The sequence below is a fragment of the Glycine soja genome, chromosome 11, assembly GCF_004193775.1.
Source record: "Glycine soja cultivar W05 chromosome 11, ASM419377v2, whole genome shotgun sequence".
Lineage (NCBI taxonomy): Eukaryota > Viridiplantae > Streptophyta > Magnoliopsida > Fabales > Fabaceae > Glycine > Glycine soja.
Window position 1 is genome coordinate 35003868 of NC_041012.1, and position 72089 is coordinate 35075956.

Here is a 72089-nt window from a genome sequence, read left to right on the forward strand (position 1 = left end):
TAGAAAAAAATATGTTAAGCAGAAAATGAGGCAAAAGAGAAAATAAATATATGTTATAGTAACCCCAAAACTAAAATCGTATGCTTATCTCAGGATTGTGTATGTCTATCAAACTAGAAATGAATGTATTATTTATCATGTGCCATAAAATCAACTTATATTTTCTAAGAATTTTGTAGAAAATACTTTCTCAATATTTTAATTTATCCTAAAATATGTTACTCTCATAATATAAGTATCGTGTAAGAAAAAAAATCTCAAAATAAGTCTTATTTTAACTTTTTAATATAACATTAACTATTTTTTTATTTACACTCCTCATAATATTTTTTTTAAAATGCCGCTGTTACATTTCTTCCATCACAAAAGATTAATAATAAATTTAATTTTATAAAATTACTATACTTTTTCATCTTAAGTAAAAAAAAAATTAAGACTATACTTATTGTGAAATGGAGAGAGTATTACAAAAACCAAGAGATCGTTTTTTTTCTTCTAATAATACCTTTATTAATAGTTGACTTAAATAGTTAGATAAATTCATAATTTTAATATAAATACTATCATTATAATGTGTAATTAATAATTTAAAATAAAAAGTACACGACAATCTTTAAGAACTGTTTCTAAGATTCATAAACTTTAGCCAGCAATGAAGATATTTCATTTTCCATCATAATTGTTTCATCTTGATGCTGTCACAACTTTTTTAATGAGGATTCAACGGCAAAGAAATCATAAACGCCCCCTCACGTAATGGCCTAAGACTGATAATCACCCTGATAGCATTTGGAAACTTACAAATATCAAATCTAACATTTTCATTTATTTATATTAAATCATCAATATACCAATTAGTTATCTTTCATCTCTTCTGATCTCTCTCAAAGTACATATTAATATAAGTATATTCATAAATGCTTTTTTTTAGTAGAGACATTGCCTAACACCATTTCTTCCCTTAATGTTTTTTTTTTCACCATAAAAGTTTTTTCTTCACCATCTAAGAATTTTTCCCATTAGATGAAATCTTCCATTTTAACAGGATTTTTTTCCCCTTTAGACGCATGTCACATCCGTTAAATAATTACTTTACAGGTACAACAAAAGTTACTGTAAGTTTATCATTTAACAGAACCATATGTATCATATGTAAAAAGCAATTTTGTTTGGATTGAATAAAAGACTACTATATGCAATAAATCTGTTTCACTAAATATTTAACACAACTTCCATTCTCAATCCTTAAACACGATTTAGATAAGTTAATATAATTTTGAGCCATGCACTCGTGTAAATGGATTTTTAATATGATCCCATAAGTCAAATAATAATTAGAATTAACAAAACATAACTTTTCCAAACAAAAAGTCAAGAGTTTTGTGCTAGAAGACTATATTAATTAGCGGTTTAGACGTCCATTCACCAAAATGTAAGGAGAGCAAAAGCCAATTGTAAATCGGCCCCGGGTACGGCAGGAAATTCTGCTAATCATCCCAAAAGACATCTCTCAAAGTTGTTGTTTATTATATTATTATTTTGAAACTCACTCAGTCACTCCCTAATGCACTTGAACGGATAGACTTCAAACTGATTCCTTGTCCATATCAAAGCATGGAGACGGCTAAATGTGGTCCATGGATCCGACAAGTACACAGGATCTTGGGCAAATCTTCTAGCCGAGCAGTTCAATAGTTGACAGGTGTAAAGGCACTCTTAAGAAATAATTGCATTTCTGATCCACATTGCAGAGCATGTATTTAATGTTGATGCACAGATGGTTTATGTAGGCAACAATATCCCACCTCATTCCATCTATCTACTAAGTGAAAGAGCTTTTTTTGAGATTGGTCAAATCCCTAATCCTAATCCCTCCATATCAGCTTTTTGTCCAAACAGATAATCAGTTTTTCTTCCCTCTCTCGTTTACCTCATTTTATTCTCATCTCATCATTTTTCATTTTCATTATAACATTGTTACATTCACTAATTTCTCTCTTTTGTTCACCTTTGCATCTAAAAATTGAAACATACATTAAACATTTTCCTTATCAGAGCAACAAACCCTTATCAATTTTGAGATGCCTTTGACAAGAAAATCATAACTTCCACCATTTCACGGTATTAAAATGTCTTCTCACAATATTATCATCTCCTTTGTTTCCTGCCTTGGATATTAAAACTATGATTCGGATGTGGTTTTAAGGAGCTAGAGTCTATGTTGTTTAGTTGGTGGAGTCTAAAATGCACCTTCTAACTCCACCATTAGATTAGGATGATATTTCAATTATCGACCATAAAAACAGCTTAGTCAATGGCTGGAGGAGCTGGGGCATCCATGCTAAAGTTCATGCAGGGTGCATTGTACTATTGTAGAACCACCGTGCAGTAATTATTTAATGTCACAAGTTTGTTCTATTTTGTTTGGGACATGCAACTTTGATAATTTGCATAAATAGACACCGCTGAAAGCCAGAAGCTAATCTTGACTAAAAATAGAGATTTTAGCTACTATAACACATTAGAGTCTGCGCCACTACGATTTTATGAATCAGGCCCGGTCCATGCATCAAAATTGAATTAGACTTCTTTAATCTTTTACTAGGAGATAGATATGATTCCTTTTATACACCCCATTTCATTTTTCCCTCTTCTAATTTTTTCAGAGCCTAGTCGAAAATAAGCAAAGCAAGCTAAGATTTTATATACAGTTCACATTGGCAGAAATGTAATTAGCAACTCAACGCCAGCTTCTAAATTTTTTCACAAGCAGAGCTACACATAGAGTCTACACAAGAGGATTAAACAACATTTTGGATCATTCATCTAGAAAGGCAAATGCATACATGATACAACAATAAGCTGTCTACGAACCTGGCCTACCAGTAAAACGATTGGATGGGACCCCTAGATTCCGGCAAAATTGCCCATCTTCTTCGTTGTTACCTAAAGGTGCTTTGCGCTTCCGAAGAGTTGCCTCTAAGTTCTGATCTTCACCCTCTACATTACATTTACCAGAAGTGGACTCAATGGTGCCATAACCTGTCTCTCTAGGATAAAAACAGAACTCCCTATATTTCTGCAAGGATAAATGGCTAAACCTGCTGCTTCCCGGTGAAACTCCTAAACCAACATCATCTACTTCATACGCTGAACTACTTTTGCTGCTTGAACACGGATGCAGACATTGACCCAACCTCAAAGACAAGTCACATTCCCTATCTGGTGCTGCCTCCTGAGTGCCAACAGCAATCTCTTTTCCTATTCTGTTTGCAACGTGATGGAATCTACCATAGGAGAAGTTTTCCAATAGACCAATTCCTGAAGGCTCAGGGACTGGAATGACTGGTCTGCCAACAAAGATTGTATCAGAACACGTGGTATCTCTAGCAGTCGTCCTAGGTTGAGGTTCTCTGGCTTCATAACCATAGTACAATGGGTAAACTGAACCCAAGTTCAATGAGGGTCTAGCTTCCTTTGTCAATGGCTGGCGATGACAAGGGAGGCCTTCTGAGAAAGGGTAGTTAGAGGAACCCATGAGCTTGCTATTTTGGTGGGTAGAATCTGGCACAGGAATTGGTGAGACAGCAGGAGTTGTGACTTTGGCATAGTTCAAGGGATTCCCAGCATCAGGTTTATGAGACACAGAGGGAGGTTGTTGAATCCTTGAAGAAAGGTAAGTCCTTGGGTTATTGTGCCGATCACTTCTGGAAGTTCTCACAGGTTTGCATCCCAGGTTAAGTGCAGCTGTGATCAACCCAATGAATGGACCCAGAAAACCATAAAAACAGAAACACATCACTGGCAGCTCAAAGCAACTAATCTCCACACAATGACACATAAAAATAGGATTTTGAGACAGACACTTAAGAGTGGATCCACAGAAGATGAAAAAATGAAGTACCTTCAACACATGGGGGCAAGAGGTCTCCTGTCTCGGTGGTCTCATCTCTCCGTATGATTGTGTTAACGGCATCATTGAGGCGGTCCCAGAGCGTATCAGGATTCAAGTACTCTGCCTAAGCAACCAAATCACAAAAAAATTAAGCAAAAGGGGTTTCACCCAACACAGTGAAAAGATCTAAGAATTCAAATTCCGCAAGCATTTTGTGAAAGGAGAAAAAACCTCGGAATTGGCTTTGGAGTACATGATTTCTTCGGCCTTGAGAACCACCACGGGGAGCTTCTCTTGCCATTCCTTGTTCTTCTTGGTCGCGGGACTGTGAGCGTCATTGACGACCCTAATCAAACACATGGCGTGCAATAGCGTCAGGGGAATGCACAAGAGCGAAAAAGGGGCGAGAGATAGAAAAAAGAGAGGGGGAAAACGAGAAGAACCCAAAACCTGAAAATCTGCTGAATGATGGAACCTCTCACGGGTTGGTGGCGCTCGCTGTGCCAAGCCCTTCTCACGCACTCGTAAGGCCTTGGCCCTGGGCGTGGCATCTTCGAAATGAAAGTGTTAAACCCAAACCAAACCGCCCAAGACACTCTTTTTTTCTTTTTTTTTTCTCTTTCTCTCACTCACTCACACACACAACACACGAGAACAATATGGGAAGAAGAAATGGACAGAAATAATTGAGTGGCGTGTCTGTCTGTTGGGGGGAGTTTTACATCCTATATACACAACACAGTGGCAGTGCTCACTCGCTCACTCTATCTATCTACAATAACAATAACAATTACATGGGGTTATGTTTGTTTGTTTGATGGTCAATTACTACTACTACTCATACAACTCACTTGTCTTGCCATTCTCTCCTCATTCCACAATTTGTAATGGGACGGTTTTGTTTGGAGTAGGAGTAGCGAGAGAAAGGGTAGCTTTCTTTCTCATTCTTTTGTCTTCCCCAATAATTTAGAGGGTTTACCATTACCATGGTCTTTTGTATGTTTGATGTTTGATGTTAGTGTTCAATCTTTTCTCCTTTGTGTGGGGGGTGGGGTGGGGTCTGGTCACACCTCTTGAGAAAAGGAGAGTGGGAGAGTTAGGTTACTATCAAAAAATACCTGTATAATAAAGTCCCATTAAAATTCTCCCCTTCCCAATGCCATGCCATGCCCTCACCCATATTTAATATTGGGTTGGTTGTTGTTACATAACATTACTTTACCTTACCATTACACCATGCATTATCTATTTTTACATAATTGCACTCCAATGCCATCATATTCGTACACACAACACAACCCTTCAACCAGCATGAACACTGCAAGGAAAATGACAAAACATAACTAATATCAACTTCGTTATAAAGTAGCCCAAGAGAATCCGGTTACATCAGTTTCCCCCCTTATTCTTCCTTAATAATGCTACTCAGATTCTTTCTCCCTTTTTTTTTAACCCTTAGAGTTAATTTTTGTTTCACAGTGACTCATGCTTTTATTCCGGGGACAAACATCGTTATTTCGGTTGTGCTAGACTCTTGTTGCCACCTACAACGTGCACATGGTGCTCTTTTAATTGTTATATTGGTAGGTCAGCCCTTGTAGAAATTAATGTCTATGACTATGGTATGTGAGTCAACTTGACCCGTGTCTAGTGTCTAGTAAAATTGATTTATTTATGACTTAGGAAGATATACACTATATATTTATAATGTGCAGTGAACACATTGATGGGTAAACGGGTACATTCTGCACCCTCAGCGCTGTAAATAATCCCCTTTATGTGATAAAAACAGCCTTTGGCATAACACTGACGCTGTATGGGCCTTCCCCATTCTCTCATGTCACGTCCACTCTTGACAACGGCTGCACAAAGCCAAACTCCTTTTTCAGTTTTTATGTAAGCCTCGAGCATCCCACTTCCAACTTCTATCTTTTTTCTTTGGGGGTACAGTACTTGGAAAAAAAGAAGCCTAATGTTTCAACAGTGGGTGAGTAATCTCCTCCTCACCCTCACCTCACACTTCCCTGTTTCTACTTGGTACTTTATGCTCCTTAAACTCCAAAGTACACATTTCAATTTATATTACTAGTTACCAGACAAACTTCAAAAATAAATAAATTTAAACAGATATGGTGGGAATGAAAATGAATAGCTATGTCAATACAATACCCATATAATCTCAATCATAATGGAAAGTGTGAAGAAACAATAACGTTAATGTCCAGCATACTTGATAGATAATTAAGTTTTTTAAACATGTTGACAGAGATTTTATTCTTTGATTGTGCATGTATAAAAAAAATTATTGAGAGAGATAAAACTCACTTTCATCATCTCTATATCTGAAGGATTAATCCTATGTCTTCCAACAGCACAGCAGGAATACCTTACGTCCAAAAAAAAAATTTGAATGTGTGACGATTGTTTGGGTTATTATTAATTGTTGATTTTTACTGCAGGGGTGACTAGGACCACAACATTCAAACTAGTAGCATTTTGGAGTATGTACATAAAAAATAATCCACACTTTTACCATATATGCCAACCACTACTATATTAGCAATAAATAATTGTGATGGGTACTACCCCAATTGAAAGGGATACGCTAGTATCTGGCTAATCAGTATCCACACACATACTTGACACTACAGAGCTTTACCTCACACAAATGAAAATGTGATATTTTGTTCGTTTGGCTATGTTATTTTTTTACTTGGCCAGGATGAGAGCAGATGTAACAGATGCATCATGCATGTCATATCAGTGATGGTGTGGGTAGTAGTAGGGATTGTACCAACTTTTGTTGCCTTTCAATTCATTTTGATGCATTTATGGCGGGGGTATAAGCAAAATAGTACCAAGGCTAAAGACAAATGTGGCGAGGAAAGCAACTTCCCACGCCACTCCTCACCGTCACTTTGGCTACATGCGGAGATTCTCAACCCAACTTCGGCTAATCACTCTTTTTCATTTCGTCTATGGACTCCATTTTTCTTATTTCTATTTCCGTGAAAATTCAAGTTGGGGAAACCATGTTATCATTTAAAGGGGATACTAGATTCTCTCCAAAATAAAGCAATCAATTAAAGCCACGCTACTTACAATTTGCTGCACACAGCAACTATATAATAGATATTGATTTGAAAAAAAATCGGTCGATGGTTCTAGATTCTAGTAGATAATATCATTATTATATATACATTTGTTATTAACCATCCTTCTTCATTTCAAAATTAACTTGGAAATATATTGAAGTCATTATATATCACATTACTTTTTTATTCAAAACTCAAAGTTACGTTACAATAAATTGAAGAGGACAATTTTAAGTAGGTTGATACCGAACTCCAAAACAACACATTCTACTCCATTATTATATATTTACAAAGATCGTGGGGGAATTCATCACATATTACTTGATAAAAAATATTTACAAAGGTTCTAATAAATGTTAAAATTGTGAAAATATTCTGTGGTAATATAAGAATAATTATATATTTCGTCTGATTTATTTAAATAAGTAATTATTTATTTTAACACTTTTAAAATAAAATTAAAATAACAATTATTTCCTCCAATATAATAGTTATAGGTGATAGTATCCTAAATCAATAAAATGTTTTTATCACATTAAACTCAACTTCAGTGGACTGTGTTTCACTCTAATGGCTTGTGGTGTTTGGTTTTAAGTCGTTTCCCGTTCCAAAAATCAAGATTTGAACAAAAATTGAAAGAAAATAGTTTTTGCGTAAATTGTGATATGATTTGATACTTTTTATTAAGACGCATTTTCTTGATCTTTGTAATTTTGTGTAACTATCAATAATTTCGTCTACGTCTTATTCTTCAAGTATTCCCTTTTATTTGTCAATTGTGTATGCATCACTACCTTCATTCTTCTTCTGAGTCCCACTATTAATGCTTTTCTTTTTCTTATGTCCCACTATAATCACTTTCGTTTTCATTAGGTCTTCCCGTATTTCGTTGAAATAATACCGCAAAATCTATTTCCCCTATTCTTCTTCACACCTCAACTGAAATAGATGTACTCTATAATTTGAGCCAGCATATGTTGTGGACTGACTTCAAGCCCACTAAGGCCGAACCAGATCAAGCCCAATAAAAATGTAAAATGTTTATTGTTTTGTTAAAAAAAAAAAATAGTGTCACATTGTTTAAAAAGAGAGAAAATATATTTTCAATTCTTATATTATCAATAAAGTTGATATTAGTTCTAATACTTTGATTTTGATAATTTAATTCTTAAGTTTTTTAAAATTTTCACCAAAATTATAAGGATTAAAAACATATTTTACTCTTTAAAAAATAAGGTAAAAACTAAGGAATTAAGACTAAATAACTGTCCCTAATTTATAGGGGATAAAAATAAAATCCTTTTTTTTTTCTATCACCAACCAAGTAAATTTTTATTTTGTGCCTTCCTTCCTTTCCTGGTTGGTGATGGCTGATGTATCTGGAGCCCGTATTACCACAAAAAAGAGATAACAAATTATTGTTCTTCTTTCTCACACTTTCCACTACTATTGAAGACTAAAATTTTCACTAAATTGATCATCAAATCAAAATCAAAATATACTTACAAGTGATCACTGCCTATGAAGCACGGACACCCCAACCCCTTGTCGTGTCTGGTGTCCGATACGACACCGACACGACACCGACGCCCGTGTCAGGGTTGAGTTTGATGTGTTTGACAGGTGTCCACGTGTCCGTGTCTATCTCGTGTCCGGTATCCGTGTCAGTGTCGATGTTTCATAGGCCACTGCTGTCATAACACCATAACATCATAACATTCACGCTAAACTATAACACCATACTTCATAACTAAAATAGCCTAGCTATTTGCTCTTCTGTTTGAAATAGCATTGATTGTCAATTCAATAACTTTTTGTCTTTCATTTGCAGCTCCTTCAAAGGTGAAAAACATGTATATAAGTCCACTCTTCATCGAATCAAACTCAACGGAACACTTGCACACACTACGTACCTTCACATAATTGCGTAAAAATCACTCAAATAAGTATTGTATTTTTCAATAAATTTTCTCCATACATATGATTATAAATCAAACTCCTAAAAACATATTCAAAAAACTCAATTATCTAACCGAGTGTAATAGATTTTATTAGTTCGATTCACAGAGTTTTGGTGTTAGTAATTATAGCTCATTGTTGGAAGTAATTCACGTGCATTGGTGAAGGACAGAGTCTGCATTCAACTCGATCATTAGAAGAGATTGGTACGTTGGACACTGAAGGTATTGAACAAAGCTGGGAAACCTTGTCTAGCCAAATCCGTTGTTTCCAGAATCCCCGTATGATGTAGAATTTCTAGCTCCTTATGTTTAGATGTAATAATATATAGACAGAGCAACACAGTCAATTTATCATGTCAAGGGAAGGCAATTCTCGTGTGTTAAGTCATGTTAACTTGAAAACAATTAGCAAACCCAGTAATGTGGGTGGTCGATTGGGATGCCAGATCAATGAACACTTTGATTTCAGGAAAATTGGTGTGGACAATCTCACATGGACAGGCTTAGACTCACATAAATACCTTATTGATACATGTATTGTATCCCCCATTCTGCCATAGTTGTTTGAAGGCAGCTAAAAGAAAGTTTTGGCATGCAAGGGTAGAAGAGTTGTCTTTATGGTACACTATCAGGATGGATAGTGTGTTTAGATAAAATGCAAAAAATCAATTCTACTTCCCACAAAGTCATGATTGTTTGGTAGTCACAAAATTTCATATTGTTTAGAGTCAAAATCACCTGTCGTCAATCAATATTCTTTTCTCTAAACCTGAGACATCTTTTATAATAATAAAATTATAACTTTCAACGGAGCATCTAACCGGATAATATCTCAAATACAAAAATTTTAACAATATCTCTGAATTTGAGATGAATTGAAGAATTGCACTCCTTGCAAAATAGAATTCATTGATTTGGTGATTGTGTACGTGCTTAACATTATCTTTCGGTTTCAAAATTAATAGTAAAGCTAATATGGTAATCAATATGTTCAGAGTAGTAAAATTGTGTTGGTGCTTAGATATTGGTTTAGTGGCTACCTATTATTTGCTTTTGACTGTGATTCTTCTTTTTTTTTTTTTTACTGTGTTGTCTGATGCTTAACATGTACCATTAAGGAATTAACTTTAGAAATTGGAATCAGTCTTTGAAGACCAAAAATTGCAAATATATGGTAATCAATAACATTCATAGTACAATGATGTGAGTTCTAAATAGTCTAGAAACATTTATTCTTAAAAATGAACTTGAATGCGAAGAATGAACATAAAATGAAATAAAATTAAAAAACAAAAGCCTATAGTAGGATGTGACCATATGTGCAGGGGGAGAGGGGGCAGAAGCATAAAGGGAGCTCGGACTTAGGACTTTACTGGTGGATTTGTTAGAAAAAAATATTAAATAATATGATAATATGACTCATGTGAATTAAGGATCTAAACTTGATTTAATAAAATAAAGGGACCTATCGGTAAATATGAGAAGTTAAAAAACTTATGGGAAGTTAATAAACTTATGATAACTAACTTGATGGAAGTTTGTTAATAAAAAATAAAAGGTTCTATCACTGGCATAAGAGTTTTCCCCTCTAATTATCCATAAAAAACGTGAGAGGAAAATAAAAGAAGGAAAGAGATAGATTGGGACAAAAAATGGTGTGTCAGGAAGGCGTAATTGAACCTTAATGGATATGGTTAGGAGCATGTTAAGTAATTCATCTTTACATGTATCATTGTGGATGTATGCTTTAAAAACTATCATGTATTTGTTGAACAGGGTTCCTAGTAAGGTAGTTCAAAAGACACCTTTTGAACTGTGGATAGGTAGGAAACCCAGTTTGAGACACCTACATGTTTGGGGTTGTCAGACAGAAATTAGAATATATAATCCACAAGAAAAAAAATTTGATGCAAGAACAATTAATGGATATTTTATTGGTTATCCAGTAAAATCAAAATGGTATATATTTTATTGTCCTACCCATCGTACAAGAATTGTTGAAACTGGAAATGTCAGGTTCATTGAGAATGGTAAAACCAGTGGGAGTGAAGCTTCACAAAATGTGAAGATTAAGGAAGTTAGAGTACAAGTTCCTTTAACTAGTGCTTCTATTTCAAAAATTGTTGTTCCTTATACTGTTGAACCATGAACATATAGTAGAACAATCACAAGAAATAGTATTAAGATCTCAAAGAGAAAGAAGATCTGTTATTTCGAATGACTATGTGAATTATCTACAAGAGTCAGAAAATGACTTAAGCATTGATTATGATCTAATTTCATTTTCAGAAGCCATTAATGGTGAAGATTCTGGAAAATGATTAGATGCTATGAAAGATAAGCTTAAATTAATGGCACAAAATGGTGTATGGGATCTTGTGGAATTGCCTGAAGGATGCAAAAGAGTTGGGTGTAAATGGGTCTTTAAGACTAAGCGTGACTCTCATGGTAATATTGAATGACACGAGGCTCGACTTGTTGCTAAAGGTTTTACTAAAAAAATGACATTGATTATAAGGAAACATTTTCTCCAATTTCTAAGAAAGATTCTTTCAGGATTATCATGGCACTAGTAGCTTATTATGATCTTGAGTTGCATCAAACGGATGTTAAAACTGCCTTTTTGAATGGGAATTTAGAGGAAGATATTTATATGGACCAACCAGTGGGGTTCATTGAAGAAGGAAAGGAACACATGGTGTGTAAACTTAAGAAATCAATATATGGACTTAAACAGACTTCCTGGCAATGGTATCTTAAGTTCAATGATACTATTACGTTCTTTGGATTTAAGGAAAACACTGTTAATCGGTGTATATATCTGAAGGTCAGTGGGAACAAATTTATATTTCTTATTCTGTATGTTGATGACATCTTGCTTGTAGCTAATGATCTTGGTCTATTACGTGAGACTAAGAAGTTTCTCTCTAACAACTTTGAAATGAAAGATATGGTGAGGCAGGCTATGTGATAAGAATAGAAATATTCTGTGATAGATCACAGGGACTGTTAGGCTTGTCTCAGAAATCATATATTAATAAAGTTTTAGAGAGATTCAAAATGGATAAATGTTCAACATCTCTCGTTCCAATACATAAAGGAGACAAATTTAGTTTCATGCAATGTCCAAAGAATGATTTGAAACGGAAATAGATGGAAAATATCCCTTATGCATCTGTTGTTGGGAGTCTAATGTATGCTCAAACATGCACAAGGCCAGATATTAACTTTGCAGTTGGTATTCTTGGTAGATACCAAAGTAATCCATGATTGGATCATTGGAAAACTGCAAAGAAAGTCTTAAGATACTTGCAAGGGATAAAGGATCACATGCTTACTTATAGGAGATTTGGTCATCTTAAGGTGATTGGATATACAGATTCAGATTTTGTTAGTTGTATAGATACAAGAAAGTCTACATTTGGTTATATGTATCTTTTAGCCGGAGGAGCGATTTCATGGAAAAGTGCAAAGCAGTTAGTCATTGTTGCATCCACCATGGAGGCTGAATTTGTGGCATGCTTTGAGGCCACAGTTCAGACTAATTGGTTGCGGAATTTTATTTTAGACTTGGAGTAGTTGACAGTATTGTCAAACCGTTGAAAATTTATTGTGATAATACCGCAACTATCTCATTTTCTAAAAACGACAAGTATTCTAAAGGTGTTAAGCATATGGAATTGAAATACTTTGTCGTTAAAGAAGTTCAAAAACATATAGTGTCAATAAAACATATTAGCACTAATCTAATGATTGTTGACCCTTTAATAAAAAGGTTACCGCCCAAAGTATTTACTGGCCATGTAGTGAATATAAGTATTATGTCTGTTAGTGAATGTTGAATGTTATTATTATTAATAATGTCTATTTGACATTTTGGGCTCATTATTGTGTAAGTTTATGAAATTTGTGTTTTCTACTTTATGTGTATATGCATGCAAATTATGATGTGGAAAACATATTATATTTTTATTAATTAAAGAATGACTTTTGTTTGAACCCATTATGAACTTCTCATTTTACCGTCATATCAAAGAGAAGGATATAATAGTACATGAAAGGGAACATGTTGATTAAATGACATGTAATCGCCATGACTCTTATTGTTTTTTTTTTCTTTAATTATGATTAATGATGAAGCCAATTTATTTGCAATCTTTTAATGCGCATTATGATTTATGTAATTATTAAATCATGAAGTGTTATGACATAGTCAAGTGGGAGAATGTTAGAAAAAAATATTAAATAACATGATAATATGATTCATGTAAATTAGGGGTCTAAACTTGATTTAATAAAATAAAGGTACCTATAGACAAATATAAAAAGTTAATAAACTTATGGAAAATTAATAAACTTCTAATAACTAACTTATGAATAACATGAGAGGACAATAAAAGAAAGAAGGAGATAAATTAAGATAAAAAAATTGAAAAACTTATGTATTTCATGAATTAAGGTAAGTTTTACTTACTTTTAAAGGGATGAGAGAATCATAGATTCTAAAATCCTTACAATATGTAATAAATTCATTGAATATAAATATATAAAATCAATAACTAATAGGATTACTAGCAAAAAAGATGGAAAATGAATTAATATTAATATTCATTTAATAACAAACGTGTCACGGCATTGTCACTCATTTTCATTTTCAAAACTTAACGAAGAAAACAAATGACAAGAGGAATGATATACCTTTTATAAGAAAATTATTGAATAAAAAAATAAATATATATGAATAAATAGTTTATATATTGACTATTATTTAATTATAATTTGTTATATACGATTATTTTGTTAATTTTTATAATAATTATTATAAAACTCATATTAATAATATTTTTTATTGTAAAATTGAAAGTATATAAAAATTAAATTTTAAATATTAAAAAATTTGAAATTGTTTAATATTTTTTATCTGATAAAATAAGAGAATTTAAAGATAATTTTGTAGAACAAATTAAAATCATTTTAAAAAATTAGTAGTATTAAAATATATTGAAAGTATAAGTTTTTTACGATATTATTTGATAATAAAGTGTTACATGTAATAAAATTATTAATGTTTGTTAATAGTTATTTTAAAAGTCATTATTAAAGTGATTTTCTAATTATAAAATGATAAAATCTTTACATTTATATTTGCATAAAAATTAAACTCATTAAAATTTTGAATTTAATTTTAATATCATGTCAATTTTAAAAAAAAAAATTATTCAATTAAAAGTTACTTTAAATAAAATTTTAGAATAAATAAATATTATAAAATTGAAAAATCTTTTCATACATAATTTTATAATAAATATATTAAAAATCTTCATACTTTTAACATATTTTATTTAAAAATAATTTTATAGAAAACATTTTCAGCAAAAGCATATTTTCCTCTTCATGAATACATTTATACGTGATTTCTAGTATATTCTCAAATGTAAACTTTAATAAATATTTTCTATTTTCAATTCCTTAACGATTTAGAATTTTAGACAGAACCCTTGTTAAAAACAGGCAAATTAAAGGTTTGTTTTTGTTTTGTTTGGTAGAAAATGGTCAAAGGTGACTTTAGTGCTATTGCAACAGGTACTCAACGATTTTCATTTCATTTGTGTAGTAAGTAAGAAGCGGAAATCAAAAGCGAACGATCGAAGGCAAGAAAAACACGCTTGGGCCCTTGCACTGGATCGAAATCGGAGTGAAGGATGCTGGCGAGTCCGAGAGCAGCAGCAACAGTAACAACGCAACCGCAAGAGTCATGGGAATCAATGCTCCCAGGCCCACCCAGCCGCAACAACTTCGGATCCGCAGATCTGAGTCCTCACGGCCTCATGGCATTCCCCTCCGGCAGCTCCATCTCCATCGTCGACACCCGCTCCATGCAGTTACTCTCCTCCTTCCCCATCCCTCCTCCACCTTCCTCCGCCGCGCCCTTCGTCACCGCCCTCCGCTGGTCCCCCCTCCCCCTCAGCCGCCACCTCCTCTCCTCCGAACCCTCCTCCAACCACCTCCTCCTCGCTGCCGCTGACCGCCAGGGCCGCATTGCGCTCCTTGATTTCCGCCTCAAGTCCGCCCTCCTCTGGTTCGACACCGACTCCAAACAAGGCGTCCAGGACCTCTGCTGGGCCCAGGCCCGCCCCGATTCCTACCTCCTCGCCGCGATTAACGGTCCTTCCACTCTTTCTCTCTACAACGCCTCCACCGGACGTTGCGTTTGGAAATACGACGCTTCGCCTGAATACTTCTCCTGCATTCGCCGCGATCCCTTCGATTCGCGCCGCATCTGCGCCGTCGGCCTCCGCGGCTTTCTCTTGTCTATCGTCCTCCTTGGAGACTCCGAGGACGCCGTCGTCATCAAGGAGCTTCAGATTCCGACCGATTCCAGCGAATTGGTTAAGCTCGAGAGAGACGGTGCCGGCGGATCGTCTGCCACCGCCTCCGCGGCGTCGCCCGCGGCTGCCGCCTTTCCACTTTATACCGCGAAGTTCGCCTTCTCCCAGCAGTGGAGGCACATTCTGTTCGTCACGTTTCCGAGGGAGTTGGTGGTGTTTGACTTGCAGTATGAGACGGTGGTTTTTAACACCGCGCTGCCGCGTGGTTGCGGCAAGTTTCTCGATGTGCTGCCTGATCCGAGTAACGAGTGGATTTACTGTGCTCATCTTGATGGCAAGCTCAGCACATGGAGGAGGAAACCGTAAGCGTTTTTACCTTTACTCCGAATTTAGAATATAGATGAGTATATAGGTAAAGTTCACTCGTGCATTTGCAAATACAGTGTGTAGTATAGTTTATGTATATTTGGTTGTTGCAAGAGAGTAACAGAAAGATGCTTTGACAGTTCGTATATATACAGGATATACCCGTTTGATATAAAATAGCAGAAGCTTTCATTATATGTTTAGCTTGTTATTGCATTTTTGTTTGTCAAATTTTGGTTGCTGCAAGTGTAAAAAAATACTTAGTTCTTTGTATTTAAGACAGCTGTATGAAGATGCTGGCATTTTGTGTGAGATTCTCCTTATTTGATGTTAGCCCTCCCTGCCCATGAGAGCTGAATCACTTTTAAGTGACGTGGTTAAATGATCAAAGGATAAGATTATAAGATGGTGATGTTGGCTTTCTTAATATGTGTATTTTCCTTTTTTGAGCTGTTTCAGTAACCATATTGGGTTTGTTCTGTTTTATATAAAGAGCTTTGTGCTCCACAAATTTTAGGATTTTAAAAAAATTATGATACTTTTTGTTTATAATTTTTTTTTTCTCTGAAGCTATTTCTTTTAGTTTCTAAGCTAAGCACTGAACAGTTTTTGTTTTTAACTTGCATAATTATCATATTTTTTAATTTAAAAAATGCTTTTCTAAAATTAAAAAACCCGAACAAATGGGCTCTTAATCTCATTTGACCTTTCAAGCTCCCTTTTGGGCAATGGGCGTGCACAAAGTATTCAATGCCAAAATATCTTAGCATCCACTTCTGGTTTCCTTTCCTTCCTGTTCATTTCTGGATGTTAATGGTCTTGTGACTCCTATTGATATACTGACTCACATGTGCTTTTTTTATTCTGAAACTAAGAGTTATACTTATCTGCTTGTGATCACAGTGGGGAACAGGTACACGTTATGTACTCATTGGAAGAGTTGATGCCATCAGTTGGTACCTCTGTCCCTTCTCCTTCAATACTCTCGGTCCTTTTATGCCAATCAGATTCCATACTTCAGAACATTGGCAAGAATTATTCTGATGTACCAAGTTCTCCTTACCTTCGTGAGGATTTTGATAATCCTTTTGATTTTTGTTATGAGTCTAATATTGTTTCCAAGATACATTTGATCTCCATTTCTGATGATGGAAAATTGTGGAACTGGCTCTTGACTGCTGAAGGGCAAGCAAACACCCAAAAAAATGATAAGAAGTTAGATTTGGTCAACAATGACCGTACGGTATCACATCCTGGGGCCAACTCTAACACCTTAGTATCTTCTGCTGGTGGACGGGACCTAAATGCAGGCAGGCAACGAGAGCGTTTCAATGATAATAGAAGCCGCCTGCAGACCTCAGTCTTTGACCAGGAAGAAATTTCAATGAAGGTAAGTCCATACTTTCTAACCTACAGTCCTACATTGTATCTGCTACTAAAATGGTATGGGGTGGGATAGGGTAAATGGTATATTTTGAAGGAAACCAATTAATGAAATCAATGGGGGATAATATGTGAGATTAGATATCTCCACCAGTCTGCCAGTCTAGCTAACTTTGTGGAGGAAGAAGCATTTTTATTATATTTAAATCAGCTTTACTTCTTGAGTAGTTCAAGAAGTAACTTTTATGACCCATGATCTTTTCAATGTCAAATTTGGTAATGCATTGCAGTGATTTCCTTATGTTTGATCTGTTGACTTTGTTCTACTTAAATTCCATTTAACATTTGATCACGCAAATCAGTCAAGGATTCATGCAGATGAATCTTAGTTGTTTGAAATTTGGGGAACAAATAAAAAAGTTCTAGTTCTTCTTCAATATATATGCTCTGGAAGATTTCAGGATCAACCTAAAAGCTCAAGATTGAGTTTTCTTTTCAATTGGAGGAAAACTAATGCAAGGCATACATGGTTCATTGATAATTATATGCTGATTCTCGAATTTAATACAATTTTCTTTTTGAAAATTTCTTGGACTATCTTAGGTGATTTTAAGGTGGCTTATACTGTGTTATAGTAAGTTAATTTAAGACAGTAAGTATGATAAATACAAGAACATGGTAGGAAAGTAAGTTGCATTTTATATAGATGTTAGTTTTCATATTATTGATTGATGTGGTTATGATTCTTGAGAAGTAACTTTTTTAAAAAAGTGGGCTAGTGGGCCAGTTTGTGAAGGGCTGGGTTGGGCTGGGCTAGCTATTTGTCAATGTGCAACTAAATTTAAATTGCGTGAGCCAGCTCTGCCCGTTCCTAATTGACAGCTCCTACAGCATGGGTTGGGTTAATCAAGTTTTGGAGAAATGTTAGGTGGTTAGTCAAGTTTATTTTGCCTATGAGAGGGCTTGCTATGTGTAATGTAAAATGAATAACAACTTATATTTTTAGTTATGAATCCCATTCCTAGAATATCCTTGTCTTTTGGTTAACTCCAGATTTTCTACCTAGCATTCTAGCCCATCTCTCCTGTATCAAGTTTGGCTACCAATGGGAGAAGGACATTAAACGTGAGTTACAGGAATTCAAATTAAACACGTCAAAACACATGATACAGGCAATTACAATTTTACAATGAAATCAATAATAATGGTGCAGTGGTAGAACCTTCAATTTAGCATCTAATTGAAGAGTAATCTATTTGTGCTTTTCAAGTGAGACATAGTGTGAATATTAATCCTTGCACCTTTGTTGAGCGTATGCATATATAGAGCTTGTGTGCCCGCATACAGTCATACATGCAAGGATTATGGCAGTCTTCTTTGCTGTTTATTTTGGCCCTGTTTATTTATCTGTATGAACCAACCTTGAATAGCCATTCTTCACAAGGTACTCTGCCTTCCAAGAAAATAAAGAAGCTAAAGAAAGATGCAAAAGAATAATATTTGTCTGCATCATTTGTCCTGCTCTGAAGTGAACATTTCAATGTTTTTTTTTTTTTGCAAGAGGCAGATGGTAGGATCAAATATCCCAAACTTGGGGTTTGAGTTCTTATTATTTGACTTACGAATTATGATCTATGTGATAATCTGAATCCTGACTTTTCTTTGCTGAAAAACAGCATCTAAAAGCTAGATAGCACCTATTTGGATTTCCTGTGTTGGTTTCAAATTTTTGAAGTTAACTGACTTCATTTTTTCTTTCTAATTTTCTAATGCAGATTAGCTTAGTTGGACAGCTTCAGCTTCTTTCTTCAACAGTGACTATGCTGGCAGTACCAACCCCTTCTCTAACAGCCACCCTGGCCCGTTAGTTTATCTTCCCACCAACTTGTATATTTTTTCAAATATAGGTTACCCTTATATAGAGGTTATTATGCGTACCATGCTTCCTGTGTTGATTAATGAAATAATTTTATGTGAAGGTGGAGGAAATTATCCAGCAGCAGCTGTTCCCCTGGTTGCTTTGGGAACACAGAGTGGGACAATAGATGTTGTTGATGTTTCAGCCAATGCCGTTGCTTCAAGTTTATCAGTACATAATGGTATTGTTAGGGGACTACGATGGCTAGGAAATTCCAGACTGGTTTCATTTTCTTATACTCAGGTATATAATTCAATACTCATGTCTAAACAGATTTTTCTTTATGTTAATTCCCTGCATAGTTTGTTTCTTTCTGTTGCAGTTCTTTTTTCCTTTTTGGTAATTATTTGTATCTTATCTCTCTGCAAGATAAGCTTAATGATTTTTAAAGTATTTTTTTCGTCATTGTTCAATTGTTATGCTTATGCTTTTGGACTCAGGCTAATGAAAAATCCGGAGGATATATTAACAAGCTAGTTGTTACCTGCCTTCGAAGTGGCCTTAACAAGATGTTCCGAGTTATGCAAAAGCCAGAACGTGCACCAATAAGAGCTCTGAGAACATCTTCATCTGGAAGGTGAATCTCAAAGCTAAACTTTTGTTATTATCATTTACTTCATTGTTTATTTTCTGAATCTTCTTTTGGTAGCACAGTTTTCTATTTCTCTTTCTATACTGATGTGTTAATACAAAACTTGTGAGCCCTAATGTTCTAGTCATATCAACAATTTTGTACTAGCAAGATGGAATCATAATTTAGTTCAGGTATATATGCTTTGTGTTTCCTACCTTTAAGATCTTGGTAAATTTTACATTTCCCTGGCTGGTTATGCAAAATGATGTCTTGTATAATGTTGTAATCCTTGCTGATGATGGGACTTTTGGGACTCAAACCCTATCTTTTGTTGGTGTTAGTGACCAGTTTGAGTGTTTAATTTTTCTTTTTTTAAAAAAATGCTTCTTTCATGTCCGTTTTGTTTTCCTTTCCATCATGGTCTACTGGAATTGTTTGCTTTACTTCCACCCTACATTAACAGATAGATTTGTGATTACGTCCTGGTTTTCAATAGTTTGATATCCACAATATTTCAGGTATCTTCTAATTTTGTTTCGTGATGCACCTGTCGAGGTTTGGGCAATGACTAAAAATCCCATCATGGTAAGTTGGTTTTATGTACTTAAAACCCCTGCCACTTTAAATAATATTTTCCCAAGTCTACCTGTTGTCCCTTTTCCCCCTCTTCTACCCTGCTTTTGTCTCCAAATATTTCCTTTATGATTGCAAGTAGGACATGGTTATCACAAGCTAATTTCCTGTGTTCATGATTGATGTCTTGACTTCACTATTCTTTTTTAATTTCAAAGTCCTGCTTTTTAAAGTGTTCTTTATTTTTAGATTAGGAAGGTTAATTCTAATATCTGTAGTATAATTGTTATTTATTTTGGTTGGCGCTATATGTTCTTTTCTGGATATTTATAATGGTTGCTCTCTCTCTCTATGTAGCTTAGATCATTAGCTCTTCCATTTACGGTATTAGAATGGACTCTTCCAACTGTTCCGCGTCCTTCTAAAGATCAAACATCTGGGGCATCAGATGAAGCATCCAAACTATCAAAAACTTCCTCTTCAGATTCAAGTTAGTTGTTTGCTTAAAGTGCCTAGACATTATCAACATATCTGCTAATCTAGAATTAATGATTCCTTCCCTTTTTGTGTAAGATTAAAATAGCTTATGAGTGGTGTTGATTTCCTTCAGAAGAGGGTTCTAGCACAGAGGGATCTCAGGATGACACGTCTGAAAGTTTTGCATTTGCTCTGGTGAATGGGGCACTTGGAGTTTTTGAAGTGCATGGTCGAAGAATTCGAGATTTTAGGTGATAACTTTTTACCCCTGAAACAATGTTGATTAGTTTTTTTTCCCCTTGGGGTGGGGAGTAAAATTGTGATTTCTCTCCCATTTTCTAATGCTTTAAAAACTTTATAGGATTTGAAACCCTTCTTCCTTGACTATTCACTAATTTTTTTTTCTCTATTTTGACCTTTGTTCCTTTTCACTATGCAGATCTATTTTTTGCTGTGCTCTGTTCTCCCTTTAGACTTCCCAATTCACATTTTGCTAATTCTTATCGAAATTTTTATGTTCCTTTTCTATTAATTTAAACATTGTCTTTCAGTTTTTTTTACTTCATTACTATGTTCTTTTTGTTATTAGGTTGATGGTGATTGTGTGTATAAACTGTGACTTATTATTTATCATAAATTTCTTTAATTTTTGGGTTTTTTTCTTTTTGACTATTTGTATATGTAGTACAAATTATTTTGTTTGTATTATAATAGTTAAAATAGTGGTCACACTGTTTCCTGCTAGCCTGCTATAGTGTTTTAAGAGCTGGCTGCTATACGCTGGTATCCTGGATTGATAAATATGCTATACATTATTTATGCAGTTCTTCTTTTAATGCTTGCTTTCTCTGATTAAGTTAGCATTGTCCACAGACCGAAATGGCCTTCTTCTTCATTTGTATCATCGGATGGATTAATCACTGCAATGGCCTACCGTTTGCCTCATGTGGTATGCATTATTACTTCAGAATTGGTTCTATCTATATTATCTAATCCAATTTTGCTCTAAATTGAATGATGATTTTGACCAAATTAGTTTTTCAGGTCATGGGAGACAGAATAGGGAACATAAGATGGTGGGATGTGACAACAGGACATTCTTCCTCATTCAACACTCACAGAGAAGGAATCCGGCGAATCAAATTCTCACCTTTTGTACCAGGGGACCAGAGCCGGGGGCGTATAGCTGTTCTGTTTTATGATAATACTTTTTCTGTATTTGATTTGGTAAGATGGGAATTCACTTTTTTTTTGTTCTTTTTTCGGATCATTGGTGCAATTTAATTTTTATTTCATTTCTTACTTTGCATAAATATTTGTACTGTTTATGTTAAGCATTTTCATAACTTTGTCTAATTCTTTTCTAACATTGGTTTTAACGGGGGATTGAAGACTAAGAAACTTAATGTTATTATATTAACAAATAAGCTTGCCAGTTCTCATTTTTCATAGATCTTGTTTAGCTATTTGGGGCAGAAAAAGAAAAGGTTGAAAATAAATTTTCTCTTTTTGAAATACTGAGAACATCTCTTGTAATTGTTTGATCATAAATCTCAACATGTTTTTTGCAGGATTCACCAGACCCCTTAGCTAATTCACTTTTGCAACCTCAATTTCCTGGAACCCTTGTATTGGAACTTGATTGGTTGCCCTTGCGAACTGTTAAGAATGATCCACTGGTACTGTGCATTGCTGGAGCAGATAGTAGTTTTCGTCTTGTTGAAGTTAATGCGTAAGTGCCACAAATCACTCTCAAAAAATATGAGCTTCTTTGTATTATTATTATCAACGTATGATTGGTGGTCTTTATGGTGTTTTAATGACTTAGATTATAATGGATGGTGGGAAATGTCTTAGCAATTTTAAGAACATTGGTCTTGACATTGAAATGTCTAGATGAAAACTATGTTTAGATAAATGACATGTGATGTCAATCAATTGTTGCATTTAAGCTCCTTTGCACCTGAAAGGCGAAAGAGATTATAAAATTTTGAACAATATATATCTATATAGGGGGACATATCTCGTAAGAGCGTGATAGGGGAGAGGGAGAGGAGTTACTCTTAGTCATATAACCATACTTGGATGGATAATTTTATTTTAGTTAAATCTAATCCTAACCATCCATTTTAAATGTATAGCCTGGCACACATCCTCTGTGTGTGTGCAATGTTCAAATATTCGTGTTTTGTAATCTCAACACAGTGCAACATCAATGGATATTTAGTTCATTAGTTTCTAACCTTTAGAGTTTTAGTATTCTCTTCAAGGTGAATGAATCACCAAGTGCTTGTCATTATCTTGATGACCCATAGCTAATAATAGTCGTCACAATTTCAGGGGTTTCTAAAATGGACTGACTATGTGAATGACATATTTTTCTTTTCTTTTCATGCAGAAATGATAAACGATTTGGTTATGCACCCCATATCAGAAATACAAAGGAGAGATTCCGGTCAATGCCTATATGTTGTCCCATACTTCTTCCTTTACCACATGCCTTGGTAAATTTACTGAGTTTACCGAACTAACTAAATTATATTTTCTTCTTGTAATTTAGTTTTCTACCAAAGCTCTATAACCATCTCTCACAGTGAATGTCTGCATTTTATAGACGAAAATACATAATTGACAACAGATTTCATGTGCAATAATGGATGTAAGAAGTAACATGAAAATTTTGAAGAATGAAATGGAAATGATTTGGTGGAGTGTGAATCATTTTGAATTTCTCATGGTAATAGGATATCTGTTTTCATTTAATATCAAACAAGTTTTCTTGCTGAAAAAAAGAAATTTAAATTAAATTGAATATTCCCCTTTCCTTTGTTATGATTGACAAGTCAGTTTTAGGCTTCATTCTTTATTTTAAGTTGACAATAGTCCATATTTAGTCTAGGTCTGTATAATTCATACAAATTGAGATTTTCTTTTTCAATTTCCTTAAATATTGTACAAATTTTACTAGTTTCGTATTAATTATGATTACATTGGTCATCAGATCTTTGTTGTTTATTTATTTATTTATTTATTCATTGAATAATGAATATGTACTAATGTGCTACAGGCATTGCGCATGATTTTACAATTGGGTGTTAAACCTTCTTGGTTTAACACTTGCAGTACAACCATAGAAAAGAGACCTCACTTAATTCCAGGAACTCCTTCATCTAAAGGGGATCTTCGCACCTACATGATCGACATACCACCTCTTGGCGACTCAGTGGTGCCTGAGATGCTCTTAAAAGTATTGGAACCATATAGAAAAGAAGGTCTGTATCTTATAGAGTTTCGATAATGCAATTTTTTCTGTTTTGTTTTTGGTGTTAAAAACACTACCAATATCTCCATTTCTTAAGGTTGCATGCTTGATGATGAGAGAGCAAAGTTGTATGCTAGTATTGTGGATAAAGGTTGTGCCGCAAGGTTTGCATTTGCAGCTATAATATTTGGTGAATCCTCAGAAGCTCTGTTTTGGCTACAGCTGCCTCAGGCACTTAAACATTTGTTGAACAAGGTATTGAGAAAGCCTCCACCAAAAGAATCCACAGCAGCACCTATCTCTGATGTTGATGATGAGACATCTCTACTATCTCGGATATCATCAAAGGGAAAACCGACGGAAGAAACAGGAAGAGATGTATTGGTAAGATGTATTATAGTTTCCTTTGAGTCTCTATCTTGGGATATATCTTGTAGTGTCCCACATTCCAATTGTTGAGTGTCAAATTCTTCCAAGTGACTTTTGCTTTATGGTTAGCAGAGTCAAGGTCAACTAAGGTTAATGGCTTTTGACCGAGAAGAGTTGTGGAAAAGTGCTAGTGAACGCATTTCTTGGCATGAAAAATTAGAAGGTGAAGAGGCTATACAGAAACGTATTCATGAGTAAGTATGCATCATTTCTTTTTATCATTTTGTTGAGAGTATGAGCATATGGCTTAGTTTGACTTAAGGTCAGAAGAAGGCATTTTATCTTAATATCTTCATGTCAAACTCCTTAGTTGTAGTCCAAATCCTTCACATTTTTAGTACTTCATTATTTGAAATTATAATATACAAGACATTGTATTGAGGTGAGCACTCCACAAATTCATATTTTGTTCTGAACAGAAAAGGTGCTGCTGTGACAGAAACCACTGAAGTTTCTTTTCCATAATGCTTTAAATGGGATTATTACTCCAATTAGAATACTCAATTTTTTATGCTACCAGGCTGGTGTCAGTTGGAAACCTAGAAGCTGCAGTTAGTTTATTGCTTTCTACACCTCCAGAGAGCTCTTATTTCTACGTCAATGCACTTCGTGCAGTTGCTCTCTCTTCTGCTGTTTCAAGGTCTCTTCATGAACTTGCAGTGAAGGTGAGTTTAACTTGGGCATGCACATGTTTAGGCATCAAATACAAATTCTGGTTAGTATACAAGAATATAGTTCTGTATTCAGTATTTTATAACATCAAATATATTTTTTAGGTTGTTGCAGCCAACATGGTGAGGGCTGACAGGTCACTCTCTGGCATGCATCTTCTATGTGCAGTTGGAAGATATCAAGAAGCATGTTCTCAGGTCAGGCTGCATTTATAATAAAAATTTGAGTGCTAGGAACACACTCCTTCTAAAACACATTATCATTTGGTTAATATTTATTGAAAACTACAAAATCAGGAGAGACAAGTTAAATAATAACTGGGACCTGTGAAATTTTTTTTTTTTGTGATTTCTAATAAATTTCAACAAATAGTAAAAAGTGAAAAGTGTGTTGAAAAGAGTGCGTTGCTAGCCATTTCTCTAAAAAAAGTGTACTGTCCCTGCTTTCTTGAATTCAGTATTTCAGTGCAAAATACATTCAAACAGATACACAATTTATATGATCTCTTGGCTGGTTTCAGTTTGTCGATTTTACTAAGTTGAAAACAAGAGCCTGTTTGCATGATGGTCTCTTGGTGATTTTCAAGTTCAAATTATGTCAAGGAAATTTTATTTTCTCCATTTAGGTGATAACTGGATTCATGATTTAGCATATTTTATCTAACATTAAAAAAAAAAAAAAACTAATGGGAAAGAGTGGCTGCAGAATTCTATTGTTATTATGGAAGTGAAACATCTTATTATAAGGTAGTTCCTTTTCTGTGTACTGTAAGTTCTACTCAGTACATCAGTCTGAATTGGTGTCAAATAGGAAAGACAAAAAATGGTTAAATTGTTAATATTTGAATGTAACGGAGTTCCTTGCACTACATTCTCTGCTAATATCAATAATCTCTCAAAAATCAATATTGTTTAAAATATCTTAAACTGTGGCTTTTCAAAGTAGATTTGATCACCTTAACTGCTGGAATCTGCAGAAGCAACCTTCTTAGAGAAAGAAGCTGTTAGGCATGGTTACGACATTAATTAAGGCCTCAAGAGGTTTTCTATCGTGTGACTATAGACTCAACAACAACAACAACAACAACGCCTTATCCCACTAGGTGGGGTCGGCTACATGGATCAACTTCCGCCATAGTGTTCTATCAAGTACCATACTTCTATCCAAATCATTAAGTTCGAGATCCTTCTTGATAACCTCTCTTATAGTCTTTTTGGGTCTTCCTCTGCCTCGAATTGTTTGCCTTCTCTCCATCTGGTCTACTCGCCTCACTACAGAGTCTACCGGTCTTCTCTCTACATGCCCAAACCACCTAAGTCTATTTTCCACCATCTTCTCTACAATAGGCGCTATTCCAACCCTCTCTCTAATAGCTCCGTTTCTAATGATAGGAAATAGAAAAACAGAATTTTTTTAATTGAAAAAGAATATTTATTATATGGAAAATACAAAAATCATTCAATGCTTGCCTTTTTAAGTAGTTTAAAGCATTTAATAAAGTATACTAATGCTTTCATACCATATGCTTATGGGCACACAATAGAAAACTCCATTAATGAAAAGACATGTTTGGAAGCTTTTTTTATTATATTGCATCAGAAATTGGGCTATACAACTGAATGTAATGCATCTCCTATCATAAATTTTACCCTACCAATTTTTAACGAATGAGACCTCCATATTAGAGTACATATTGCTCGACTGAGATACTCCTGGGGACAATTATGGGAATCACTTTGACCAGGTAGGTACAAGAGATTCTTTGTATAGCAGATTAATATATCTCAACGTGCTGAATGTAAAGTGGCCTCCCTTCCTGCCTTACTCATTAACATACATTTTTTAATGCAAGTTCAGTTCAGTTCAGAAAGATTCCTGAAAAATAGATCAAAATTGGAAAATTTCTGGATTTTTCTGAAAAAAAATCTCTGAATAGTTCTTTAGGTTTTACAAATTTAAAAATTAAGAGACAAGTTATCAATATAATGTGCTTGATTTTCTAAGAGAAATGGAATGACATCTTATGCAGCTACAAGATGCTGGGTGCTGGACGGATGCTGCAACCTTAGCTGCTAGCCACTTAAAGGGATCAGACTATGCAAGGTTCTTACTCTTTCTTGATAATAAATGTTTTTGTCCACATCAATTCACTTCAATATATATATGAGTGGGATCAAACATCACATTTATTTACAGCATAACCTACATTTTGTTATTATTGCAGAGTGTTGCAAAGATGGGCGGGCCATGTCCTGCACACTGAACATAACATCTGGAGGTACTACTGTCTTTCTTTAAATTTTTTCTCTTTGAAGACTATTCTCTTCATTTGATCTTGAATGACCCAATGCAGGGCCCTGATTTTGTATGTTGCCGCTGGTGCACTGCAAGAGGCTTTGGCTGCTCTTCGTGAGGCTCAGTTACCTGACACAGCTGCAATGTTTATCCTTGCATGCCGTGAAACCCATGCAGAAGTAGTTTCTAACCTAGGTATTCTTGACGAAGAATCAAGTTCATCAGTTAAGGATGAGCTACTAAACTTGCGAGCTTTAGATCCAAATAATGAAGATGTCATTGCAGTTAATGAATATTTAGGGCAATATCAAAGAAAGTTGGTGCATCTATGCATGGATTCACAGCCTTTCTCTGAATAAGTGTAGGGCTTGATGAAATGGATTCAATTTTCTCATCTATATTCATGGAAGAGCTGTTGGGTTGATTAATTCTTGCCATGAAAAGTTGTAGGCTGATTGCCGTTCCAGTACTACCTGGCGCCTGCATTCTCTAGTGTCAGAGTATTGGATGCTTTTATTGCTAATGTTGTTGTAAAAAGTGTATGATGGAAAACATTGGGAAGGGTATGACATAGATCGGCATGGAGTCTTGGAGGTAGGCAGATACCTGAGACCCTTATAAAACACATTCCTATTGATTGCACAGATAGAATGGTTTACATGAACTTCTTAAAGTTGCAATTACATGGGGTAATTGACCCCGTTTAGCTCTTACATAAAATTTTGTAGGCAACAAATTATTAAATAGTATTTGTATGTTATTTGATTTATATGACACGAAAACAGTTGCATCTATATTTGCATGCAACGTGAGAATACTATGTTAAATCAATTGTGGTAACTATAATACGCGATCGTTTTCGGTGTTGGATGAGTTTACGTGCTTCTCGTTTAATTTGTTTTATCTTACTGACAGTAATTTGCTGCTAATGTTATGTTGCCTTGACGGTACAGGAAAAATAGATTATAATCGACAAGTTTTTTGGTTTTTTTTTTTTTAAAAAAAAGAAGATAAACTGATATAGTTTGCTATAACAAGAGGGAGTTTTTGTTGATTTAACAAAAAATATGGCGAGGGTTAAGGCGCTCATGTCTCCTACCGTGAGAAAGGAATTTTTAACCATTTGATATACTTATCTTTAAATTAATGAATAGAATTTTTTTTTTTAATTCCTTTTTCACTCTCCTTCCCATTTTACCCCCATCTTCCAGTAGCCCCACCTTTCCTTCTCCCCTTCAAAGACCGTCGGAATTGTTGCTGCTGCTGACAACCTCTTTCGGAAAAACATCGCTTTGTTTAGGGGCTTGTCTTGCAGATCTGAGTTGTTGAAGAGAGAGAAGCGGTATCAGCACAAATTGGAAATAATGGGACAAATAGAGAAAAAAAAAAAGGAAAGAAAAACCTAAACCGTTGGTTTTAAAACTATCATATCCAACGGGTAAAAATCTCTTTCCCACAGCGGGAGACCACTTGCATTCGCCAAAAAAATATTTTAAGGATAAATTATGATTTTAATCCCCCAATGTTTTGACATTTATAATTTTAGGTTCTAAATTTTTTGTTGATATATGCCAAAGTTTTCGAATTTTTTTTCATCTTAAATTTTAATTATTTTGTCTATTTTGACCGTTGACATAATATTAATTTTATTATTATTTTATTAGTGGTGATTTTTTTTTCCAAAATCGCAAGAAAATGCATAACTGAATTTTTAAATGCTATATCCGACTTTTCAGAAGAGATAAATTGAGGAGAAATGTAAGTGGCACCATAGAAGATACAAACAACAGTACCTAAGTGCTCTGTTTATAGAGCTTATTTCTAAAAAGCTAATATGACTCTTAACATGCTATTTAACAATTTCTAGCGATTAATAAAATCAAGAAATCGAATAATCAATTTTTCATTTGATTGAGAACTAACGACATGCTCAAACTAACCAATTCACAATGCACAATGCATCAACCACTTAATGTTGATTTTCATTTTTGATTTGTATTTTTTTAACAATCATGTTCATTAATTTTAGGATCACAGCTCTGCTTAGTTGTGATTCTAGAATTGGGACAAGAGTCATTTGTAAACATGGTTGTTGAAAACAATATTGATAAGAAATAAAAAATAGTATTAAGTGGTTGATGTATTGCATATTGTGAATTGGTTAGTTCGACGACCATGCAGTTAGTTCTTCTCAACCAAATGAAAAATCAGTTCTAGAAGTATAGAAAGGCTATCAGGAAGAAGATGGTAGAGAAATATTAGTTCCTTCTCTGCAATATTCATGGTAGAGAAGCTATTGGGAAGTAGATGTATGATTCTAGAATTGGGACAGATGTCATTTATAAACACAGCTGCTAAAGGTTGATCAGAAATGAAGATTAACATTAAGTGGTTCATGTATTGTGTATTGTGAATTGGTTACTTCAAGCATGCGTTAGTTCTTCTCAACCTAAATCATTCGGGTCTTTTCTTGCAGTTAAAGAGCCATTTTATTTTTTGTGAGATCACCACCGTTTTCTAGAAACGTGTTTAGTTAGTGACCATGTTGCTATCATTTCTCTTTCATAGTATATAAAACTACGTAGAAAACACTTGATACCAGAGGGTCTGAGTCATCTTACTATCCGAAAGTCCACTATTGATATTAGAATATCAGATTTGTGTCAAAATTACACGGCAGGGAGTGATGAACGACCAAAGATAAGGACTTAAATATTTCATATATACTACATATCATTTATAACTTGCGAAGTATGAAACTCTTCAAACATATTTTGAACATTTATATCCCAAACGCAAAGACAGAAAAATAGAGTCCGATCTTCCGGAGAGCTCGAAGACCATGAAAAAACACAGTTTGGCTCAAAACAAGTTCCTCCCTCACTTCAATTCAATAATAAGGTGCAGGGTAATAGCCTCCAGGTTGCCCAATGCCTCCAAATTGTGGCATTCCATAAGGCATCATAGGTTGCGGGGCAGGAGCATAGTAACCAGGAGCACCAGCAACTCTAGACAAGCCCAATTGCCCTTGCATCCCATCCCTCCCATACTGCTGCCACAGCTGTTGTTCCTGCACAAGCAAATGCTGCTTCCTCTCCATGTCTGCTATTTGCACGTATGAAGGCGGCGGCACCGTCAGTGATGCTGCAAACGGATCCTGCGGCCCTACAGCTTGAACAGTTCCATCCGGAGCAGGCAAAGCCAGAACCGGGGTGGCGCTCTTCCCGGGTCCAGGCAGTGCCACACTACTAGCACTCCCACCACTCAGCTGAGTTGTGCTCACATGTTGCCTCACAGCCCCTTGATCATACATCCCATTCAGTAACAGTGGATCAAACCCCCCTGCCAAGTCAGCCTTTTGCCTTGACAAGTTACTAGTATTCTCCACCAATGCCAATTCCCAATCTGCTTTCCCAGCTTCAGCAGCTGGTGTCTCCCATGCAGATTTCACTTCAGATTCCCCATTTGATGGAAATGCCTCCCAGGAACCTTCTGTCCTCACAGTTGCAGCCCCTAGCTTATTCCCTTGCTCATCCGCCGAAACCCCATCTTCCCTTAGATCCACCAAATCACTCGTCTGCTTTTGAGAATTAGGAGCTATCTTATTAGGCTGTGCAACCGACATGGGTGGTGGAGGTGTAAAACTCTCAGTCTCAGGTGCTGGAAGAGCCTTCACCTTATTCATATCTGCCTCTGGTTGTGATTCATTCACAGTTACCTTCACTTCTAACTTCCTCTCAGGACTCTTTGGCCTACAACTCATCTCCTTCAAGAAACCCTCAAGAGTCCCCAAAAGCTTATCAGTGATTCTCTGCACATCAGGGTACTCAGAAGACCTCGCAATTCCCGTGTCTTTACACCAACCATAGAACCCCACCAACTCATCCATCATCTTAGCAGCACTAACATAAGAATCAAAGGCCTTCACACAATGCTCATACTCCATCTCGGTGAACCGATCCAACAACACCCCTAAAACATCACACACCTCTGCATAAAGCTTAAAACTATCCCTCACAACCTGGTAAAGCGCAACCAGCACCAAGCTATTGTTCTTGGCAGCACCACTGGGCCTACAACCCAAGACACGATCAAGCATCCGCAGCAAACGGTTCAACCTCTTCAAAACTCTCTCAGCTCCCATTTCCCTCACAGGAGTGACCTCATTCCTCTCTCTCTCAGCAGAGCCAAACTCATCCCTAAACTCCACAGATTCAACAACACCGCCGCTTAATTTTCTCCTATAAGCCACAAAATCAACCTTCGCATCGAGATACAGCGAGTAAACCCTAACGAAACCCACTTGATCCCATGAGTTGGAATGCGCGTCGTCTCTGAAGTCGGACATGTTGAGAATCCTCGAGGTGCCGAGGCGCGTGGAGTGCACGATCTCCTCCTCGAAGGCGGGGTGGGCGTCGACCAAGAGCCTGTGAACGAGCAAGAGGGCTTTGATGGCGACGATCCAATCGCGAGTCTTGTTGAGCCTCTTGGAAATGGTGACGAGAGAAGCGTTGATGTAGCTTCTGGAAAGCGACGTCAATGTCAGGATTTCTCTGACGTATTTTTCATCGGCGGGGACTTGTTCGTGGCTGGTGGCTTTGACGATTAAGACCTCGAGGTCGGGGGCCAAATTGCCGGCGACTTTGGCAATGCTGATGCTGGTTTGGTCCTTGACCACGCCAATCGCCTTGCGGATCGTGCTCGATGCCATGGGGACAGTGAGAAGAAGTGCGTTGTGTTGTGTCTGTAACTCACAGTAATGGAACCAAGAGTGAAGAGGAAGACAAAGCGTAATGGACGGCGGATTTTCATGCCCTATATTCCTTTATTACTTTCACTATACTTTTTTCTCTCCTATCAAAAGATTTTCAGTATGTCCTTTTTTGTCCGGAACCTACGTGCATGGCTTATAATTGATATCAAAAATATCATATTTATAATAATTATATGCATAATCAATTTAAATAACTCAAGTTTGTATATAAAAAAAATAACACATTTTAATTTTGTGAGAATAAAAAAATATATAAAAAATTTTACAAAAATAAATTATAAATATTTTCTTATTAAAAAGAATAAAAAAATATTTTATACTTGTGTAAAGTCAATAATTTATTCAAAGGATAAAATTAAAAAAGGAATCTAATCAAAATATTAACAATGCAATAGCTTTTTAATATTGTATGAATAAATAAAGAAATTAGTCATCATCGACTGATTATATAAAGTAAATTTATACTATTAATAATTTGATATGACTTTTAAAATAATTATCATAAAAATTAATAAAATTATTATACTTCGTGATTTGTAACTAAATGATGAGATAAAATTATCTATACTATCTGTGCATACTCTATTTTCTCATAAATAAATTATATATTAAATTTGCTAATTTTTATAAAAATCATATAAAAGGTATTTTTATTGATGTCCACTGTGAAGAAATTGGACTCATAATATATATTTATTAGATTCATATTATTTTAAAAATTGTATATAAAATAATTTCTTATTAAATAAAAATGTTTATGCTTATAAAAGACTAAATAATTATTTTGGTCAATATGTAAATGGATAAAAATGTAGTTTGTGTAAGAATAAAATTTTTATTTAGTCTCTAAATTTATATAAAAAAATGATAATCATGTCCTATATACAACTTAATAATAAATTAATTCCTAAAATTTATAATTTAAATATCAAATTAATCATAACAAATACTTATATCTAATTGATTATTAAATATTATAATTTAATAACAAAATAATTATACAAATATGACATAATTATCATATTTTTTACATATTCATAAATTAAATAAAAAAATTTGTTGTTTCTACCAAATTTTCATTAATTTACCCATTCAAAACTCAAAATCATCATTTATCTTTTATAAAATATTATATGAAAAAAAAGACTTTACATATATCGCAATGAAATTTTTTATGATGATACGACGCTGTCGGCGTAACGGGACATGCTGACGTTGTTGTCCACTCTCATAACGGATGAAAAGTATATAAATACTTTAAATATCTTTTTCTGGATCCTCCCCATTTGAAAAATATCTGCGTACAATTCTTCGTTAGATTAGTTTAATTCAACTTCATAACTTTCAAATCTGAGTTATATTTGTATTATATGATACAATATTAATTAATTTTTAAATTATATAACATATTGTAAATTTAGTAGTATATTTATGAAATGTTTTAATTTAACATTTAAATTGGTAAAATATTATTTCTTAAAAATTAAATGTTTAAATCACATATCTTCGGTTATAAGAAATGTGGACACGCGCACCAAGCCTTTTCTATCAAGGAAAAAGAAAGGTTAGGCCTAGTCAGCGATCATTAAATAACGAAGTTTTGATCAAAAGTTAGAGTTTAATAACTATATTAGCAATGTTTGCATTGTGGTTTGGTTTAATTTTTTGATAAAAATTACGTACAGTTTGATTAAACTAAATTACATTAATTATTTTTTATGATTTGGTTTGAATCAATTTTACAGTTATTTGATAAAATTAGCTGGAAAATTAATTAAAAATATGTTTATACTTGAAAACTTTTAAGTTAACTTATTAAATTATAAGTATTTGATAAAATTAATTCAAAAATATAAAATAACATAATGAATATTTAAAAAGAATAATAAAAAAATTAAATAAATATTTTATAGATAAAAAGAAAATAAAAATTAATATTTTAAAAATGTTGTTTAAAAAATATTATAAATTACATAAAAAACTTGTTTTTAAAGTTTTTTTAAGTGAAATAAAATTTTCAACTAATAAAAAATTAAAAATAATTAAAATAACTTGTTGAATATAGTCATTACCGACGCATCCTTATCATTATTTTAATTTCCTAATTTCAATCTTATCTTTTATTAAAAAATTTCTACTTTCTTTTTTTTTAAATCAAATTATATTAACAAATCTACTCAGGAGAACATGCTTGCGTTGTTAAGTAACATGCTAACGATTCTAATAAAATTAGTAAAAATCAGAAAAAGAAAAAAGAAAAAAAAACTCACATTTATGAACTCACTTTTGTAATAGATAAAGTTGTTGACGCCTGGTTGTATAATCACGTAAGTAATTTAATCGGAATTTTTAAGATTGAAAATTTTAGACGCACTGAATCATATATGTTGTCTATGGCTATGGTATGTTGGGACCACACATTCCAATTAATTTTAATGTTTTTTTATTTGGTTGAAAAGTTTATTTAATAGATCGGTAAATAAGTTTATTTTAATTGTTTCTTAATAATTTTTAATTTTTTTAAAATTTTATTTGAATTATCATTTTTAAAATGATAATTTTTAGCTTATAACTTTTATATTTTTATCCTTAATATATTTATTCAATTTTTTTTAAACAAGCCATTATTTTATTATTTTTAAATATTTTTAATTTAATAAGTTAAATTTTTGTCTTTCAATTATTAGTTAATTTTTTAATATTTAATTAAATTTTTAGATAGTTTTGTGAAATATAACATATGTATATGTATATGTTACGGTTATTATTAATAGTGTAATATGTATTGGCTAATTTTGTTGTTACAATTAAATCCAAATATTAGAGTATTAATAGTTTAATTATTAAAATATATTTTATGAACCACTGAAAATACAGAATTTATAGATATTTAGCTAATTTTAAACTAATATTTAAATCAATGATATTTATTATAAATAAATAATACTTATAACAGTTAAATTGCAGTAGTAATATATAACATTTGGATTACATAATAATCTTCATAGATAAAGTCAATTTTTGAAGCAATTATAGATTAATAACTTTAAAATATAACAATGATAATTATTTTTTAATAAATATAACAAGAATAACAATAATCTCATTACATTGACAAAGTTTTGTTTAAGCGGTAACGAGATTAACCAATTCAAAATTTTAATAATATCACATAATTATACTGATATCTTCAAAATGATTAAAAATATCATTTTAAAATAAAATTTTAATTTTCTCAATAAAAAAATTTAAAATGATTAATTATAACACAAAATTCAAGTAATTTAAACATAGTATTCACAATAACAAAAATACATACTCAAATTCAAATAATTATAAATTTATATTTATTATATTTGTTTTATTTTATATAGATATTATATCAATAGATCTCACGACTAATTAAGGATAACCAAATTAACAATTAATACACTTAAAAAAGTAATTCAATATTTCTTATAATTAAGAAGGAAAAAAATCATACGGTAAGTAGTATTTGCCAGAAGACAAGTCCTGAAATGGACTCAAGTATTCCTTTATAAACAATGTTGTGAAACTTTTTTACTTCAATATTACTCAAAAATTAGATTAGTTAAGGGGATCTAGATTAGGCCGTGTGCTCCAACCATAATCACCAGCACTACAAACTTCATAAGAAAAAACAATGATCATCAGCCTGGCAAGCAAATATACAGAGCAACAACTGACTACTCCATGAAAAGCATTTGGAAGCTTCGAACAGCAAGACTTAAATGATAAGAATTTGGAAGCTTTAAACGGCAAGATTGTTGTACACAAGTAGTTAAATCATGCTGTTCATCGAGTTAACATGTTCATAGTGTCATCCCATAAAAATTTAGTTAACAAAACCATTTCTAAATTGCAAGCAATCAAAATTCCAAGTAAGTTTGGAATCTTCATAACTCCTAACAGTCCATCATCGGCATCCTTGTCACTCAGTTGTGGAGAACAAACCACAGTAGACATCAGCACCACATTTCCAATTTCCATAGATTTGTACGATAATCATAAAGCCTACACATGCAAATAAAACATGTTTCAGAGGGATATAACTAAACACAATCCGTATTTACAAGGGATGCAGATGGAACCAATGTATTTTTTGAAATTCATCACAAAGCAAATCAGGAAAATGAAATGAAAGGATCAAAGAAAATGAATTAACTATATACAGGTAGAATCACGAACAGTAGAGAATTGTCCAATCCAACTTGACTGTGAAGATTGGTAGTAGTGTTTAGGTTAGATGTTCTTTAACTTGTTCAATCTGTAGCAAGAGAAAGGACATGGGGATGCTATCACTAGTGTAAATCTATTTATATTAATCTTTTGTTGACTTTTATAAACCTATAATTAGTTTGTTTAACAAAGATTGAGTTAGATATAGTTAGAATTTCTGGGACAAAGTGAACATGGAAAATTATCTCAGTACCTTACTTTTCTCTTTATGAAATACTCCAATAGCTAAGAAGAAATTTTGAGATATAATCAAATTCAATCATACATTCTGTTCACGTGCTTAAATGATATTCGTACACAAATATGCTTAAAAGTCATTGCCAATATAGAAGGCAAATAAAATAATCATTGCCATATGAAGATTAACAGTGATAGTATTTTAAAACCCAGTCTTCGGCACCTAGACAACACATACTAAACAGTTTACTGCCCAAACTATTTTCAATATTTTAAATTTTCTTTTTAGAATAAATAATTAACATATTCCTAGTATTGGTTCTAAATTCTTTAGAATCATTATCATTTGTTATCAAAGCATAATAAATCCTTTACAATAATACAGGCCGCATAATTCTTGATGACAAATAAATAGCCGCGTTTTATTTGGATATTCAGCAACTTATTACCTGTGTAGTAAGATTTTGAACCAGCAGACGATGATCAAAAGGAAGGTGAATACTAGCCTTGATCGCAATAACATTCAAGCTTGGCAAAATACGCTGTAATATGCTAATGCATGAATACCTCTATTTTCTATTTCTGTTTCCACACTCCAAATATATCAATATGTTTAAGTGTTACAAGACAAATCTGAAAGGCATAACTACTGAGCAGTGACAAACATAACAAACTAAGAAACTTAAGCATCAAACTACAAGCTAAAATACAAGTATCAAATTTGATTCAATTGCCATCATTTTTAACACCAACAAGCAGCTCACTCTTCTCCAGATGTTATTTGTGCCAGTTTGGTTTTGGACAGGTTGAGCCCAACTGGATTTTTTGAACAGCAGTGCACATGCATCCACCTTAGTCGGGTTAAATGGGACATAGTTTGTCTTCCTAAGAGCAGAGGGGGGTTAGGAATTAAAGACTTGAACAAGTTTAATGTAGCCTTACTTGGCAAATGGGGCTGGAACCTGGTGAATAATCAGCATCAGCTTTGGGCAAGAATCTTATTGTCCAAATATGGAGGATGGCATGCTTTACTATATGATAAAAACAGTGCTCACATCTCTCCTTGGTGGAGGGACTTAAAATCAGTCTTCCAGCAGCAGCATCATAATATCTTAACCAGCAACTTGAGGTGGAAGGTGGGTAAAGGGGACAAGGTTAAGTTCTGGCTGGATAAGTGGAGGGGGGATGACTACACCCTCAAAGACAAGTACCCGGCTTTGTACCAAATCAGTCTTCACCAAGACTCTACTATCAACCTAATGGGCCAATTTGCTGATAACAGGTGGGAATGGAGAATTCTATGGAGGAGAAATTTTTTTGATCATGAGATTGATATGATGGCTGCCTTCATGGAGGACATTGCTGATGTTCAGATCCACTTTTCTAGTATGGATTGTCTTGAGTGGAGGGCTGATTCTACTGGGTCTTATTCCACAAAATCAGCATACAGTCTCTTGATGGGTGATGGTACCTCTGCTGCTGAAGACAGTGTCTACAGGAGTTTGTGGAATCTGAAAATTCCTCCAAGAGCAAGTGCATTCTCTTGGAGGCTCTTAAAAAACAGATTGCCCACTAAGCCTAATCTAAGAAGGAGGCAGGTAGATTTACCATCTGATAGATGCCCTTTATGTGATGTAGAGGAGGAAACAGTTGGCCATATTATGTTTTCTTGTTCAGCAACTAGGAGCCTTTGGTGGGAGGTTCTAAATTGGGTTAGTAGAGTGGGCCCTTTCCCCACTGACCCTATAAATCATTTTATTCAATTTTCTCACTGGAACAGCAAGAGACATATAGTCAAGAGATGGGAAGTACTTTGGATAGCTCTATCCATGACTATTTGGAAACATAGGAATTCAGTGGTTTTCAATAACCAGATTTTCAGTCCCGAAAAAGTCAGGGACGAAGCTCTGTTCCACACTTGGTCTTGGCTAAAATGCATGGACAAAGACTTTGATATGCATTTCAACCAGTGGTCTTCTAACTTGAAGGAGCAGCTGTCTTAGGGGGGTTATGTCTCTGTTGTTTTTGCTTTGTGTCTATCTTTATGTTGGTTGGGTTAGGCAACTTGCCCTATATATTTGTATCCTATTTCCAGTACACCTAGTACTGAGTTATATATAATAATATCTGATTTTTGCTGTGCAAAAAAAAAATGCATCCACCTTAGTCTTCATACAAAAAAAGTTTGTAAACTCAATTGCACCAGAAAAAATATATAAGATTGGTTGGATATTGCACTTCAAAATTTGAATCAATAGACAACATTATGAGGTGATTTGTTACAGAAACACAAACAAAATTTGGAACAGAGCAGATGTTTATTTAGTCGTAACAGTTTAAATTACACGTTCCTATATATTCTTAACTCAAACTTTGGTAATCCAAAAACCACAAGTCTCACTAGTGTATTAATAGCATTTCCCGCAACCTAAAATTACAGAGTTGCAGAATACAAGAAAATGAACAAGGAGAAGGGGAGGACAAAGTCCAGCATTGGCGGGAGGCAAGTAATCTTTATCAGCAAAATACAGGAAGCCAAAAATGTAGATATATGAGGACAAATTGTCACTAAAATAATTTTTTTCAGAAAAGGAAGCTCAATCATCAACTTCAGCTTTAATCTCTCTCAGCAAGTCGTCCTTGTAATCCTCAAATGTTCCTGGGAAATTTTTGACAGTACCATCTTCGACAACCCAGATTTGACTCCTTTCTTCATCCTCACATACACGTGATATCAATCTTGAATCATGACTAACAAGAACAACTCCACCGGTGAATTCATCCAGTGCATCGGCCAATGCATCAATACTTTGCATGTCCAGATGATTGGTGGGTTCATCTAACAATAAAATGTGTGGATTTGACATGGAGATAGATGTGAAGACCACCCGAGCTTTCTGCCCTCCTGATAGTTTGGCAATAGGAGTAAGATGGTTATGACTTGGTAGCCCAAACTTACCAAGTTTTGCACGGACAGCCTCCTGCTTGCTAAGTCCCTCCTGATCTGGATGGAGACGCAGAAGATACTGCACAGCTGTTTCATCCATTGTTAGAAGGTCCACAAAGTGTTGGGAATATCTTCCTATCCTCAACTTCTGACTCCTTCGAACTTCACCCTCAGAAGGAACCAAATCACCAGCTAGAAGATTCAACAACGTAGATTTTCCAGCTCCATTAGGCCCAACAATGGCAACACGAGTCCCCATATCAATGCCAACATCAACATTTGAGAGCCTGAAATCTTCCCGGTTTGGGTAGCTAAAGCTGACTTCAATAAGCTGCAGAAGTGGGGGTGTGAGCTCAGTAGGTTCAGGAAAGTGAAACTCCACACTGTAATCCCTCCACTTCTGAGGTGCCTCTGGTGGGGCCTCATCCTCATCAACCTTGCCCTTGCCCTTGCCCTTGCTTTTTTCCTTAGCTGCTGCAAACTTAGCTTGATCCTTAACTTTTTTTTGCTGAGCCTGGTTTCCACTCCTCTTAGCCGCTTGCAATTGCTTGGCATAAATATCATACTTCTTATTCATCTCTTTACGACGCTGTTCATACCCGCTCTCAAAATCATCAAAATTTCCACGATAGAAATGAAGTTTCAAATCATGGAGATGAATAATCTCAGTACACACTGTGTTGAGAAAATCCCTATCATGTGAGACAACCACCAGAGTTTTCTTCCAACGGCACAAATACTCTTCCAACCAGAGAACAGCCCTCAGGTCAAGATGATTTGTGGGTTCATCAAGCAATAATAGAGTTGGTTGCACAAAAAGTGCTCGAGCTAAAGAAATTCTCATCCTCCAGCCACCACTAAAGGATTTTGTAGGACGGGCTTGCATATCCTTTGTAAAACCTAAACCAGCTAATATCTTTGATGCTTGAGCTTCAGCAGCATCAGATCCCATCAGCTGTAGTTTTTCATATAGCTCTGCTAGCTTCTCTCCTGTATCGTCTTCCTCATCATTATCTTTGTCTTCAACAGAAGCTGCATTCTGCAGAGAGGCAACTTCTTGTCGAATTTTAACAAGTTCGTCATTAGCAGAAACAACAGCTTCAAGAGCTGTTTTATCATCACCAACTACCTCCTGTTCAACCAGAAGGACATCAATATTCTTAGGTACCGGTATCTTCCTCCAAGCAAGAAGCTTCAACAGCGTGGACTTGCCCTTTCCGTTGGGCCCAACCAAACCATACCTCTTTCCATGAGATATCTTCACCGTTGCATTTTTCAGAAGTTCTTTACCCCGTGCAGACACGGAGAAATTTTCTACTGTTATATCTTTGACATTAGCATCAGCATCATCTCCTCCATCAAGCACCGAAGCCCGGCTTCCAATGACCACAGTGAAAGCATCGTGATCATCCTTGAGAGCCTCCTTCTTTGCCTGCTCAGCAACATGTGCTGCTAAAAGATCCTTCTTTTCACGCTTTTTCAACTCCTTCTCAGCAATAGGCACATCAAGTGGCTTCAAACCAGGCCTTTGCTGCTGCTGACTGGACCTTTTGGCTTCCTCCTCTTCCAAGAGATCATCATCTTCATCATCGGATGGAGGAAGATCAATACCATCGGTGTATGTGGAAGCTTTTGGAGCAGATTTGGGCTTCGGCTTACTGGAGGAAGAAGAGACTTTTTTAGGTTTATCAGGCTTTTCATCCATACTGGCCAGCATGGCAGAGACAGAAATTTTTTCCTTCTTAGCAGGATCTTTGCTACTAGCCTTGACCTTAGCAGATGGGCCAGCATCCTCTGTCTTTTTCCTTCCCATTGTAGAAAACTGACACAAGCAGAAAAAAAAATTATTGAAGAAAAGGAAATCCTATATAATTGTGAAGGTGGCAAGTATTGAAAACACACAAGCATGAAACAAACGAGCATGGCACACGGAAATATAATTAATTGTATCTAATCTATCTTGATTTGATTTGTCAATCAGAAAATGCATATATTAGAAGCATGAACAAACAAGGGCTTAGCTAGAACACAATCGACCGGGGAAGAGGAGGATGCAGCAGATCAAGGAACCCAAAACAGAAAAACAAATAATCGGATTGGAAATTGAAATTGGATTGCAGCGAGAAGAGACAGACAAGTGCCGAACCTGATTTCGCAGAAGCTGGGCACACTCGTAGTCGAGTCGATGTGAGTTAGGGTTTCACTCCACCCGTGAAAGATTTTCACATATCAACAAGAGATATGATAATATTATGTTATTACTCTATTAGATAAAAAAAATATAAAAGAATAAATACGTGAACCTTAAATAAATAAATAGTCATTAAATACTATTGTACTTATTTTACCCTTTTATCTCGTATAAGATAATTTTTTTTTTTTTTTACTGAAATCTCGTATAAGATAATTATTATCATATTTAAAATGGTTTACCCGTTCCGCGTACATGTTTTATTTAAAAACATTGTAACATTTTTACTAAAAAAAAGTCATGCAGATGCACTAAATATTCTAATAATTTTATATAGTCATTTAATTATAAATTATTATTTAAATTAAAATAATTATTTTAAAAGTTAATAAATTTATTATAAATGATAAATTATAATTGAATTTTATAATGTCATAATATTTCTTTTTAATAAATAATAATAATAATAATAATGATATTGTTGCTTTAAAACTTAATTATATCGATCTGATTCTAAATGCTAAATATAAAAATGAAATTTGGAGAAAACATGTAAAAGAAAAGACATGATTAAAGAATTTTGTAGAAACTCAAAAATTCAAAAATCCATTTTGTGTCAAAAATCAAGAATCAAATGACTTAAGGAGGGGAATGTAAACACGCAAAATTTTCATGCCATTGTTAACCACACTAAAAGAAGCAATAGTCTAAAATGATTGATGGTGGATGGAGTGTGGTGTGAGGAGCCAATTAAAATCAAGAGTCAAGTTAAAGAGTACTTTCAAATGAAGTCCAAGGAGGAAGGATGAATGTTGTAACACCCTCTATTCCGATATACATATTTATATAATAAAATACATAAAATAATTTCATTCAATAAATATAAAGGAATTCACATGAGTAAAATATTCATATTTACGTTAATCACCAAATTAAATACTTATCAATTAAAGATATAAAAATATTTCTGACTCAAAACAAGATCATTCAAAATTTTAGAGAATGACCTAAAGACTCAACATGTGAAACAAAAATGATAAAAACTATATGTTTAGAACTTCATGCAATTAATACAGAAGTTCATGCCCCAATGTCATATTCTATCAGAGTATTGTGTCCTAACATTCTCGAACACGAGGTTCTTTTAAACTCATCCACCTAACCATTTGTTCCCACAAACACAAGATTCAAGATAGGATCCAAACACAAACAACACATAGACTTATCAAGTGGAACAAATTCATCTTTTCTTACACTTATCCCTAAAAAGGAGAATGTTGAAGGGTTGAGAAAGTTTAGGCCTATTTCCCTTATTGGATGAGGTTTTGATTGTAAATGAGGTTGTTGAGGAAGCTAAGACGAAGAAGAACAGTTGTTTCATTTTCAAAGCCGATTTTGAGAAAGCATAGCACTCAGTAAGATGGGATTTTCTAGCCTACATGCTACATAGGTTGGAGTCTTGTAGGAAATTGATTAGATGGATGTGGGGTTGCTTACAATCTTCATTTACTTCCGTTCTTGTGAATGGGAGCCCAACAAAGAAATTTTATGCTCAAAAGGGACTTCGTCAAGGAGATCTAACTTGGTTTCTTTTTTTGGTGGTAGCGGAAGGCTTTAGTGGCATGTTAAGGGAGGCGAAAGCAAAGGGGCTTTACCGGGGGTTGGTATAGGTGGTGGTGACTTGAAGGTTTTGCTTCTCCAATTTGTGGATGACACTATTTTTTTTTAAAGAAGACATGAGAGATATTATTACATTGAAAGCAATTCTTAGATGCTTTGAGTTGGCATAGGGTTAAAGGTGAACTTCTTCAAAAGCAACTTGGTGGTCATTCATGTGGATCAAGGTAATGCAAGGAGAGTTGAATGAAGTGGAAAATGTGGAGGATTCAATTTTTTTTTTCCAGAAAACTATGGAAATTACCAATTCCATAAAAGGTTAAAGGATTCATATGAAAGGTCTCACATGATAGTGTCCAAACACAAGATAACTCGAGGAAGAGGAACATTACTCTTATTGGAAGCAGTAATTATTGCGTGCTCTGTAACACTACGGTGGAATCTATAAATTACTTGCTATTTGAATGTTCGATTTCTCATGATATATATGGACGGGATGCTATATGTGGCTGGGAGAAATCAGGATTTTACCTTCTAAATGTACATGGCATTTCTGGCAGCATGTAGGAAACATAAATGGTAAAATGGTAAGGATGGCGTGGTGGACCTCATGGGCTTTTGTGGTGTGGACAATATGGAACCACAAAAATGACATCATTTTTAATCAAGCTAGCTGAGATTCAAAAGCGGTTTGGGAGCTCTCACGATACAGAACTTGGAGCTGGTGTAAGGTTTCTTTTAAAGGGTTTGATTCATCTTTGTATGTATGGTGTTTGGATCCTTTAAATTGTGTATTGAATATCGGGTAGTGGCTTTCGGGCTCCAGGGCATGTGATGCTTTTTTTTTTCCTTCGGTGAGGAATATGAATGTATAAGTCGGGGAAAGGTAATAGGAGATGTGATTGCAACTATGTATGTTTAGTGCATAAATTGCAGCCTGGGAGGCGAACGTGTGTCATGTAGGGGTTCTTAATCCCATTAAGGGGCAAACACTTCATGTTTGTCGTGAGTGATCTCTGACACTCCTTGTGGCAGATTTTAATTCACTTTAATCAATATATAATCTTTTTTTGCTGTGCAAAAAGAAAAACTAGTGTTTTAGAATTTATCTTAATTTAAGTTTTCAGTTAACATAATCTCATCTTATTGATTCTTTGAATCAGTTTTGCAACTCTTAAACCTGCACAAGATCAAAAAAGAAAAACAGAAAACACAGCAAACAAACACAATAAAGCAAGAACTCAAAGATTTACGTGGTTCAACAATGTGCCTACATCTACAGAAAAGTGCAGTTCCTCATCATCACATTGATCATGAAATTACAAGTTCAATACAAGCAACAGCTAGTTTTGATCTCTCTTAGTTTCTCTTTCGACAAAACCTCTCTCAATCACCTACCTCACTACCTCCCTTTAGAACTCTCTGATTTCTGCAGTTTTTTTTTCTTTGTTTTTAGCCTCTTCAAAAACCCACCCACTACATTACATGATCAAATATATATATGTACACTCTAGCTATGCTTTGATGTCAAAACCAATTCAGTTATAATAACCGAAAACAGTTATGACAACACTATTTCAACGTCTTCTCACTTGTGTCATTTGTGATTTTGAGTCACATACCACACATCTCATGTTATTAATTATCAAAGGAGCTCCTCGTATAGTTGTTGATTAAAAAATAAAATTTCTTTACCAAAAATCAACCTAGTAATTAAACAATTATTAGGAAATTAAGTGTATATTTAGATTTAAATTTACAAATTTAAGTTTTGATCAAACTTAAATTTGCAAAAGCAACATCAGTATTGTAATACAAAACTAAACTTTTAAGCAAAAAAATTATGTCAAACATGTCATCAAGATGAATTTACTCTCTAAACAAATTTTTTGGTTGACCCTAAGAAAATATGTTCATAAACACATCTTAAGACTATATTGTAACATATGCTTGATACACTGATAATATATATATATTAAATTATAAAAAAAATTTAAAAATAACTCAATATCTTAATTTAGGATTTATTAAAAAAGAATAAACAACATTCTTATTTTTTTTTGTTATTTTAATTTATTTTCCTTTTACACACTACATTCTTCTTTAATTTATAATTTTGAGTACTTTCTTTTAAATTCATGTTTTGATTAATTCTGGATACTTCACTTGTTATTTTAAATATTTTTTCTTTAAAAAAATCTTAATTTATAATTCTGGATACTTCACTTGTGATTAATTCCTCACAATGAACAAAATAGTTAATAATTTAATCTTAATTAATATAAAATCATCCTAATCAAATTAGTAAGTATGCATTTGTTGAATATTTGCAAACTTGGCTTTTACATAATTTTGATTTGGTGAAATTATTTTTATTCAAAATTGAATTTGAAGTAAAAAAATATATTTTAAATCTTTTTTATTTCAAAATATAGGTCTATAATTTATAATAAAAATATTTTTAACTTAAAAGCTACTATTCTTTAAAATAGTTTTGTTTTATAGTGGTACTATCATAAAAGAAGTCTTTGGCTTTGATTAATTTTCATCTCAGAAACAATCTATCAAACACATATTCCGATAAACAGAAACACCACCGTTGAATTTGAGAATCCCGGCGAGGCATGTTCTTGCTCCGAGTCCACTCGGTGGAAGAGGACCACCCTCTGGATCCCCAAACCATCTTCCAATCCCAATCCCAATCCCAATCCCAATCCAACAACCCTAAATTCAGCGAACGCAGAGGCGCACTCCACTTGTTCCGAACCTCTTCCCATTCCTCGCTCCCAACCCAGACCTCTCTTTCTTCTCTCCTCTTCATCCTCGCCGTCCCCAACTACCTCTCCTTCCACGACTTCATTCCCTTCTGTGGACCCCACCTCGACCGTTTCCACCACCTTCTCTTCATCAGGTAAGCTTCCCTTCCCTTCAGTTCCACTCTCTTACATGCTAACCCTAACTAACCCTTCATTTTCACGTGCCTAACAGAAACGACGGCACCGAAGATCGCTATAGCGTCCTCATCGAGTTCGCCGATCACTTTGCCGCCGACGCATTTTTTACCAATTTCAATGCCAAGAAGTTTTCTCCTGCCGAGGTACTTTTTCTTTTTTAGAAACACCCCCTCATATCTTCATTAGCTTTTTGGTTTTCAATTTGCTCTAATATTTCAAATGATAATCAAAATTTAGGCAGAGGTGTGCCATATTTTGTTTCTGCAATCCGTGGAGTATTCTGAATATGCAGAAGTTGCTGGGACTCCGCCTCCTGGTTGTACGGAAATACCAACTTGTCCTGTTTGTCTTGGTGAGTTGCATTTGTGTGTCTTTATTTAGAGACTCTTGTTTTTCTCTGTTTTTCTGTTTGTCCCTGGCAATGATACTCTTGTGAGGTATTGGTTGTGAATTATGATATCTGTTTTTTATGGAATGCTAGAGAGGTTGGACCCAGATACGAGTGGGATTCTCACAACACTTTGCGACCACTCATTTGATTGCCCTTGTGTTTCAAAGTGGACGTACTTGTCTTGCCAGGTTTTTGGGTTCTTCATTCCTTTAAATCTAGTTTGCGCAATTTATTACACTTCTGATTTATGTTGGTTTAGGTGATTTTATTGTCTTAACGTGTTGGTTTAACCTGAATAAATTCTTCTTGGAGCGTTGTGAGACTTGATGAGAAACTTGGTCATTGATGTTGCTACATTTGTTTTTGGTTTCTTTACGCTAACTATGGAGGTTAATTAATCCACTAGGGTTGGCCTAGTGGTGGGGGTTTGGGGTAGATGCACGAGGACTTAGGTTCGATCCCCATTACCACCGTTGTACACCAAAAAATAAATCTGGAGGTTAATTACAGGTTGCAATAAGCTCCTGTTGTTTATCAAGATTTAAGGATTTAATTGGATAGAATTTGATAACTTAATACTTTTGATGCATTGTCTATGGAAGTTGAAAGTATCTTGTAATTTTGCATGGACATCTCATCAGTTATCATTGTGATAAATCAGGATTTCACACTAGGTTCCAAATGAATGGTATAAAGGTGATGGAAATTTTTTATAGCCAAAATGTTTTGATCTCATCTGCTCAAATTCATGTATCAAGATGGAATGTGGACTCTTATTGATTCACATTCTGGATGTTAAAATCCTTATGGCTTGTTTACTTTGAGAAAGTAGTTTCTATTTCTGTTTCTTGTTTTTGATTTTAATTTTAAAAATACCACCTTGTTTTCAAATTGTTTTCTATATTCAAAGGCTTGCAATTTATACAAAACAATGAAAATAACTTTTAATTGTTTAAACAGTTTCTTATGCAAACCTTTGAAAACAGGAACCAAAGTGAAAATAAAGTAATATTTTTTTTAATTAGAAGTGCAAATAGAAACTTTTTTTTTTTTTTGCACAGCAAAAATTGATATAGAATTTTATATATAATGCAGTACTAGGTGTGCTGCATACAGGATAAAGATTACAAGGCAAAAATGCCTAACCCATCTGAAAATTACAAAATAACATTAGCTGAAGCCAAAAAGAATCCACCCCTAAGACAACTCCTCCCTCAAACTAGTGGACCATTGATTAAATAGAAACTTTTTTTCAAAGCAGTTATATAGTTTTATGTTGTGTTTATTATGCTGTAATTTCCTGCACCAAAAGCAGTTTGAACTTTGAAAGCGGTGATTTTATTTGGAGTACACTTAAAAGGATTCCTTATTGATGGAAAATTCTTTGTAAAATGCCTTTCATGTTTATACTGTAGGTTTGTCAATTCTGTCAGCAACAGGATGAGAAGCCAACCTGTTTTATTTGTGGAACATTAGATGATCTCTGGGTTTGTATGATTTGTGGATTTGTTGGATGTGGAAGGTAACATATTATCATTTCTTCTATTTTCACTGATAAACTTGTGTATGAAACTGAAAGCCCCTAATTAATATATTAATATATGAAAAAGTAAAAAAAAATTGTCCTTGATGTGTCATGTACTTTTGTTTTGTTGGGGAAGACTTTAATGCCGTGATTTTATTTTATTTTTATCTAGATATAAAGAAGGACATGCCATTCAGCATTGGAAAGATACTCAGCATTGCTATTCTCTTGATTTTAAAACACAGCAAATTTGGGATTATGTGGGTGACAGTTATGTCCATCGACTGAACCAGGACCAGTCTAAAATTGATGGCAAGTTGGAGGAGATGAATTTTCGCTGTATGTCACTGGAAGGAGATTGTGGTATGTGCGAATGCCGTGAAGATTTGGGAATTAATGGGGCCCTTTTCAACAGCAAAGTTGAAACGGTATGGTTCTCATAAGTCACATATGAAACTCTTGAATGTCTTTTTGCCTTTTATTCATGAATAATTCTAAATCCTCCTACATTTTCTATCTACTAATCTTCCTACATTGAATGAAGAAAGTATCGAATATTTTTTATATTTCCAAGCCATCAACTGCATTAATTTTTGCACGTAATACTTTTTTTTTTATAAAAGTATTGGGAGGATTAGTAGTAGGATATAGCATCACTCTTTATTTATTCCAAGACTTGCTTGGACAGATTTGTCTGAAACAACAAACCTTGGCATCACTGGTATGATTTTGTATGCTATAACTAACATGGGACACTTTGCACATAGCACTTGGTGCAATTACTGTCTTATAGACATAGGCCCATATAGTTAATTCAAATAGAATATGGGGATGAAATTTTAAAAAGCTATCTTGTATGGAAGTTGCAAAATCATTTAATGACCCCATCTCAATCGTTTGGTTGTTTATTATGTGGTACTTGATGTATATTGTTGCCATTGCTGTTAACATGGTACTCTAAACTTTTCACTTTTCATTGCCCTGCGTGATCACTAATTAGTTGTTAACATGAGAACAGATTGTGGATGAATACAACCGTCTTCTTACATCTCAGTTGGAGACACAAAGACAAGTGAGTTAACCCTGATGTCTTTAAAATTATTTGAGAGATGTGAACAATTCTGTAAAAGGAGTCTTTGAATTGGATGTACAGAACTGTAGAGTGTTTTATGTCATCAACTATGCCTGAAAATTACTTGTTTCTGAAATGTCATTGGAAGTTATGAAATTACTCTTCGTGTGGTTTGGATTAGGAACATCAAGTCTGGTAGCTTTCTCTTATGATGAAAGGCTTTGGCACAAATGTTATGATACTCTCCATATGTTGTTGATCTTCTGATGTAATAGTACTCCTGATGGTGTGTTTCTGAAATCTGATTATGTTAATGATTTTTTGTTTTAGTATTATGAATCTTTACTAGTGGAGGCAAAAAGTAAAATGGAAAGTTCCATGTCTGAAGCAGTGGAGAAAGCTGCAGCTTCTGAAATGCAGGATATCCAAAATGAACTGGAAAAGTGTACAGAAGAAAGAAATGCCATTGCTGAGGTAACTTCATACATTTGGTTTATTATTTGCTTGAATTCTCGGCTATTTACCCATTATTTCTTACCTTAGGTCAATCAGAAACTCATAAAAAATCAAGAGATTTGGCGGAAGAAGTTTAAAGAAGCTGAAGAGAGGTACATATGCTTTTATATATTTCATATTTATTTAAATTTGATATAACAGGAAATTACCACTTCAGACTATAACTTCATTCTCGATCCCTGTCTAAATATGTGATCATTTAGGGAAGCTAAATCAATTAAATTGATGAATGAGAGGATAATTGATTTGGAGGAACAGGTATTGCAACTAGCTTCAATGATTCTTTGTGCAGTTTTACAGTTTTCCAAATTTATTGTCATGTGATGGGTTAAATGATGATGCAACAGATTAGAGATATCAAGATTTTTCTAGAAGCACAAAAAACAATTGATAAAATGTCAGATTCAAATGGGATCAAGGAGGGAACAGTCCTGCCGGTGGCTTATGAGCAATCTTCTCCAGGCCACAGTAAGAGAAACAAAAAGTCTGGTCGAAGGAGGAATTAGTTGCAACCTCAACCAGAACACAATATTCGAACTTATGGGTAGTCTGCTTTTTAGGAGGGAAGGACACTGCTTCTGATTATTACACTGATACTTGTTGATATATAGAGGCAGTTCCAACTCGTGGCCATGGATTGCTGTCTGCATATTTTAGATGTTGTATAGTTTATTCTTGTAAACAGTTAGTTTAACGAATTTCGTGGTCCTAACCCTTTCCTCTCTGATGCCGTTCGTGGTTACGATGGTAACTAACCAAAAATTAGCAAGTAACAATTTAGCTCCATTGCAATGTCAGAGTCATATTTTCAGTAAATTCTTTATTATTCATTGAAATTCATTAAAATATATTCACAAAATGATATGAATTTCACTCCATATTAATCAATCTCACATTATTTCATAAGTCTTAATAAATTTTAACCAATAATCAAATGTATTACTAATATTTCTCTTGTAAATTGTTTGCTTTGCCCTAGACGAGGCGTGGTGGCCAGTAGCTTGAGATTTGCAATTTTGAAAATGGTTATGGATAAGGGTATTTTTAATAGGTGGTCTAAAGTGGATCATGATTTTTAACCATGAGATGAATCATGTTATTATAGATTATTTCACACTAGATCTTTTTACCCTTTCCAACATCATCTCCGACCGTTTTTCCCCGGTGGCTTTTTCTTTATCCCTTCTTTCCTCATTACCTCCATCCTCTATGGCAACTTCCTCTTTTTCTTCAAACTCGTGCCGAGGAACAATACCAGATCATAAATGTTGGCATTGAAGGAATCAATTTTTGCCGAGCGAGTGCAGAACGATGCGAGGGTATCGATCGCGTTCTCAATGGAGATTGCAGCGGGAGTGACGACGTCGTGGCAGTGGCCGGTGTTCATGCCAGTGATGGAGGCCTTCATCTCGTCCTCCATATGAGTTCGTCATTGTTTAACAAATATTTTATTCTTTCAAGATTATAAATGTTTTTTTGTATATTTTCATTTCTGTACATGTACAAAAAATACTTCATATATATTACATGTCTAAACAGATGATGATTGAATTTAAACTACAATTCTCAGTTAATAAATGTGTTTGATTTTACATTTGAGGCATCTAAAATCATGTCAAAATATAATTTAGCATAATTTTAGATAAGTATTCACAGGTAGGGATAACACTGGAGCAGGGCAAGTATGGGTAATAACTAACCGTTTGGTGCGGCCAAAAATTGATTTTTATTTTCTAGTCATTATAATTTATATTTTAAAACCATCACAAATGTTAAAAATCGTCATGTCATAAATGTGTATGGATTCGAAGTCCTACTAGAAAAGAAAACATCATGTTTAAACCTACCGGCCAAAACAGTTTTAAGCCAGATTCTTACTAAATAAAATAAAAACAAATTAAATTAATTCTTGCAGGGTCGTTGCACGCCTATGCAAGTTGCGTTCAGCACCCAAACAGACCATTCGGGATGTGCTCGCTCATACACAGTTTTGCATGCTTATGCAACCTTCTGCTAGCACCAAAATAGCTTTAAATCCACTTCAAAATAGCTTAGTCCTTAAAGTCTAACAGGTTTGACAAAAAGTTGAAAACAAATAGAAATATGCAAAATTAAGACCTAACCAACTAATAGTGCAACTAATTTTAACTAAAATTATAGCTAACAATTAACTAAAATGCAATGCATCATCTAGTAAGGTTGTCTAAGATCTCTGTGTCTAGTTCTTCCTATAAAGATCTGTTTTGTGTTTAGTTCTTCCTAAAAGATTTGTTCTGTGTGTCTAGTTTATCCTAAAAGGTCTGTTACTTTTATGAGATGGGACATGCTCACGACCACCTACGATGGCTACTATAGTAAAGGGGGTAAAACTAAAATCTTCTACAAGGTCAACTATAGACTATAAAGAGTTAATTCTGATAAATTGTTATTGCGAAATCTAAATAAACCCAAAGCATACCTAACAAAATCCATTACTAAAATGTTTTAGCATTATTTTAAAATCAAATCTTCAACAAAGTCAACTATAACTACTATTCAGCAATTAATTCATAATTGTTATTGCGAAATCTGAATGATCCAAAAGCACATCTGAAAAATCCATTAATGAAGTCATCGTTGATCGTTGCCCGAAATATTTCAACCAACACGTAAATAGGCTCTAAAAAAAACCCTTGCATAGATGGCAAAAATAAAACAGAATATCAGAATAGCTAACTTTAGCTGGAAAAAAAATCTATAACGACTAGTTCACTATATATATATTAAAAAAAATACTACACAAATAAAGGTAGGACCAAAGAAAAAAATAATAATAACAATGAGCCTCCACTCTGCAACGCCCCAGCCGAATTTACAACAGTAATCCTATGTTAGAAAAAATAACATACTGTGCGAATCCCACGGTTAAGAAGCCACTAATAACAAGGTGATTGGTTCAACTTGATTTTGTCCTAAAACCTACAAACACCTACGTTCCGCAGCTTCCCTTTGCAAACTGAATGGAGGCACCAGGGAGCGGGATCATATGCAATCAAAACAAACACTCAAAGGTCCTTAGAGAAAGTTCTACATAATGTGCTATCCTTCATCTTTGGGTTTGCTCTGAAACAGCAGCACCTGAAGTAGTGCTAGGCCCAGCACCGTTCTCGTTTGGAGGTGGAGTACCCCATTTTCCTTCTGCCTCTAGTGGTTCAAGTACATGTACTCCACCATCTGTAAGTCCTAATGCAAATTGATTGGGTTCGGAGGGATGTGCAGCAATCACAAGAGGATGCACTCTCAAGCTGTCGAAAGAGAACTTCGTCAGAGATACGAGGAAAGAAACTTTCAAGTTTCAATAACAGATCCATTACAGTTAATAATAAAAACGCACCTTGGATTTGGATGGAGATAAGCAGATTGATTTATTCTACATCTTAATCTGAGCGCTGGGACAGTAAGAATGCCAATACTTCCATCTTCAAAGCTTACATATATTGACTGACTATCACATGAATATGTAGCATGTGTGATTGGATTGGCTTCCCGAGGTGAAAACTGATCATACAAAAAATGAAGCACAATGTTATGCTTGCAGGCTTGAGCTAGAGATCACATTGAAATGAAGAAAGCCAAATAGAGCTGGCAATTAAATTAAATATATATAACTAGCACACCTGCTTTATACATTCCAACTTTGGTGCCTCGTACAAGGCTATTTGGGTTTCATGAACAGCCAGTAAATGTGTCTGGTCTAGATGAAATTGGACCCGAGTATCTGCAAGAGGCGCAGGTGGTCGTCCACTGGGCATTTGTAGGAATTTACTTGCTTGCTTTTCCCATCCATCTGTGCTCCAAACACACAACTGTTGACATAAAGAAAATCAACGGAATACATTCATGATTTCTATTCAATAAATAGATGGTTTTCAAAATTATGCTTTCAAAATCAGTCATTTTATGTAATCATTTTCCACCCAGTCATACATATACATGCACAGAAAACCACAACAAATCTCAGGAAAATATTCTGTACTGTCAGAGCAACAAAAGCCAATTTCTTCCATGTAGGTTACTTCAGCTTTTGACAACTAATAACAAGAGAGCTTAAAGATAAAATTCCTTACCTGAGAGTCAGCTCCAGATGATACAAGCACATTTAGAACATGAGAAAAGGCAAGACCAGTAATTCTCTTCTGATGACCCTTTAGCTTAGTTTTGACCTAGATTAAAACAAATTAAACAAAAGCTCAATGTCAAATTTTTAAAACACCTATAATGCATGAAACTAAACTAATATCTTAAGGCATTGTGCATAGAATAATACCTCGTCCACTCTAACATTATAGATTTGTATGGAAGAGTCCTCCATGCCAATAGCAATAATATTGTTGTCTTGAGGATGAAATGCAAGAAATGTAGCAGCTGGTGGAGGTGGCATGAAAGTTGTCATTGTCTGCAGTTGAAATTCACAGAAATTAATGTAACCACAATATACAAGTGCAACAAAAAAAAATGATACTGAGGTCTGGAAATACTAAACTAAACCATCAAAAGGTTGCATAGTTGAATTACTAAGTAGATAGTAGACTATCATCTAATTTATGTGGAGTTGCATTTTTTTTCTTAATATAGTCTGTCCATTTTGGCAGCAATACCACTTAAAGGTCAAAGAGAATAGGAACTACTAATAATCTGAGCACCATTAGTCTCTGTCTCTCTCTCCCCCCCAGAGAGAGAGAGAAACAAGGAGTGAGAAGACATGTTAGGCTCCAAACTACTTCACCCAACTGAAGCAACCAAGTTGGTGTTTTCCAATTGTCTTGGTTGCAACTTCATAACTAAATTAAGTCTCTTTTATTTGTCTTTCCAATCTTAGGCATTCATAAAAGCCTCAATTGTAGACACTTTTAATTTAATGGGGTATATGATAAATCTGAGAACAGGCTATTCTGTGCACCAAATAGAATAGTTGCTAGTCTTTGACAACAATAATGTTGCACTGAGAAGTGAGGACTGTTCATTGATCCCAACAACAATCGCAGTCCTAATTCAATATAGTAATATTAACTACCAGTAAATGCATAAATATCTGCGGACAGTCACTGTGCTTATTATCTCGTCTATTGAAGAATCAGAAACAAATAACCAGTACATAGATTCTTTCTAAATAAAGAATTAGCTACATGACCTACTTAATAATTTCCTAAATTATTAGAATATAAGAACATCCAAAATGAAAGCCACATACCTTAAATGTCATCATATTGAATAGAGAAATTTTTCCCCCTGAAGCAGACATAACATATGAATCATTCTTTGACAGTGCAAAACATGACACAGCATCCTCTGGGTTAGTATCACTTATATCATTAGTCATCAGTATTCCACTAGAAGGTTGCCATAGTTGTGGTTGAATACTTGCAGTTGCCTGTATAAGAAATACTTGTTTTAACAATCTTATGAACATTAACATGATGACATGTACACACAACCAAGTATAATAGATGCTCGTTACCTTCCCAGTAGTGTTCCGCTCATTTCTCTGCCATTTCCAAAGCTTGTGAACAGCATTTGCTGCCAAAGCCAAAATTGCAACCCCCTGATTTGTATAAATTAACCTAGAAACCTGAAAAAATATTTAACATGTTAAATGAATACTCAGTTGAACGAATATTGTATACTTGTAATAAGATGCATGCATCCTAAAAGAAAAAAGAGAGGTGAATACCCCACTAGAAAATTTTGAACACAGCAAGCAAACAGAAATACTATACAGGCAAAAGTGTCATACACTACACAAAAAGTACAACTGTACAAGCAATATAACATCTATTTATAGATTAATATATAATTTTGCAGAAATGTTATGATTTAATAGGGAAGCAGAGCATGGATGCATTGATGAGAATAGAATACAAGTACAGCCATCAGCTTCACATACCAAAAAAATATTATGAATATATACGATTTTAATATCTGACAGTACCCTCATAGATGATAAACTATCAGGAAGTTTCAGGGAGCGGCATTGTGATGGTTCATTAATTTCTGTCAGCTTCCATATCCTAGATTTTTCCACAGCTTCATCAACAATTCTGGGTTTCACATCAGCTAAATTTCGAGTATCATTATTCTACAATGAGAAAGAGAATGTACAATTAAAAACAGAAAGAGAAAAAGAATCCTCATTCATTAAAAGATTTGTGTGTGAAGAAACTCACAATCCCAACCATGGCTGCTACTGGAGGAGCTCTATCAGCAAGGCTTGTTCCAACAGTTACATTGGTAGAAGGAAAAGCTCCAATGGTAGGTGCCTGAATTAACATGAAGGATTCAGAAGATGTACTTGCAAAAGATTAACAAAATATTAATAGTTTACCTTCACAACAGCTGCAGAAGCAACTCTAGAAGCATCAAATGTACGATTCTCCACTGTTCGAAGCAGCCTAATTCCTTCTGCATTAGCTAGAATTTTAACTCCATTGTCATTTGTGGAGACAGCCAACAGTATTCCATCCTTGTTAAATCTAATACAGGGAGAAGCCTGCAGATTTTATAGACATGTATTACTACATCATAATGAAATTATCATCAGATAAATAAAACACAATGTCAACCCAGTAATTACCAGTAATCCACCATCTGCCTCAACACTTGTCAACATGTTTGTATTATCCATGTCCCAGAATTTGATCATAAACTCATCACCAGCAGCTAAGAACCTATTCTTGGTGGTATCAAATTGAACCACACCCACAGATCTCTTCCCAAGACCATGATAAGTACGCTTTACTGCTCCTTCACTTTCATTCCATTCCACTAGAAATGATTCCCCTTCTTTATTCGTGCCACACGAGAACAATCTATAAACCAGACATATAATAAGAAAATCATTAAACTAATTCATGCATCAAACAGAGCAAGGGAAGATAAAAAGAGGAAAAACATTTATCTTTTAACCTTGTTCCATCAGCACTATATGCCATTGTAGTAGAAGAATGACCAGGTGCATCATAGTCAACCCTAGAACCCATGTTATCATACAACCATGCTTTTATTTTTCCATCAGTTGCAGTTGAGAAGATGAACTGCAGAGCCATATTAGAACACAGTTGAAAATTTTACAACACAATCGAAAATGTGAATCAAAACAATATATATATATATATATATATATATATATATATATATATATATATATATCAAGGCCAGTCCAACAATGTGAAAATATGACAACCACACGCAAGCTTCCAGATTGAGAAATATGTCCATATTATAATGCTATTATTGATCTAGTTTAACCAGTTAACTACTGTGGCTCACTGAGAATTACATATACCATGAACTATAGAATTACATATATGAAAGCTCCCTGCACAATTTATTTTTCTTTTTTCTCCTTTTTCCTCTTACTTGGTCCCTCTCAATTTAGACAATTGATAAACATGTGTGCATGCACACAGACATACACACTAATATAAATTATTACCTGAATACTTTCTTTGTGATGAGGGCATACAGAATATACAGGTGCTTCATGACCCTCAAAAGTATACTGCTTTGCACCAGTAACGGCATCCCATACCTGCAAAATCTTGAACACTTGAAATTGGTTTTTTTATTTATATTGATATTGATATCTATGACAAATTATGTGACAACTAACCTTGATGACCCTATCCTCTCCACAGGTCACAACACAAAGCTGTTTGTTTGGATAAGAAAAAGCGAGATCGTTGACACTCCCAGCATGAGCTTCAATCTGAACCACAAAAACTGAGTAAGCAGCTACATATCAAGCACATAAGTTGTGGGCCTTTTGCTTTCAATGTATAGATTGGACATAAAAGGAATGGTTATAAATTTAATAGAAAATAACGAGCTTATAGAAGATCTAATGGACATTAGAGAGACAAACAAACCTCTAGGTGGTTTCTAAGATCATCCCCACCTTGATAGGAATATATGTGAACAATATGTTTAGAATAAGCAACACCTGAAATATCAATGAGGATAAATCAAACTTTAACTCCTTGCAAATTTGTCTTTGAGGCAAACAGCAGAAACATCACAACACACAAAAACTCATTAGAACATACTGCAAAGTGTTCCATCAGGACTCCACACCACCCGATTGACTGATGCTGAGTAATCATTGGAAAGAGATGCCTATATAAGAATCAGGGAATTAGTAATCACCACATGACAACAGTCTTAAAAAACAATCAACAAATATGCAGCATTGAAATTTTTTATTTTGAGAGCCATACTTGTAAAGCCACAGAGCATGATCCAAGTTCCCATACTTTAAAATTTCTGTGTGCGATCCTTTCACGGCTGCCTATATCCCACACCATGACATCACCCATGTTTGTTCCAACTAACAATCAACAAAATAAATAAGTAAATAATGAATATTAAATATCACACTGATATAACATATAACATAACAGAAAAAGAAGAAATTACCAATACATAGCTGACATACACACCAAAAGAGGCTTACCAAGAAGTAGAATTTGCTGAAGTGGATGGAAATCCATGCTTTTGACAATTGAACCTTGGTTGAGAGTCATCACAATAGTCTTGGGCAAGTCATCAGAGGAATAGGAGCTCTGACCATGGCTCTGGCCAGAGTAAGCAACGGGAAGCAAATTTACTGGTAGATTACTGACCTGTTGAAACATTTTAACAGGGACCAATCATATACAATGAACTATCACTCTAACCACTACACTTTTCAAAAATGTCTAGTGGATAAAACATATACAATGAACTATCACTATAAAATGCATGTGCACACAAACAACAATGAAACAAAGGGAATACCCTTAGGTATAGATAACAACTTCAAACTCTAATTTTTAAATTAAGAAGAGAGAGACAAAGGAACAAATAGAAAGCAGGTACTGTACTTCATCTGATAATCCAAAAGGTCTTGTTCTCTTCAATACATGATCTGAATCAGCAGTTTGATAGTCCATAGCTGGGTTATTGGTAGGAGGGGTTCTCGGCCGCTTTAAAATAGCTGCTACCATTATCACAAGTAGAAAGCCAAAAAGGGCAAAAGAAAATCAATTTGGTTGAAAATGAAGCGTGCAATCCAGTTTCATTGAATGGTGGAACATTAGCCGCTATTGCATACTGCATGTGTTTTCTCCATCATGAGTGATTATACTCATAATCGATAGCAAACCACATATTGCTAGCATAGAACTAATGCCAATTCCCAGGTCGTGTGTTATTAGAAACACTAAAAAAAAGTTACTTATGACCTTACCTGCATTATTAGCTGCTGCCAAACCTATGGGTCCAGCAGAAGCTGAAGGGTGTGGAACAGGAGATGGGTTAGCCATCCATCCAGCAAGGGATGTCGGAAGAGCAGCTGGTGTGGGCTGAAATGGCTGAAAATGTATAAACAGAGTCATAATAAGTATAAAGAGGCATTACTAGTAAAACAAAGATGGATCATCTCCTGCTCTTTTACTTACACCATGAGCACCAAGGGGTGGGAATCCTCCAGCCTTTGGGACAGCACCCATTAAGGGATTGGTAACGGGAGATGGGGCTCGCGCACCATTTGGTTGCCCACAACTATGGTCCACAAAAAGGGTCTTTATGTCAGGGTTGGGCCTTGGGTTCTTACAAAGTTGATGTTGCCAATTTAAACTGAAAGTCAATACACAAATAATAAACGTGAGTAACATCACAATTATCAAAGAATGGATTATATTTACACATCAAAGATAAGATCTTTTAATAACCTCTGATTAATTAGAGTCCGCAATCTGGAGTTCTTTAAAGTAGGAAATTGAAGCTTGTCACGAAACAGAGGGTTAGCTTCTATCAATTTCTTCAGTTCAGCCAGCATTATGCCTCGTGCAGATTTTGTATCTCCATACTTGGATAGCTGTTCATTGTGTCTGGAAAATCATAAAAACCCACATTATATAGGCCAGGAAAAAAAAAATACATCAATAAGCCAGGCACCAAAACATAAAATCCAAGGGTAACCATCTCCATGCCTAAAGTTGTCCAAAGTCAACAACTGTGTGATTTCCTTAAAAAGTTCTTCATTAAATGCAGCAAATACTTTCAAATCCTTCACTAAAATATCCACCGCTTTAGCTCGATCTTGCCTGCGACAATATTTTTCCCATTCAATTTTTAACTAGCAACAAAATAAATGACTAAGCAGTAAGCAAATTGGAAAATAATAACACAACAGCCAAACACCACAGATAACCTACTTGTCCAATGCTTCTAAGTATTTCTGCTTCCGTATCTCAAAGAAGATCTTCATGGAGTATCTATTGTCATCCACCTTCGTAAAACCAGACAAGTACTTCTCCACCTCATCCCACTCCCCATTCGTCACCATATCCTCAAAATACCTCATGTTAAAGAAAAATCCCGATTCTTGCTCCAACCTTCACGTTCACAAATTCAGATACATAATAACAAATTAAATTAAATATATATAAAAAAAAACAAAAACAAAAACCTGGAATAAAAATTTATTTTTTCGCAAAAACTAACGTACTTGTGAACAGTCTCCTTAAATTTCTCTTCATCGAGAAACTGAAGTATGAGAAAAACAAGCTCTCTGCTGAGGGAAGACATGACGGAGCCGTCAACAAAACCCGCACGAAAAGATCTAGAACCGAACAGATCAACAATACCTGAACATCGAAACACGAAATTCAACCGCCGATACATCCGAAACCACAAATTCATCAAAAACACGAAGACACAAACACATCACAGACAAAACGAACTTTAAATTGAACCGAAAAATCGCGCGACAAGAGACAAAAATGAGAGGGCGAAGGAGCTCTCACCTGCCAGAGAATCCCTGGCGAAGATCGAGAGGGACGGAGCAGAACGAGAATGGCGAAGGAGGGTTTCAGTATTTTTCTCGCTCCACTTTCTCTCTCTCTCTCTAGCTTTTCTTGTGTTAGAGCTCTTCTGGTTAAGTATTTATACAACAAAAGGGGGCTAGGGATTTGAAGAAAGAGAAAGAGAAAACGGGGATAGAAAGAGAAGAGAAGAATTATTGTGAGCGACGAAATAATGGTATCATCAGACAGTTTAAATAGCACGAGATGAGATGGGGAATCATGGTTTGTATTATAAGTTGTTGGATAAGTAGATTGACTTATATGCGCTTTTGATAAGCAGACATGCTTATATGGTCTGTGATAAGCTATGGGCTTATCAAGAGTCCTAGATTTGGATTTATTTTCGGGTGGACTCGCGGTGGTTTGCGGTGTTTTCAACCACCGGTAACATTAATTATTTTCTAATTTTTGCTATGGGCTAGATTTGTTATTAAATTAGAGTATAATTATTGTTTTAGTTTGTGAATTCGAGGATATATTTTTTTAGTGTTTGAAATTTAAAAATATTTTTTTAATCTCTTAATTTTGATCATTTGTTTTTTTAATTTTTTACATAATAAATTAGTATTTTATGATAATTTTTAACATGACAGTTTTAAAATGTTAATTCAAATAATTAAAAAATAAAAATTAATTTATGAAAATTAAAAATTATCATAAAATATCAACTTATTAACTAAGAAGTAGAAAGAACAATTTGTAAAGATTCTAGAAAAGAATCTAATTTTTAATTTTAAGAACTAAAAAAATACATATTTCAAATTTGAAAACTAAAACAGGAATTAAATCTTATTTAAAATTAATTTTGATACCAAAGATCAATTTTTATATTTATTTTAAAAAAAATTGAAAAACTAATTTGACAAAAAAAAAAGAATTAATTTTTCAAATTAAGTCATAATTTTAATTCATTTTGAATTTGTATTTTAAAGTTATCATAAAGTATTAAAAAAACTGTCACAAAATACTAAAATATATATATATATATATATATATATATATAAAGTGTTAATTTATTATATTAGGAACTAATAAAATAATTTATCAAAATTTAGGGACTAAAATTTTTTAAAAAATTTTAGGAACTAAAAAGTATACATTCAGGAACTAAAACAAAAACAGTAATTAATCTTTTTTTAATTTAATATTTAAGATTTTGAAAAAGATTAAATCAAGAAATATATTATGTTATGGCCATATTTGTCATCTATGAATTTCCTCTATTAGGCTTTTTTGTGTCTAGGTACGTCTGTGTGGTTTTATTAGGAAGAGATTTCAACTTCTTTGTAATAAAAAGAAAGGAAATACAACTTTTTTTTTTCTGTTTTTGATTGATTGAAAAGGCAAAATATTTCTTATATTATTAGAATATAAATATTTGACCCTTTTTTACCTGATCAGGAAGATTAGGATGTTATCGGTAAAGTTACTATTATTCCATGCGTGGTGGATCCCATGTTATCATCGTCATCTATATGCGTGTTTTTTAGCATTGTAAAAGGTAACCCCCTCCGGTGACACCCAACTTCACCCACTTGCGAAGCACTGGCACGTAATTATAACACTCTAAGTAACATAATAATAATAAAATAGTGATGTTAATGACAAGAAGTACAATATATAAAGGCTCGGCCTGGTAAAATAAATAAATAAATAATGGATGTTATCTTGCGGGATTGAATTTACAAGCAAACAAATAAATAAAATGAAAAATATATATATCATTGATTTGAATTGAAATATTTTTTAATTTTAATTAACTTCTAAAAATAAGATATTCCCATAAGCTACAAGTCATGAGATTAACTTTCAAAATAAGTCATAAGATTAACTTTTAAGACATAAAAATCACCCAAATAAATGTTATATCTTTCACATAAACGTCTGATTATACTCATTTTCACAATTAAATAAAATTTAAATAAAACACAATCTAACTCTCTTCTTATTTCATGCATCACACGCTAAAAAAAAACTAATTTATACAGAGAGAGGAGAATTATGTTCAAGTTTTGTATTTATCATTTTCTTATTAAATTTATATTATGTTGATAATTAGCCTTAAGATTCGTTTTAATCATCTAATAATTAATTTATTGTTTAAAAAGACAATATTTATTACAAATTTGTATTAATAAATATAAAAACTTTTCTTTTTCAACAATATCTTACCAGTTTTGAAATATTTAAAATGGGTATTCTCTTAAAGGCCAGTATTATTAATGTTTTCTATATTTTTACATCACCTCCTTTATCAATTTATAAATTTACAATTAGTGATACAATGTAAAATTATTTTACATTATCAATACATATCTTATTTTTTCATTTAGATATTAAATTTTTACAATTACGCATAAAAGTTAAAAATAATACAAATTTAAATATTATAGAAAATAAAAAATAACAGTTAATAAAATAATGGCATTTTTTATACATTAATTTTAATTATTTGTATAAGATTATATATATATATATATATATATATATATATTAATATAAATAAAATTATTTTATGATAATAAAGAAAATAAATCTTAATCATAAAGTTTTTTTAGATAATTATCCACACTTATTAGAAATAAATTAACCGCACGATAAGATTAGGTAGTACCTTACCCAGATTCACAGTTATACCTCCAAAACCTTTTAGATAATTATCCATACTCAAACTTTGTTTATGTAAATACCTTAGACATACGAAATTTGTGGCAACAATGATATATTGTATAAACAATATTTGAATTTTAGGTATACTTTGCAATTATTTGAATTAAGTATAAGAGTAAAAAGGTTATCTTTTAAAATAATTAAAAAAATTATATGATTATCAAATCATAATTTATCATATAATTATCTTAAAATAATATGATAAGTTTATTAACTTTTAAAATAGTTATTTTAAAATAATTCAAATGATGATTTGTTAATAGAATTAACCTCTAAGTACAAATCATAATTTTTTGATAATCAGGTCTACTTTGCAGTTATTTGAATTAAGTATAACCTTATTTGAATTTTAGGTATACTTTAAAATGATATTATATAACACAATATAACTTAACATCAAATTGGTTCTTTAATATTACAACTTAATGATAAAATGATTTTACAAACGTGAAATTGTCAAGCTTTTTTTACACATTTAGAGATTTAATCAGAATTCTTCTAGGAATTAAATTGTCACCGGTTTATATGCATAGGGACCAAAATAATCATGTATTCGTCTTCGTGATTAAGTAACAATACTAATTGATGACATAACAATAACGTTCGTAATTCATCGATTTGTCATGTCATCAAAGAATTTGATAGAATAATCACATGTGCTTCAAGTTATCTAATTTTATTCCCATGAATGATATACTGAGTAATAACATTCCTGAGTATTTTAAAGTTATGTTTGGTTAAAAATTAAAACTTCATGGGTTTTATGAATAAATGAAAATCTAAGAACATAGTTTACCAAAAAGAAAAAAAAAATACACATGATTGTTTTGTTACACTCCTTGATGATGTGACAAATCAATGAGTTGACAACATTATTATTATATCATTAGCTAACATTGTTACTTGACCTGAAAAACTAAAAAACAAAACATATAGGGACTAAGACAAAAAAAGTTTATATGTATTTTTTGTGCATGTAATATATCACTTTTTCAGTTTACTGCCTATTTTTTATCATTTTACTACACATTTTCAAACTTTTGCTTTTGATATCTATTGTTAGTCTCGATTCGTTAAGTGATGATGTGACAAGTTAACAAAATATCATATTATCGATTTAATTGACGGTGTGATAGGTTAACAGAATGTCATATCATGTCATCACCTAACAGACTTAGACTAATCGTAGAAATCAAAAGTAAAATTTTAAAAAATGTTAAATAGTAAAATAAAAAAATAGACAATAAACTAAGAAAGAAGTATATTATAAGTATAAAAAAATTTAAATTAAAAAAACTTTAAAGGACGCACTAAAACAAAATATAAGACATTTTATGAGGATCAAATTGTTATTTAACCTTATATAATTCATTGTGAAGAATACTAATATAAGCAAGGCTTAAATAATGTTTTGGTCCCTAAAAATAGATTTTTATTCATTTATTTATTTTGATCCTTTAAAGATTTTTGTTTTAATAGGTTTTTATTCATTTATTTATTTTGATCCTTTAAAGATTTTTTTTTTGTTTTAGTCTTTGTTGTCATGTAATAAAAATTTGTAAACACAATATTGATAATTCATTGACTTGTTACATCTTCCTAAGTGTATTTTGTATAAATTCTTGTTTGTTTAAAATAGTTGATGATGTCATACAAATTAATAAGAAATTAAAAAATATAATTTATAACAAAAAATACATGTGACTAATTTGTCAATTCTTTGATAACATAACAAGTCAATAGACATGTCAGTGGTATGTCATCGATTAACATTGTTTGACACTAATACCAATTGAAACAAAACTTTTGAAATCTTTAAATGACTAAAAAAATACATTCAAATACTAGTTGATTTATGTGTTCCATGGTTATTGTAAGTATTGTAATTTTTAGAAAAAATATTGTTCTTGTTCCTTTAAATATTTAAAGTAATTCTTGCATTTCTTATATTTATTTTATTAAAATAAACTTTAACTAATTAACCATAGTGCTTTTTTCATAAAAAACCTGATCTTAAAGTGAGAAAGAGTTTAAATTATTTACAAAATTTACTTATTTGACTAGGGGTAGAAAGAAAGAGAGGAAAAAATGAGTGAGTTTCACCTTAATTTTATTTATCCCATTTATCCCATTTTAGAAAGAAAAGTGAAAGAAAAAAACTTATTTTCAAATATACTCATTTTTTATATACAAAATAGAATATTTGTGTTTGAGATAAAATATTTATTATTCAAATTCTTTACCCAATCAAATAAAGAAAGAATAATTTATTTTATTATCATTTTTTTAACCCATGACATTAATACAAATTATTTATAATTTTGCTGATAACTAATATGTGTGGCATAACCTCAAGGACGGATTTGAGTCTCATTTATACCAACAATTTATTAATTTTTATTTTGTCTTTTTGATTCCTTTTTCTTTTCTTCCATATCAAACAATACAAAAACAACACCATTTTTTTTTACCGTTTCCTTTCTAGGAATTCTTTCTTACTATTTTCATATTCACCAATATTTTAATTTTAATGAGAGAATATTAATTTGTGTTATTAAAGATGTGCGAATATCAAAGTTTATCTCTTTCGCCCAACCCGTTAAACTTTCCCGACTCTGTCTCTTTTCTCTCCAAATTTATCTCGTTTTTCCCCCTGTCCCTACATCTTTGTTTCTCTCTCACTCCATCCTCTCTTGTACCCATTTTCAATTAGATCAGTGACATTGGTAACTTGTCTTTGGTGATTCCTACGTCCAACTTAGGTTTAGGCAATCTCTAGTCATTTAACACGTCTAATTTTGCTGGGAAATTTGATATGGATTTCTATCTCACTTGACTTCAAATAAAACACTGAGAGTGAGAGTGATACTAAGAAATTTTGAATGTGTTTTGTAATCTTTAATAATTTATAAATTATATGATTATGTTTTCAATGGTTGATGGAGTAGAGGTTTTCGACTTTTCGGTGATTTTGATGGGTGTTTTGGGTTAGATGAAACAAAAGTATTTTTTGTTACAGGGATACAAAAGTAATTGGGTGATGGGTCAGTTCACAAAGAAAGTGTGAGAGAATGAGTGAAGCTACTACATATGGTGTTTTAAAGAGTAATTTATTAACGCTCACTTTTAAGGAAGAATTTGATTATTTATCTTCCCTTTGTGTGTGTTTTCATCTAAACATGCTTATATTTAAAAAGTCTAATATTGTTTTAGGAATGACATAGATTGTAGGAAAAGGATATATATGGCTTGAACGCTAGAGGAGAATGAAAGGATGGAATATAACAGCATGTCAAGAATGGACCCCAGCAAAGCAAAGAAACTTAGAAACAGTTTGGATTGAATGAGACCTTTGGAGTTACCAAAACAACGCGCACGCACGGGCGAGTAAGCATTCAGTCCTACTCGCGCGCGTATTGTTCACATCAATGGCCTTGCATAATTTATACATGCGTGTGACAGACTTGTATTTAAATTGGATAAACAAACAAAAGAAAAGAAACGCAATGAAAAGTCACACTCAATTTATCGCCACCTTTCGTATCGCGATATATATAATCCCGGTGTCAATTTATCTCCCGTCATTGTCTCGTGAAGAAAGAACCGCAAGTCGATTCACTGTGACGCAAGACATTTTAAACGGTTCCAATCAGGTCGCTTTTGTATTTATCTAGAAAGAAGGAGTGCCATTCACATTATCATAATAATAAATATATAAGTGCGACTTTCTCTCCACTTCTATATCATTTTTCTTCTTCTTTTCTTTTTAGCTTTTTTCTTAACTCAGAATTGGTACTGTATAAATATCTGCTCCTGATGTTTTGATATTATGGGCAATTTGTGACAAATAGTTTTTTTTTTTAAATTATTATAATAATAATTATTATTATTATTACTATTTTTGTCCTAATTTATTTATCACTTATATTTGATTTTGACCCTCCACGTGATTGATGTTAATATGGATTACAAAGTGCCACTTGTCGTTTTTATGAGAATAAATACGGATTGATTGTATCCTCCTGGCACCTGGACAGCATCAAGAGTCAGAAACTCAGAATTGCTACGTAACAGTACTCATTTTAAGACCTTTTTAATTCGGAAGATAAATATTACTTTTTATTAATTTAAATTAAATCAATAAAATTAATATAAGTATTTTTATTTAAAAATTAATATTTACACATTATCAATAATGTAAAATATTTAATCGTTATAATAAAATCCTTTTAGATCGTGAATACATAAATTATCTATTCTCTTGTTTGGTATTGAAAATAGTCAATTTTTAATAAACAAAACCTGTATATGATATTACAAATATTATTCTCCAAATCAGATTCACATTTATCTTGATAATTATTACTACTCTAATTTCAATAACTAAAATTATCATCAATAATATAAAATGTCAATCTTAATTAGAGAATAATATTATTTTTAAGTTTTATCTTTGTAATAGTATCTTTTTATTTTTTTTTCATTAAACTTATTTTAATAAATTCATTACGTAATTTTTTATATTTTCAATTGAGTAAGAGTATAGTTTACATTCAGATGTCAATTTAGTCTTATCTGCAAGACATTACCTTTATATATTAAATAAAACACATTTTTATGACACATTCACTTAATATATATTTTTTAAAATGCCACGTAATTATTGGCTATAGTAGAAATGAATAACAACTATGAACATACTTTACTTTTAATATTAGCTTTCTAACACTATTATGTTCTTCTAATTTAATTTTTGAGTGTGACTTTTACTTATTAAGATTAGACAATATTTCTCATTCTCATTATCTTCATGTGAAATTTTTATTTTAATTTAATTTTAAATTATAATGACAATTTTATTAATAATTTTTTTTCTTATAAATACAAAATTTCAAACGTATCCTTATCTAACATTACCTATATAATTATTATTATTATATTTAAATAGAATAGATAATGTATGTATAAAGAATATATAAAAATTATACTATCATTTTACAAACTATCATGTACTATAACTTTATTGAGTATTATAATAACTACATTAAAAATTATTTAAAAAGTAATTAATTTTTTTTATTGGTTAACAATGTAGGAACATTTTTTAAAATAAAGTAAAGTAAAAGAAAAATCTTAATATTTGAAATTTGAAATTTGTTCTCGTCTTATACTGTTTACATGATTTTTTTTATATAATAATAAACAAACAATGAAATAAAAATATCTTTATCTCTTAAATGTTTTTATTTAAATTTTAAAATACATAATATTTTATACTTTTTTTTAAATGTTAGGATTATTAAAAGAATGAACGTTATTCATACATTGCATAGATTAAAATTCAGTTTTTGCCTAGATAAGGTGGGATAAATGTAAGTTTTTTATAAGTATATTTTGAGTTTAAAAACTTTTTTTTTTATCTTAGACTGTGACACTATTCCTAAAATTTAAATAAAGATAAAAAAAACAGAAAACACTATTATTCACAGTTACGTATGTAAAATATTTGATTAATTAAAGGCATACAATATGATATTCTTAAAAATAATGTATGTCATTATTGATTTTTATTTTCTTAATTTTAAAATTTTACTATGTATATTTTATATATAATCTTAAGTAATTTTATATTTAAATTTGATTAAATTGTGATTTTGATTTTCCTATCATTTTAAATTTACGATTTTGATTTTCCTATTTTTAAATCAAGACATTTAGTTTTCTTATTTTTCATAATAGATAATTTTGATTTTCCTTCTATCAATTTTAGTTGATAATCTAAAGTTAAATATTGACTTTGATGGAGTGTATTAGCTCTAACTTGACGCATATATAGACTTTTGACATGAGCTTATGTGATAATGAGTAAAATAAAATGTAAAATATAAAAAAAAATCTTAGTATGAGTTAAATTCATGATTTTTTATTTAAAGTCACAACAATAAAAGATTAAGACACTTGTTTTGTTTTGTTAATTTCATAAAAATTATTTTAAATATATCATTAGTAAAAAATTACTATTATTTTTTAATTATAAAAATTTATAAATTAAATTATAATATTTAATATTTTAATTTCACATGTATTTATTTTTATTATAAAATTTCATTTTAACATAAATTAATAAATTCTTATATATAAAACTTGTTCTTATTTAATTATATTTTTTTAAATTACATAACTAGTATATAGATTATTTAAAAAATTACTTTATGCAATTTATAAATTTAAGTAAATTTAAAATAATATTTAAATACTATAAAAAATAAAATATTTTTTTACCTTTTTATAATTAAAATAAAATATTTTTTTATTCATATATAAAAATAAATTTACATAATTTTTTATAAATTACATAAAATATTTTATGTAAATAATTTTCATATTAATGTAATTTTCTTGATTTGTGCAATTGGTATTGAAAAAATCATTTAATAAATAAGTTTTGATAGTTAAAAAAATAGTTTTCCCATTAAAATGAATTGATGTAATTATATTGATTTATATCATTAGAGTAGAAATAATGTGTATTAAAATCAATTTACAAAATAATTTATATATTAATTTATAAAATTTAATTATAAACTGGTAAAATAAAAATAAAATATGCAAACTAATCAAAATAAAAATATATAAAATGACATAAAATAAAATTTAAAAGATTTATATATTAAATTTTTATAAAAAAATTATAATTAAAAAAAAATAATAACTCTTATTTAATGATATTTACAAAATAATGTTTATAAAGTTAACCAAGACAAAATAAGCCTGTTAGTTATTTGTTATCTTTCTTTAAATAAAAGGTCATGAATTCAACTCCTACCAAATTTTTTTTTATTTTTATCTTTATTTAATACCTTGTCACATAAGCATTCAGTCAACATCAATATATTACATCAAAATTAATATTTAATTTTAAACGATCAACTAACAGAAGAACAAAAATTGTTTATTATGAAAAATAAAAAGATTAAATATCTTCATTTAGAAATAAGAGAACCAAAATTACAGTTAAATAAACATAACAAGTGCGTGTTAGTTGTTTATTACTTTATCTTTGAATAAAATGCCATGAGTTCAAATCCTTTTTATTTTTTATTTTATTTAACCTTTTGTCACATAAACCTCATATGAATAGTCTATATAAGTGTCATGTTAGTATCAATATACCACATCAAAATTGCTGAAAAAATAAAAAAAACTAAATATCTTGATTTAAAAAAAAAAACCAAAATCATAAATTTAAAATTTTAGAGGAACCCAAATTACAATTTATTCTTTAAATTTGTATATTCTTCCTCCCAGGTTTAATATGCCATATTTGAATAACTTGATTCGGTTTCAGTTTGTCCTTATTTTACTTTCATTTTATAAATTATTATTAGTTTGTGTAATAAAAGGTGACGACTAAATGCGGTTTGATTAGCCTTTATTATGAGAATAGTAATTAGGTACTAGATTTTGACTTTTTTTTTCTGTTTTTATAACAAATAAAGTCGTGGCTTAATAAAGACCCAAAAATAAAAACATACTATAGCGGCAAGTGATGTACTTTACTACTTTAGCATCAAAGAAAGCATTTTCCTTTGCAGGGGGACCCCCATTCTTTGATATGCATCTTCTCCAACACAAGTCGCTTTCTCTGAGTTTTCGTGGTTGCTTCATGGACCAGTGGTGGCAACATCCCTTCACGCTCTTTTGTTTGCTTTATTTGACTATCCCCTCCAACCAATTCTCCTTTGGCTCTTTCGAGTTTTAACAAACATACTAAGACTAAACCCATTAGTGCACAAGGACAAATTTCCATAATGATCACTATTTTATCACGTGCAATCAAAATATCCATACTCACTAGATAGTACCCGTGCAAAATTGGGACTGGAACATCATTTTTTTATATTATTGAAGAATTTTTTCTATAATCAATTAAAATATTCATAATATAGAACTTATTTATAAAATATAATAAAAAATAATTAAACGTGATTAATTTTTAATACAACTACAAATTTAATTTTGGCAATATTGCTCTCCTAAATTTAAAAAAGTTTGTATGAACAAATGAAACTAATATAACTCACATAAAAATAGTAATACATTTTTTTTAAAAATAAAACTAAATCATAGAATATTTCATCATAATCACTTTTATGGAGATTATCAATTTAACATCTATAAAAAATATTGAAAAAAAAAATTAAGTGAATGAATGAAAAAATATTAAATTTAACAACACATTAATTTGTATTAAATTTGATTAAATATCATATTCATTTGTGTTTAATTTGATCTAATATAATAAATAATGTATTTTTTATTATTTATTTTAGTGTAAAACATAAGATCTTATATGCATATTAGGATCCAATCAAAAGTAATTTCTAATTTTTTATATAAAAAATTTAAAATAATTGCAGCTAAAAATCTTTTACTTTATATTTGTCTGCTTTTAAATGAAAAATTTGTTACTATTTGTTTCTTTTAAAAATCCAAGACAATATTAATATTTTTTTTATAAGCTAACAATAAAAACAATAAAGCTACCTTAAAAAATTAAAAATTTTAGACTAAAATATATTTTTAGTTGTCATAAAATTAAAAATCTCACAAAATTTTTAATACTTTGTTTATCATTGTAAAATTGAAGTATACTATTTTTTAACATGAAATTAGGTTCAATTGATTCATATACCTATGTGTCACTCTCTTTCTTAGGTGTCCCTCCCTCACTATCTCATGGTTGGCTACTTTGTTCTTATGATTTGTAGGAGTTAAACCTCCCACAAATTAAAAAAAAAAAGTTTAACACAAAATGAAACACGCATAGAGGGAACAAAACAATGCCTATAAAAAAAAAGGAAAAATAAGAAGAATTGCTTG

The 72089-nt window shown here is 32.7% G+C and overlaps 5 protein-coding genes and 1 pseudogene across 8 annotated transcripts; 2 read left to right on the forward strand and 4 right to left on the reverse strand.

The window, feature by feature from the left end:
* Window positions 1-2682: 2682 nt before the first annotated feature.
* LOC114374362 lies at window positions 2683-4965 on the reverse strand (annotated as a pseudogene). The gene is made up of 4 exons (XR_003658551.1): window positions 4346-4965; window positions 4127-4241; window positions 3905-4019; window positions 2683-3747 (listed from the first exon to the last, which is right to left on the reverse strand). The product of XR_003658551.1 is annotated as an uncharacterized LOC114374362 (transcript).
* Window positions 4966-14501: 9536 nt separating this feature from the next.
* Window positions 14502-28105, forward strand: LOC114373918 (WD repeat-containing protein 11-like). 2 transcript variants are annotated; one of them, XM_028331491.1, is made up of 20 exons: window positions 14502-15642; window positions 16550-17036; window positions 18805-18892; window positions 19009-19190; window positions 19388-19524; window positions 20040-20106; window positions 20452-20584; window positions 20705-20822; window positions 21445-21520; window positions 21616-21798; window positions 22143-22303; window positions 22970-23075; window positions 23639-23843; window positions 23931-24217; window positions 24335-24456; window positions 24783-24927; window positions 25039-25131; window positions 26964-27037; window positions 27159-27212; window positions 27288-28105. In XM_028331491.1, exons 1-20 carry the CDS (start codon window positions 14654-14656, stop codon window positions 27586-27588), a joined length of 4008 nt encoding a protein of 1335 aa, XP_028187292.1. In that variant the 5' UTR covers window positions 14502-14653; the 3' UTR covers window positions 27589-28105. The 2 variants fall into 2 exon arrangements, with proteins under 2 accessions (XP_028187292.1, XP_028187293.1); XM_028331492.1 differs by having other exon boundaries at window positions 20708-20822.
* Window positions 28106-29846: 1741 nt separating this feature from the next.
* Window positions 29847-32086, reverse strand: LOC114376955 (probable clathrin assembly protein At4g32285). The gene has a single exon (XM_028335296.1). It carries the CDS (start codon window positions 31938-31940, stop codon window positions 30120-30122), a length of 1821 nt encoding a protein of 606 aa, XP_028191097.1. The 5' UTR covers window positions 31941-32086; the 3' UTR covers window positions 29847-30119.
* A 6653-nt stretch (window positions 32087-38739) lies between these two features.
* Window positions 38740-41646, reverse strand: LOC114375024 (ABC transporter F family member 4-like). Its single transcript, XM_028332762.1, has 2 exons — window positions 41534-41646; window positions 38740-41209 (listed from the first exon to the last, which is right to left on the reverse strand). Exon 2 carries the CDS (start codon window positions 41198-41200, stop codon window positions 39038-39040), a length of 2163 nt encoding a protein of 720 aa, XP_028188563.1. The 5' UTR covers window positions 41201-41209; window positions 41534-41646; the 3' UTR covers window positions 38740-39037.
* Window positions 41647-45725: 4079 nt separating this feature from the next.
* Window positions 45726-50469, forward strand: LOC114377623 (BRCA1-associated protein-like). Its single transcript, XM_028336231.1, has 11 exons — window positions 45726-46106; window positions 46184-46292; window positions 46387-46501; window positions 46631-46728; window positions 47956-48062; window positions 48238-48493; window positions 49084-49137; window positions 49468-49611; window positions 49681-49745; window positions 49857-49911; window positions 50001-50469. The coding sequence occupies exons 1-11, from the start codon at window positions 45820-45822 to the stop codon at window positions 50157-50159; spliced, it is 1449 nt and encodes a 482-aa protein (XP_028192032.1). The 5' UTR covers window positions 45726-45819; the 3' UTR covers window positions 50160-50469.
* Window positions 50470-52345: 1876 nt separating this feature from the next.
* On the reverse strand, window positions 52346-60636 carry LOC114375637 (topless-related protein 4-like). Of its 2 annotated transcripts, none has more exons than XM_028333470.1 (26): window positions 60477-60636; window positions 60179-60317; window positions 59886-60065; window positions 59661-59774; window positions 59400-59558; window positions 59127-59304; window positions 58916-59039; window positions 58551-58666; window positions 58142-58310; window positions 57906-58015; window positions 57735-57804; window positions 57558-57631; window positions 57302-57397; window positions 57125-57220; window positions 56596-56723; window positions 56264-56498; window positions 56015-56179; window positions 55857-55949; window positions 55622-55768; window positions 55151-55261; window positions 54884-55063; window positions 53960-54088; window positions 53760-53855; window positions 53310-53498; window positions 53027-53190; window positions 52346-52937 (listed from the first exon to the last, which is right to left on the reverse strand). In XM_028333470.1, exons 2-26 carry the CDS (start codon window positions 60256-60258, stop codon window positions 52739-52741), a joined length of 3402 nt encoding a protein of 1133 aa, XP_028189271.1. In that variant the 5' UTR covers window positions 60259-60317; window positions 60477-60636; the 3' UTR covers window positions 52346-52738. The 2 variants fall into 2 exon arrangements, with proteins under 2 accessions (XP_028189271.1, XP_028189272.1); XM_028333471.1 differs by having other exon boundaries at window positions 58551-58663; window positions 60477-60635.
* Between the last annotated feature and the right edge of the window lie 11453 nt (window positions 60637-72089).

What these genes read in the sequence shown, in the direction of transcription:
- LOC114377623 (XM_028336231.1), top strand. Translation starts at nt 45,820, where the DNA reads ATGTTCTTGCTCCGAGTCCACTCGGTGGAAGAGGACCACCCTCTGGAT. An exon ending in GGACGTACTTGTCTTGCCAG is followed by an intron (nt 46,729 to 47,955) that starts GTTTTTGGGTTC and finishes TTTATACTGTAG; the next exon opens with GTTTGTCAATTCTGTCAGCA. An exon ending in TTTAAAGAAGCTGAAGAGAG is followed by an intron (nt 49,746 to 49,856) that starts GTACATATGCTT and finishes GTGATCATTTAG; the next exon opens with GGAAGCTAAATCAATTAAAT.
- LOC114375024 (XM_028332762.1), bottom strand. Translation starts at nt 41,200, where the DNA reads ATGGGAAGGAAAAAGACAGAGGATGCTGGCCCATCTGCTAAGGTCAAG.
- LOC114373918 (XM_028331491.1), top strand. Translation starts at nt 14,654, where the DNA reads ATGCTGGCGAGTCCGAGAGCAGCAGCAACAGTAACAACGCAACCGCAA. An exon ending in TTTCATTTTCTTATACTCAG is followed by an intron (nt 19,191 to 19,387) that starts GTATATAATTCA and finishes TTTTGGACTCAG; the next exon opens with GCTAATGAAAAATCCGGAGG. An exon ending in ATACAGAAACGTATTCATGA is followed by an intron (nt 24,457 to 24,782) that starts GTAAGTATGCAT and finishes TTATGCTACCAG; the next exon opens with GCTGGTGTCAGTTGGAAACC.
- LOC114376955 (XM_028335296.1), bottom strand. Translation starts at nt 31,940, where the DNA reads ATGGCATCGAGCACGATCCGCAAGGCGATTGGCGTGGTCAAGGACCAA.
- LOC114375637 (XM_028333470.1), bottom strand. Translation starts at nt 60,258, where the DNA reads ATGTCTTCCCTCAGCAGAGAGCTTGTTTTTCTCATACTTCAGTTTCTC. An exon ending in CATGCTCTGTGGCTTTACAA is followed by an intron (nt 57,805 to 57,905) that starts GTATGGCTCTCA and finishes ATTCTTATATAG; the next exon opens with GCATCTCTTTCCAATGATTA. An exon ending in TATAGTGCTGATGGAACAAG is followed by an intron (nt 56,499 to 56,595) that starts GTTAAAAGATAA and finishes TCTGGTTTATAG; the next exon opens with ATTGTTCTCGTGTGGCACGA.